Raw genomic sequence first — 72089 nt, 5'->3', positions numbered from 1 at the left:
CTGATTCATCCCAACCCTCTAAAAATAGATGACAGCATGGTTGTCTTTGTTTTATTCATTAAAGGATACTGAGCACTTTATCTACGTTCTTTACAAAAACATCTATTGTAAAACATCCTCTGAAACTTCTGTTTCAGTTATACACCAATTCATTGTTTCTTCTGCTTATAAAAGATAGATAATATTTCTCTGGTAACAAAACACTTCCCAATTGTTAACATGCTATTGGATTCTAGCCACCTGATTCTTACAAAGGAAGGAATCACATTTTAATTCATATTTTAAAACTTTATTTGATTAATGTATTATGTGATTTTTTTTGTTTCTTTTGTATGTTCTTCCCCCATGATATAACCCCTGGTGTCACTGTATTTGATTCCAGTGTTCTGCATCTTGTATATACATTATTCGAAGTTTGGGAAGGGAAGAGAAATAACAAAATACTGAAACAAGGATACAGGTTGACCCATTGTAACAATGAGACATGAAAGACACTATATATTGAAAACAAACTTTACAACTTCGAGGTGGAGAAAGAAAGAGGTGGGGAGGATAGCAGAGGAAGAACAAAGGAGGGGTAACAATGCTTGACAGGAAGTATACTCATTACCTTACTCATGTAACTGTAAGGCCTCTGTAAAATATCTTTACAATAGAAAACTAAAAAAAAAAAAACCTTTATTTGGATAGGTCAACATTTTCCTAAAATATGTCTAAGGAAAACATTAGTTGTACTGGTTCAGGAATTTAGAATCCCCTAAAAACAAATCATGTGAAGAAAGTTACTAATGAAGGCAAAAAGCAATAACATTAACTATTAGAATTAGTATTTAAAAGCAAACTATTTGGTAGTAATTCTGAAATAATTACTAAGATCATTAGTTTTTAAGGAATTCTAAATTATGATCTGGCTTTTAGCCACATGCTGAGGGTACAAGTCACTGGGACAAGTCCAGCCACTTTGCTACTGGACCTAGGACCTAGATTTACTTCTCAAGAAAAGACCAAACAAAAAAGTCTTAAAATCTCAAACATAACCCAGAAGGAACCAGGCTTCAGTTATTTAGATAACTAGGGTTACCCCTTAGTTCAAATCTAAAAGCAAGGACAATGGATTTGGTTTACTTCCCAATGCAAAGCAAAATGATAGTAACTCTGTAATTCTGAACAAGCCATTGATCTTGGCTGGCCACAAAGCTCTCCTCCCATTTTTACCAACCTGGTTACTGAGATTACCTGGGATTACAGGCATGAACTACTATGCTCAGCCCTCAATTTTCTTCACAATTAAGCAGTAAGGACTTATGCTATACCCCAACCAGCATACATAAAGATGTATACTCCCAACTTCTTGCATTTTTCTAATAGGTGGAATTTCTGTACTAGGAACATAGAGTCATGAATCAGAAGTTGTTGAGGAGAAACCAGAAGAAGAATGTCTTTAAACTTGCAAAATATCCACTCCTTTCTTGAAGGTGTCCTGCAGAGGACCCTCCTCAAGGCAATCAATACACCTGAAAGACTTCTGATTCTGAAACAGAACAGGGATTGAGTTTAATCTGCACTATAGTTTAGGACCTTGACATTGTCATAACTTCCATAAACTGAAATCTCTACCTCAGATCAGGTCAGCCAAGGAAACTTCTTACTGACCTCATGCTCAGGGACATCAAACCATGGGCCCTGAGATCTGTAAGTTCTATGAAAGAGCAACTTGCATCTGGTTCTGCATTGCCATTAACCATAGAGACAATGTCTGACTTTTCCTTAGGTATCAGAGGTTATTTTTGTCATAATCAAAGCTCCTACTTCTCACTGTCCAAATTCCAATTCCAACCTTATAGCCTGCTTCATTCTTCCTAGAATTCAGAATGGATTTCATCACTATAACTGATGTTCATATTACTTAGGAATCTAGAGATATTAGGCAATTTACTATCATCTATAAAATTGATCTTCAGCCATTAAGTGGTGCTCTTCATTTCTAAAAGAAAGACAGCTTAATCAGATGATTGATGATTAAAATCTTACTATTTTCATTTTGAAGGGCACTTCATATGTTTCCAAGGTGAACTTTGCTGTTTTGAGCCCTCCAGCTCTGCCACCAGACCCTGAAAATGATGACCTCAAGTGAGAAGCAATTCAGTATATGACATTCCCCGGGTTTGTAGTTGTCTGGATCTTAACAGTCTAGTGAGAGAGGTTTTGGTCTCTCCCAGCCAGTAATGATCTTATAGGAAAACAAAATAGAAAGCCACATTAACACTGGAAAGTCTCCAACTAATTTGATAAAATTGCTACACAAATGATGAAATGTGACTCATAATTTTATTTTCTTGCTTTCAGTAAAACTGAATATATGAAGAAAGGGGCAGCGATCTACCACTGCTTCCACATAAATCCCCTCCACACACCTGTCCCTATCCTTTACTAAAAATGTCTTCTAATCACACACACACCCAATATCGAGGTCAAATTGTCTCTGAATTTAGGCATTTTTTATTATAGACTTTTTCTATCTTTGTGAATCTTGGTGGAACAGCTGGTGACGCTCTAAGTACTACATCAGTGGACTTTCAATGTCCTTTATTAACATGAGTGTGGGTCAAAATAGATACTGACTAGGCTAAGGTATGCTATAGAGATGAAAACAAAAAAAAAAAAATCTGTTGGAACAAAAGTCTCAGAAGCTTTTTTCTACATATTTTATTCTAGTAAAATATGACTTTGTCTTCTTGCCCAGGGACAGCAAGACCTGCCATTTCTTAAATATTTCACAGTTTAGCCAGCTGTACCTCTAGGAAATCTTAGACATTCTGTAAACTCTCAGAGTGAAGCTCTGAAGCCCAATCATATCTTACAGGTATATTTCTGTGAGCCATCTCACCACTCAAGAGTTTTCCAAGTACCCAACGTCGAAAAACCCACAGCTGCAACTGATCGTTGTAGAAGAGGAAGTTCTAAGGAGACTAACAAATGCCATTTTTTGTTGAAATATGTAAAATGGGAGGCAAAAGTCCAACAAAATTTTTTTGGGGAAAAAAACAAACTGAAGGAAATAACCACAAACAGAACTATACGTTCTTAGATGGGAACCATAAGACAAGGCATAGTTGGTGTGTTTTACTGTTCTGCTTATTACACAACAGGTCTGCAATTGAATAAATAAATCACTTCAAGACTTTTTTTTTTTTTGTCACTCGTGGGGTTTGAACTCTGGGCGTGGCCGCTGTCCCTGCACTCTTTAGCTCAAGGTGAGCGTTCTACCACATGAGCCACAGCGCCACTTCCGGTTTTCTAGTGGTTTATTGGAGATAAGAGTCTCACGGACTTTCCTGCCCTGGCTGGCTTTGAACTGTGATCCTCAGATCTCAGCCTCCTGAATAGCTAGGATTACAGGCATAAGCCACCAGCGCCTGGCTTCACTTCAATATTCTCTCTAGTAGTTCGCGTCAGGCCTACTAACTCAATATGATGTTTTATTGGACAGGGTTTTTAATGGTTTCAGGCAAAGTATTTTGCTTTTAATTTAATGTTTGCCAAATGAAAATAAAATGAAGGTGTTCAAAGAATGAAATAATTGTTTAAAGAAATTACTCTAAATGATACATTAAGAAGGTTTCATCGCACACAACAGTGGAGTTCAAAAAATATTAATGTTGCTCTTTACACATTCAAAAAACCATGGAAATATAGAGGCCAAATCATATATTACTTTTACTGTTGTGTATCTTTAGGCCGTTGATGTTGTCCAAACTGATAACCTTAAAATGCCAAGCATTTAATTTCAAATTTAGAATAATCTATTGTTAATTATAAAGAATAGTTTCTAATACTCACAGTTTCTAGATCCATTCTGTAAATGCAAATTAAGACAAGTTCAAATGATACAAGAGAAAATAGCTAAAGCAAATCAGGTTAAATGTCCCATCTCTTTCTGGAGTACGAGGGTAGGAGTTACCCATTGTTAGAGTGCTAATTAATACTATTAAAGGACTGTTAATGACAATGATAAGCCTTTATTGTAAGTACACCTTTCAACATTTATTTTTCCTTTAAGTACTAAGATGTTGGGACAACAGAGTGATCTGAGCCTTTCCTGTTGCCCTGACTGCCATGAGTGAAGAATTATCAGCCAAACAGTCAATGTCCCTGTACCAATACTGGCTGCCTTGAACACTGCACACAGATGCCTTGAGGAAGCTAAGTCGAAGCCATGGCTGCATGGTGCTTAGGCAAAATCTGGCTCCGGAAGAACTTTCACAGCCATGGCTGTTTCAAACAAAAGTATGCCAGGCACTTTGCCATGACAAGCTTCTGAATTCTACATAACCTTGCAACCATGTCCACCCAGACCAGTGGCTGGTGGCCCAGCAGAAGGCTAATGACTGGTACTAAAACAGTTGTCATTTACATGAAGGACTACCATGATTAGTGAAATTTTTGTACCTCATTTGCATTTCCTGAATTGACATGAGCTATTACTGTGCTCTGTATGAAAAACTGCACCTCAAATTCTTTTTTTAATATTTTTTCTTTTTGGTCTGGTCGTGGGACCTGAACTGTGGGCCTGGGCACTGTCCCTCAGCTCTTCAGCTCAAGGCTAGCGCTCTACCACTTGAGCCACAGCGCCACTTCCGACTTTTTCTTTTTTCTTATGTGGTGCTGAGGAATCGAACCCAGGGCCTCAGGCATGCAAGGTAAGCACTCTACCACTGAGCCACCTTCCCAGCCCTTTTTAATATGTTTTTAATTGTGAGAATACTGTACAGAGGAGGGGTTACAGTTACATGAGCAAGGTAATGAGTACATTTCTTATCAAGCATTGTTGTCTCTTCCTTTGTTTTCCCCTACCATCCCTTCCCTCCAACTACACTCCCCCACTCCCCAGCCCCCCACACCCCTGCCTAAATTGTAAAGTTCGTTTATCGACATAGTGTCTTGTACATCTCATTGTTGCAATGGGTCAACCTATATCCTTATTTGAACATTTTGTTTTTTCTCTTCCCCTCCCCAAATTATACCAACATCAAATACAGTGAAAATAAGGGTTATACCGTGGGGGAGGGGCATACAAAGCAAAAAAAAAAAAAATCACCTGGTACCTTACTTTAGAAGCAATATCAAGAAAGAAAAAATCACTTGTGTCCAATTCTTGAGAACTTTTCTGCCCCGGTTGGCCTAAAACCAAGATCCTCAATCTCAGCCTTCCACTTCATTTGGCATGACTGACACATACCAGTCTACCCAGCTCTGGGATGCAAAGGGGTTCTGGGAGCTTTTTTTGCTCAGAATATAATCCTCCTATTGGCATCTTAAGTATCTAGGGTTATAGGAATGAGCCTGATGGGTCTAGCTGGCTTTGATTCTCTCCCTGAATATGACTCAGGGTTTCTTGTTTATTTGCATTTCTAGAAGATGTTTGCTGCACATGGGACTTTAAAGATATGGTAAGGACTAGAATTCCGTTATCTTCCTGTGAATTAATCTTTTCCTCCCATCAACTCTAGGCTGATTACTTCGAAGTTGAGGACAGTTTTACTTGACTTTTGAAGGCATGCATACACAGTGGTCAAAATGTTTGCCAAGTTCTTCTGAATTGGTGTGTCTGCAACTCTAAAGCTTGTCTCCCTGATTCTGCTATTGCTCTCTATGGAACATTTCTGTGCAACAGCTAGACATTGTTAAACCAAGAATACAACCAGACCACTCCCTCCCTTAAAACTGTCATGTATCTTTGAATGGCTGAAAGATTAGAATTCACCTATAGTTGAATATTCCTCATCCAACATCCCCAAATATTCCAAAATGCATTGATACACTTCAAATTTGGGGAACACCTTGGGTTTTGGAACTTTTAATTAAGGATGCCCCACCAATAAAATCTACAGAAATACTCCAAAATCTTCTGAAATCTGAAAAGTTTTTGGTTCCAAGCATTTCTGGTGATACTCAGCCTGTGTTATTCTCTATAAGTTCTGAAGGATTTGCTTTCTTTTTCCATTTCAACCTCAACCCCTCAACTTTTATTCAGTTCTTTCTCTCTAGGCTTGCATGAGGGCTGGGAAGATGGCTCAGAGGTAGAGCGCTTGCCTTGCATGCATGAGGCCCTGGGTTCGATTCCTCAGCACCACATTAGCATAAAAAAAGCCAGAAGTGGTGCTTGGCTCAAGTGGTAGAGCGCTAGCCTTGAGCTGCAGAGCTGAGGGACAGCGCCCAGGCCCAGAGTTCAGGCCCAAGACAGGACCCAAAAATAAATAAATAAATAAAATAAAATCCTAGGCTTGCATGAAAACCTTGCAGCTTTTCATGAGGGCCAACTTTAATGTTACCTTGCATGCTTTTTCATATATATCTTGTCTAGACATACTCATACATCAGACACATTATGCAATACAATAATATACATAGCAAACTCTCCATTTACCATAGTATAGATATACAACACATATAGGCATATTTGCATGTGTTTGTATGTGCACATGCATGCATACACATGTACATGTATTCACACATGCCTGTGTGCGTGTGCGTGTTTTCTTGTCATGTATGCATTATATGTATGTGTGCTGTGTGCACATGCATGTGTTCTATATGCAAGTATGCATGAATGTATGCATGAATGTGCATATGTGTGTAAGCATGAATATGTGTGAAAAGTGCATTGTGGGAGTGCATATTTGGTTGTATATACATATATGACTGTGTTTTGTGCTTGCATACATGTACACACATATTTAGAACCAGTCTTGAACAATGAATCTCTGTCTCCCAAATAGCTGGATTTCAGTCATGGCCCTGATTTTGACCTTCATGTATTCCTGCACAAAGTGCAAGAACTTATGGGTTCTGGGAAATGTCTATTTTGGTAGGACCTGTGGTTATCATTGAGGCTTATACTGACTTAGTGGAGATATGTCTGTTTCACTAAACTACACATCACAACACTTGGATGACTTGATATCAGTAAACATCCTCTAAACCCAAGTCAGGACCCATCCTGATTTTTCTTTCTTCCAACAGGTATGGGTTTAGAGTGGGAACCCACAACAGTGCAGCTTACTTTAGACACTTTCTATGATCAATAGGCCTTGTACAAAATCATGTTCAGCATAAATGTTTCCAATGCTGGGCCCTACTGTCTAGCCCATTAAGCTAAATTTCTGCTTAGCCCCCAATGTATGTAAACTCTGCTATCATGCATTTTCTACCTAAGAGACAATGTCTTACTTTCTCGTCCTCAGCGCAATACTTGTAAACATCCTGATGGCAAACAATGGGTAGCAGTGTTGCCAAAGCCTACTTGATCATGGTGGCCCATGAGACTGGGTCTCAGCTACTTATAAGGCACCAACCTAATTAGGAGTGGCCGAGACCTTGACTCCTTCTCCAAGTAGAACCCAAATTCTCAATTGTGTTGGATATCTTGTAGAAGCAAGATAAAACTCATTGCCTAGGGGAAGGGGGAGGAAGGAGAAGGATTGGGATTGGGGGGGAGGGGGGAGGCTGGGAAGGGATGTGAAGGGTAAACCAAAGGAGGAGGCTGCAATGCTTGGTAAGAAATGTACGCATTATCCTGCCCATGTAATTGTAACCCCTCTGTACAGTATGTTCACAAATAAAATTAAATTAAATTAAAAAAAAACTCATTGCCTACTTGCAAGTTTGAAGTACTGTTTTCATTGTAATATTCTTTTTCTTCTGGATATCTTATATAAGACTGAAATCAAATTCATCCCTGTGAGAAAAATTAATAATAGCATAGACCTAAAACATTGAAACATAGTTTTATAGGTATAATGGAAGAAATGAGATCACTAACCAGAGAACCAGGATCTGCCAAAGTCACCTCCAGACATAGTTGGGTAGGGTTAACAGGAGAGGATACTGAGAGTGAGTCTTTCACCAAAAGAGACAAACTTTGTAAGACAACAGTGCATTTCAAAAGAGATTCTGAAACTGGGAGAGAGCGAGGGAAGGGGTGGCTGGCAGTGTCCAAAAAGAAATGTACTCTTTATTTGACTTATGTAACTGTAACCTCTCTATCTTTATTATAACAAAGGCTTTTTTAAAAAAGAGATTCTGGTCTGCATTTGACAAGGAAGGGAACTAAGCCATCAGAACAAAGATGAGGTTGATGATGGAGGTCTCTGTGGAGATTTGGGGACTTATTTGTACAAGTAAACCATTGAGAATATTTTCAAATTGAAGTCTTAGTTTTTTAGCAAGTGTGACAATGTTCTGTTGGATACAGGTGTATGGATTTCCTCTCTCATTCTCTGATATATCGGTATTGCATTCCCACAGTAGTTATAATTCCTATTTCAGATCAATTTAGAATCTCTTTATTTAAAGGTGATTGTTGTGCTCCATTCTCTTAAACCATAAATCATTACAGGAAACATGATTAGAGGATACCAACTCCATTGGAGTTACAAAGAAACAACAAAACCACCAATATTCATCTTATGTTGCGAAAGATGGTTCTGGCTGGTACTGGGGTTTGAACTCAGGGCCTTGTTCTTAGTGTTAAGGGCTCAATCACTTGACCATAACCACAGCCCTTTTTTTTTTTTTTTCAGTCACAGGGCTTGAACTCTGGGCATGGGCACTGTCCCTCGGCTCTTCAGCTCAAGGTGAGTGCTCTACCACTTGAGCCACAGTGCCACTTCCAGTTTTCTGGTAGTTTTTATTGGAGATAGGAGTCTCATGAACTTTTCTTCCCGGGCTGGCTTTGAACTACTATCCTCAGATCTCAGCCTCCTGAGTAGCTAGGATGACAGGTGTGAGCTACTAGCACCCTGTGACCACGGCCCTTTTTAAGTTCAATTTCTGATAGTGTTTTAAACCTTTGCCTTTTACTGTACACCTCCTATTTCTGTCTTCTGCTTAGCTGGGATTATAGGCATTAACCATCAAACCCACTTAACTTGTTCTTTGCAACAGATTCTCCTTAATTTATTTTCCAAAACTGTCCTTGACTGTACCTGACTTTCATGTATGCTTATTACAAAATGATGGTGGGGGGAAGGGCTCAAATGATAATGATTGAGGAAAACACATAAACACACCTCAATGAAGTATTCAAATATTTCTCTTTCTCCTTAAATTACTACTCTGGAGCACATGCAGTCAGAAACTCTACTTTCCCCTCAAAAACAAATGGAAAACAAATCAACCCAACAATGACAGCATTGTTGAAGTTGCCCAGCTTGGATGTCAAGAGAGGCATTCATGTTTTGTTCATGCTGATTCAGCTATTAAGTCTTTCCTTGCTCATTTCCTATTGGTTTGAAGAAATCCCACATGACCTTCTGGCCAAAGACCAATCTAAATGGTCCTGAACAGAACCATGGTTTTCTTCCTCAATTATGTTTAATAACAGCCTATCTGTAAAATAAATATCTTCTCTTCCTTTTCTGTTTTGCAGAAAATCCAAGGATACAAAATCAATTCTAACATTTCATACTTGATGTTCTAAGTAAATGACAAAGTTCAATGCCTTTGGGCTTTCCCAGCATCCCATGGGCCCTGCATCTGACTTGGTCCTTAAAAACTGTAGTCACAGGGCAGACTCAGACTCCCAGCTGCACATTCTTAAGCAAGTTCTAGATTATTTTTAGCAGAATTTTTCTCTATTTGATATATAATTTAAGATAGGCTTACACTGTATTTCCACTCTTAGGGTAAGTAAAAATAAACTTCTAAAAATATTTCATTCAAAAATGGTACTTAAATAATGACTTTCCAAGAGTAAAACATAAGTCTGTGCTTCCTAGGGGACCCCATGTGTCTGAAGGAGGGTGATCAGCTCTTCGCCTCCGTGTGAGGTCCTGACAGCCTACCCTTCCCTCCGCCTTGGTCAAATAAAGCCTCATAGCTAAGTTCAACTGAGCACATCTTTCTCTCTGTTAAAGATTTTCCTTTGAGAGAGCAGTACTGGGGTGTGTATTCAAGGTCTTATGCTCACTCAGATTCCTTGCTCAGGGTTGCCACTTTACAACTTAAGCCACAGCTCCAGTATAGCTTTTTTGATGGTTCATTGGAGATAGAATCTGCAGGTTTTTCTGCCCAGGCTGGCTTCAAACCACAATCCTCAGATCTCAACTGAGGAGGTAGGATGACAGGTATTAGCCATTGTCCCCTGGCCATCTTAAATATTTTACTTAATATTCACCTGGAAAAAAAAATCTGGGTACCCTCAGTCTTTATTTGATTTTGTATGAAGACACTTTAATTTTTCCTAAGCAGTTCTAAAACAGTAATCAAAAAAGTAAATGCACTATATTCAAAATAATCCTGATGTTTGCTGATATGGTTTTTTGAATGAATAAACACAGTTTTTAATTCCTTAAGATGGGAAGGGATAGGAAGAGGAAACAAAGGAGGAGGCAACAATGCTTGATAAGAAATGTACTCATTACCTTGCCCATGTAATTGTAACCCCTCCGTACGGTATTCTCACAATAAAAAAAAAAAGAAGCTAGAAAGTCAGTTTCCTTCAACTCCAATACTTTTGAATTTTTATTATTTGAGGAATTCTGGGTTCACCTGGAGGAGAAAGTTGTAAGACTTTCATTTAAAGTTTTCACGTTAGTCAAAAGGGAACTAACATAGTTTTCTGATTTCCTGAAATTTAAAAAATTAACTTACTCCATTGATTATTAGAAAACTTTTTAAAGAAAAAAAGTAAGTTACATACAGGCTAACATATCAACCTTTCTCTCCAGAGCATACATTTTAGTACCTTTCACAATGTCTTTTCTGTTCTAGATTATTTTTAGCAGAATTTTTCTCTATTTGATGTATAATTCAAGATAGGCTTATACTGTATTTCCACCCTTAGGGTAAGTAAAAATAAATTTCTAAAAATATTTCATTCAAAAATGGTACTTAAATAATGACTTTCCAATAGTAAAATATAAGTCTGTGATGAATAGACATTATTGAAATGTCAAATGTGCACATTTTTTGTACATTTTGTCGTCTATGATTGGCTGACTCAGAGAAAAAATGTATTTCTGAAATGTTAACCTTTGATTTACAAATTTGCCAACCATGGCTTAGAATCAGATTTTTTAGAAACTTTTGTCTCTGAAAACAAACATTTTATATCCTACTTAATCTAAGAAGGTATTTTTTAATTAAATTAAATAAGATATAAAATGTTTGGTTGGAATGGGCCTGGGTAAAGAAACGTCTAATCCTGTACTTTTTTTTTTTTTTTTTTTTGTCGGTCGTGGGGCTTGAACTCTGAGCCTGGGCACTGACCCTCAGCTCTTCAGCTCAAGGCAAGCGCTCTACCACTTGAGCTACAGCGCCACTTCGGGTTTTCTGGTGGTTTATTGGAGATAGGAGTCTCACGGTCTCTCCTGCCCGGGCTGGCTTTGAACCGCGATCCTCAGATCTCAGCCTCCTGAGTAGCTAGGATTACAGGCGTGAGCCACCAGTGCCCGGCTTAATCCTGTACCTTTTAAATCAACGCAATTTGGAGTTGTCAACCCCAGATGTATGTAAGAGTCATTCAGGAAAACTTAATTGCAATTTTAATAGCAACAGTAATTTAAATTTAATTAGACTGCTATGGGCTTTCTAAAAGGAATCTGTTTGAACCACAAATTTTCTCTAAAAGAGAAAAATTGAAGAATTAAGGGAAAATGCAGGACCAGGAAAGTCTATTTATATATTATTCCAAGAAGGCTACCTAATAGTACATAAGCCTTTCCACTCTTTCTATATCTCAATTCCTATGTATATTTTTCTTAAATATGTTCTAACCAAAGTCATACAGGATTTTGAGTTTTGAGAAAACATATAAGGAAGACAAACAGAGCAATCCAGAAAAACCCATCTAATTTCTTTTTTTTCTTTTTTTTTCAATTGTGAGAGTACCGTACAGAGAAGTTACAATTACATGGGCAAGATAACAAGTACATTTCTTATCAAGCATTGTTGCTTCCTCTTTGTTTTCCCTTCCCATCCCTTCCCATACTCCCTCCACCTCCCCCTACCCAACCCTCCCCCCCACAAGTTGTAAAGTTCATTTTTCGACATAACGACTTGTACATCTCATTGTTGCAATGGGTCCACCTGTATCCCTATTTAAAGGATTTGTTTTTGCCCTTCCCCTCCACAAATTATACCAGCATCAAATACAGTGAAAGCAGGGGTTATACCATGGGGGAGGGACATACAAAGCAACATGGAAATCATATTATAAATATGTTAGAAACAATTGCATGAAAGAAAAAAAATTTGAATATTTATCTTGGGGTTCATTCTCCTAACATCAATTTATCTGACCTTGTCTCAGACATATACTAGTTACTGCAAATAAGAAAAACCATGGGACCTATATTTCTTTGGGCCTGGCTTACTTCACTTTATATAATTTTTGCTAGTCTTTCCATTTCCTAACAAATGGGGCAATGTCATTCTTTCTGATGGAGGCATAGAATTCCATTGTGTATCTATACCACATTTTCTTGATCCATTCATCTACTGAGGGGCATCTGGGTTGGTTCCATATCTTAGCTATGGTAAATAATGCTGTGATAAACATAGTTGTGCTGGTAGCTTTAGTATGGTCTTGCTTGTGATCATTTGGGTAAATGCCCAAAAGTGGGATTGCTGGGTCATAGAGGAGCTCGATGTGGAGTCTTTTGAGGAACCTCCATACTGCTTTCCAAAGTGGCTGAACAAGTTTACATTCCCACCAACAATGTAGTAAGGTTCCCTTCTGTCTACATCCCCTCCAGCATCTGTTGTTATTAGAGTTCATGATTATAGCCATTCTAATTGGGGTGAGGTGGTATCTCAGTGTTGTTTTGATTTGCATTTCTTTTGTGGCTAGAGAGGTTGAGCATTTCTTCATGTGTCTATTGGCCATCCTTCTTTCCTCTTCAGAGAAGTTTCTCTTTAAGTCTTTAGCCCACTTATTTATTGGGCAGTTGTTTCTTTGAAGATTTGTTGTTGGGGGATTTAATTTTTTTGCGTCCAGTTATATTTTAGATATGAGACCCTTGTCCATTGTCTGGCTAGTGAAGATCTTCTCCCAATCCTTGGGCTTTCTATTCATCTTGCTAGCTATGTCCTTTGCCATGCGGAAGTTCTGCAATTTCATGCAATCCCATTTGTCCAACCTTTCTTTGATTTGTTGTGTTTCTGGGTCTCTATTAAGAAAGTTTCAGCCTGTGCCAAGAAGACCAAGGGTTTCTTCTATTCCATCCTGTAATGTTTTCAGAGTGTCTGCTTTGACTCTGAGGTCTTTGATCCACTTGGAGTTGATTCTGGTGCAGGGTGATATATAAGGATCTAGCTTTAGTTTTCTACAAGTAGCTAACCAATTTTGCCAGCACCATTTACTGTAGAGGCTGGCTTTCTTCCATACTATTTTTTTAGCTCCCTTATTGAAGATTAGATGGCTATAGGTCTTTAGGTTCATTTCTGGGTTTTCAACCCATCTAATTTCTAATGTGAAGCTTACACGCAAGCATTTTCTCCACAGAAATAAGAAGACATGAACAAGTTCTCTAGATGGGCAGCTCAAGACTTAGCCCAAAGGGTTGAAAAGAGTGATATCACAGAAAACTCTTACACTGAATCTAAAACTGAAAATCTGAAAAGATTTTATATGTTCCTCCACTGATGTAGAAGAAAAATTCATAAAATCATGAGTTCCTGTCAGTTGCTGGGAAATCATTACTGTAATCCTAGTTGCTTAAAAGGGCCAGCCCAAGCATACACAGGAGACCCCTTCTTGGTCGATAGTTGGGTATGGTTATGCATATTTACCACAGTCCAGGTTGGTGCTCGGGCAGGAAAGAAACCCTATCAACAAAGCAATCAACAAAAGAAAGGACTGGAGGTGTAGCCCAGGGGTAGAGTGCCTGCCTGGCAAGTACTGTCAAAACTAAAAAAAAATAAAATTTTAGAATTGCACAAGGTCTTTACTGTGCTAAGGGATGTAGAAAGCCTTGGGAAAAATATTGAAATGCAAACTCCTTGCTTCCCAAAAGATTTCAGTTCCCTAATATTTTGCTCATCCAAATGACACATTTATGGCAACCTTCCTCTTGTCTGGCATGTATGAGATACTTTGCACTTCTTTGGGGGATTGATTAGAAAACTATTTGAGTCCACAGTGGGAAAAAGTGATTTTTCAACTTTAGGTAAAAAATCACTGGCTTAAAATGATGAGGAAATAATTTTGAAGTTAAAGAACTTCTTCACCTGTGTATCTAGAATACACAAGACAACTGAATTCATTCATGTGAGTTTGAGTATGCCTTATACCACACTTATTCATAAACATTCACCCAATGATTTAGATAGGGGCAAAGTTGTAGAAATAGCTCATGTAATTCTGGTCCCACTCATTAAGCAAAACTTCATCCCCTATCAATCTCTATCAGCAGTTCCTAGGTTACATTCAAACAATTCCAAAAGACTATTGTGCTAAAAGCTGAGGCTAAGAAAAGATACAGCTGATAGAAGACACAGCGCTAAGAAAAAGTAGGGTTTCCTTGTTTCCACAGTTAACCAGAAACAATAAAATACATCAATGGTTTCCCTTATTTGCAATAACTAGTATATGTCTGAGACAAGCAGAAAAGGTCAGATAAGTTGATAAGGGAAATGAACCCTTAGATATGAATTCAAATGTTTTTTCTTTCATGCGATTGTTTCTAACACATTTATAAGATTATTTCTTTGTTGCTTTGTATGTCCCTCCCCCACAGTATAACCCCTGCTTTCACTGTATTTGATGTCGGTATAATTTGTGGAGGGGAAGGGCAAAAACAAATCCTTTAAATAGGGATACAGGTGGACCCATTGCAACAATGAGATGTACAAGTCACTATGTCAAAAACGAACTTTACAACTTTGGTGGGGGGGAGGAGGATTGGGTAGGGGGTTGGGGGGAAGGATGGGAAGAGATGGGAAGGGGAAACAAAGGAGGAAGCTACAATGCTTGATAAGAAATGTACTCATTATCTTGCCCATGTAATTGTAACCCCTCTGTACAGTATTTTCACAATAAAAAAAAAATAAAATACATCATTTGTATCTGCTGCAGATGAGAAGTTTGTAGTTTGTTGAGAATGCTGTACTTAAGATAAAGGAAATGTCTAATATTCATTTGAAAGATGTAGTTTCATAACTAAATGTCTTAAATATTTCAGTGAATAAATTCCAACCCTCAATTATTATGAACATTTAATTGTGGAGAACAATCTGTTTTATGAGGAAATTAAGTAGAGGAAATGATAGCCTCTTTTTTTCTATCTGAAATTAATACTCATGGTGTTCAAGCCAGCTTACCCTGTCTGTGTTCCTCCTGAACCCACAGAGAATTGCACACTTTTCCCAGCTATAGTTCTAGAAACGGATCGCACACAAGTCAATGTTCGCTACCGAGTCCTGGGGACCTCTGAGCTTGCATGCTGACTCTGTAATTAAAAGCCTGTCCCAGGAAGCAACTGTCAGCAAAAGCCTTACCTCCTACAGCTGGATATCTGTCAACCAAAGGATTTATTTTTTTAATATGAGAAAATGTCAGTTGTGCTGGAAATACACTTTTTGATGATTCAAGCAAACATTGAATACCTGATGGTTAAATAAGAAAAACACACAACATGCAGTGTACTACTTTGAAAATAACTTCTTTCATATTATGAAAGGGACTTAGCCCAAGAACTCAGTATATATGAAAAATGTGACATATTCCTATTTTGAAAATGAAGGATTACAGAGAGAGAGAGAGAGGGGGGGGGGGGAGAGAGAGAGAGAGAGAGAGAGAGAGTATTCTGGGCTGTGAATTCTTTAATAAAATAACCTTTTAAAAAAAACCACAATTTTCTTATCACTAGATCTCCTCATGTGAGCACAAAAACTTTCTTAGAAACTACCAAGAAGTACAGTAGCAAAGATGATATATATTTCTGAGTTTTAACTCTTGATCAAATAATAGAAGGCCTAGATTGATTTTATGCCAAAGCAGCAAACTAATATTTTTATTGGGAATATATATATATATATATATATGAGATCATATTTTTTACTGAATTCATCCATGTGAGTTTGAGTATGCCTTATCCGCACTTATTCATAAATATTCATCCTATGATTTTGATAGGGACAAAGTTGTGGTAATAGCTCATGTCATTCTGGTCCCACTCATTAACCAAAACTTCATCCCCTATCAATCTCTATCAGTGGTTTCTAGGTTCCATGAATCTCCATTACACTCAAACAATTCCAGTGCTGTGAAGGATCATGTCTGCTCTCCTGCAACAAACAGCTCGTTCCCTTAAAGGATCTCTAGCAAGGACCACTGACCATGAGACACGAATGCTGACCCACAGGTACTAACCACAGGTGGTGGCTGCCCTCCTCACAAGGTCGCCCTTGTTTATGAGCATCTATATCCCAGAGATATTTGTCACAGCAACCCCCTCCTTCTTTGTCTTCTTCTCCTTCCTACTTCAGTTCTCCTGGCACTTTTTTTTCCTTTCTCTGTTTTCAGAAAACAAAGGCCACATGAAAAACCACTCATGCAAATCACTCCCTGAAGGTCACACTTATTTAAACTTTGCCACAAGGAAGGTTATTTCCCACACATCCATTCCTTTTGATAGCATTTACTGAGGCCTTTCAAAGCTTCCACTGAGTAAGTATAAATAGCTACACAGGATAAATAGTAATGGCAGGAAGTTAGGAAGATAAACATTTGAAGGCAAAGGGAACATTAAGATCATTTTTCTTCTAAACTAGATGAGCAGCAGTAGGGTGTACATGTGCAATTATAGACAGTACCTGCTTTCATGAATTGCTTATTGATCACTTTTATTATAAAACTTAGTAGCAACATTTCCATATTTATTTCAAAGTTTTATGACAATATCTACAGGTCTATGTCAGATGTACACTCAATAAATAGGTAAGAGATAATAATTCTACAGGATCATTCAATTACTAATGAAGATGGCACATGCTAAGTTTTTACCTGCAGCCACTGAAATTACTACCTTTGATTTCACATATCTAGAAAGAGAAATAATTGAAGAAGTTAAAACTCATTACTGATTGTATCTCTTTCATAATCAATAAAGACATTTTTGATCTCCTGCCATACATAAGAAATTATGACTGTTATTTAGATGCAGTAAAAATATACCTCCTTCTTGAAAATACATGTCATATATTATAATATAATATTGTATCATTATATTATTATGTACATATTTATGTATTATATTATTATGTATGTACACAACGTTTAAGGATTTCTTCAACAAAGTACATGACATGTATTTTCAAGAAGCAGGTATATATATATAATATATATAAAACATATAATATATAATATGTATTATTATATAATCATTATAATAATTTATGTAATGTTATAATAATATTATGTAGATTATGTTATAATATAATATACTTACATAATATAATATATAAATATGAACATGTACTACATTACAAATTAGTATAATTTACCAATTAGTTATAGAAATTTAGAGTTTTTTTAAACAATATGTACTTCCTGCTTATATGAGCAAATAACTACCTAGTAACTATTGAGATATCACTTTTAAAGTCTTATTCTTTGGCCATAAAAATTTATGTTGCTTAACAAAGTGGACTAGTTGCAACCTTGTCACTAGTATATAAATTTTATTGCATTTGAAATAAGAACCTGGTTTCTTTGAAAGTCATTCTTCTCATTAACAGTTAGTATATATACTTGGTAGATTATTCAAAAGGCAAAATTTATAACAGTGAGAGCTAAGTCCAAATTCTTTCCTTCTGTCTTCAACTTAGTTAGAAGTAGCATATTCCTTGGAAATTATAAAAAGAATTCAGGTATGGAGGAGAGAAGTTTCAGGTCCCTTCTATTAAACAAAAATTTAACTTAATGAGTTGATATTTCTGTAACATATCAAATTCTGGTTACTTTGACATTATTTCTAGAGTCATTGTCACTCTTGATATGAACTAAAGGCTTTCAGGAATTGTCAAATGATTTTACAGTGTCAACAATAAAGCTTAGTTGTTCAACACATGTTAAATGCCATGTGCATGTAGACTTTCAAGAATACCTGACATCTGTTCTCTGAAGCAAAACCAAGAGGTTTAAACCTTAGATGATATTCCATGTCGTTATCAATATCTAGAGCAAGAAACAAAAATTACTCAAAAATTATTGAAAGTATAGCATTTGGCAATTGTAAAAAATAGTGCAATTCTCATGGCAATAATTTTGGGGTTGAACTCTTTAAGTTTATCAAGCAATCAGATCTTAAACAGGGTAGGTTTGGAAATTTTCTGTTGGTGGAACCTGTAAGTATAATGTAGTAATTCTTCTGATCATTTTACCAAAATGTTTTATTTGAAAGTAAACGCAATACTACACAAATACTTGTTGTCTGTCATGGAGTCAAGCACTGCTGAGTTATGACAATGAATAATTCATAACCCCTTACTTACAGTAGTCAACAGCCTTCTACACAGAGAATCACAAAAAGGATTAGTGAATGTTCAAATTGTTAATTAGGCCAATGGATATGAAAAAGTAGTCTATTCATTCTAAGGAAGACAAGAAGACTTCATATGGAAGATAATACTTGAAACATGCTTGAAAAGTTGAGTTCAACATGAACACTGCAGATGAATATGACATGAAGAATTATAGGCCAGGAAGATGAAAAACAATGTAGAGTAGCTGTAGAGAAGATAGATAGGTAGGTAGGTAGGTAGATAGGAAACACAGAGAGAGAGAGAGACGTTAGATGACAGACAAAGACATAAACAGTGGCTTGCTTTAAAAAGCATGTATATAGACTATTTCTATGCATATACACATATATGTAAGTTTATATGTACAGCCTGAGGATGTGGCATAAACTAAGCATGTGTGTATATGTGCACATAGAAACATGTATATGGTGTAATTATTTATGTAACCTCAAAATTCACATATTGAAACTTGTCTTCAATATGACACTATTGAATGGTTTTGCCTTTGGGAAATGATGATGCCATGAGAGCAGAATTTACGAAGTGGATTAGTTTCTTATAAAGGAGACTTCAAATAAATGCCTATTTCTTCTGCAGTGTAAATGCACAGCTGAAAGACAATAAATTACACAGTGGAAAGACAGCAGTTAGGTAAAATAAAACCCTCACAAGCCACTGAGTTTCCTGACCTTCTCTTGGTCTTCTCAGCTTTCGCAGTACTTTCTGTTTAAAAACTATCCAGCTTTTGTTGTTATTGTTAGAGTGGATCAAGAAGACTGAGATCAGGAACACAAATGTGTGTGTGTGTGTGTGTGTGTGTGAGAAAGAGAGAGAGAGAGAGACAGAGACAGAGACAGAGAGAGTACGTGTGTGTATGAGAGAGAGAATTGATTTTTTGTTACAGTGGCTCAAGAAGAAAGATATCAGGAACACAAAGATCTGTGTGTGTGAGAGAGAGAGAAAGAGGGAGAGGGAGAGAGACAGAGACAGAGAGACAGAGAGATCAATTAGTAGGACTATGTTCTGAGGTAATTCATCCAAGTGTGATCACCATAGAATGTGTAATTACCCCAATTAAAATGGCAGTGACATCACTAGATAATATGATACTCTGAAACAAACATTATATATAACTTCCACTGTTAACCAGAAGGTTTTAATGTGGTATATCACTATGTATGTAAGATCATGGATTGTGGTGGGTGGGGAAAGCTACAGCAAAGCCTTGTAGGTTTAGATAGTGTTGGAGCTGAAAGTGCTTTGTATGGCATGCTAAGGTGTTTTGACTTTGAGTCTTCTAAGCTCAAGTTTCCTAAACAGTGGGCCATGTCCAACTGGCATAGGCATGTTGAATCTGTTTTAGGCACACATTCTATAAACAGATTATCTCTAGAGGTTGAGAATGTTATAAAAGTCCTGCATGATGATCATTTAGGATAAGTACTTCCATCCATTATCCCATCATCTATACATATAAAAATTTCTATATGTGATAGAAGAGGAAAAGCAGAGAATCACTCCTCTAGGTGGTTAGGAGCTTGTAAAGTTCTGTAAGCTCATGAATTACATGTAGTTTAGAGGGATGACAGGGGAGTGAAAAGTTTGTGAAGGCCTCTACAAAAGATCCTCAAGTTTTAATGGCCCAAGTACAAGGTTGACAGCTGGAAACAAAAATGTAGGTCTAATGTCTCCAATGCGGTAAAAGCTTAACACCCACATTTTGCCTCAATAGTAAGATAATAATAGTGACTTTCACTGAGTTAGAGAATAAAAGCTGGCTGGGAGCTTCTGGGAAGGGTGAGCTGCATTTTGAATTTTAGAGCCCTTGCATGACAAATGTTACTGAGATGTGCATGGCATATAACAGATGACAGTGTAGATATGAAATACTGCTGTTTGATATATGAGTGCTTTGCATTAAGTAATAGAAACTATAGATACTAATTATCCCAGTTCAGTTAGAAACTGCTCTGACTCTGAATATCAAATGAATGATGAAGTAGATTAAAATCAATAGGAGGTTTTTTTTTTCTTAGTAACATGACAAGTCTTATGGGAGATTTGGGTAAATATCCCAGAGCTTGGCTCATCAAGTCCAGAATGTGGCCAATGACCTGGGCACCTTAGTCCTTGCCACAATCCAACCTTTTTCCGGTGGTTTCCCATGTTAGGTCACCATAAGGCAATAAGATGACCTCTGTAGTTCTAGACTCAAAATACACACATTCATGAGGAAACAAGCGTGTCAGGCAGACTTAAGATACTACTTAAATCCTAATTTTAAAAGTATTTCCAAGGATTCCTACCCATGATCTTTTATCCATTCCTCAGTGGTCACAAGTGTGACACATACCTGTCTTTAACTGTAAAGGATTCTGGGAATGTGACTTTTACTTTTCTAGTATGTTGCTATCTTAACTAACTCAAAGTTTTTGTTAGAAATGGAAAAGAGAGGTGCTCAACCTACTTAGATTAAAAATGGGGGAAATCACTTGAAGGCTTATTTTACTCCATATTGACATAGTTTTTATACTTTTCAAAGCCCTTTTTCATATACTATCTCATTTGATCTTCACAACAATCTGGTGAGATCAGTAGAAGAACCAACAGAAAAACCAGGAAAGGTATGCACTGATAATACAACTTGAAGGTAAACTTTTATCAGATCAGTGCTTCTGTCATGGTAATAAGGAACAAGACGGACTTTAAACTGAATTGACAGGACATTTTTTTTATTATTACATAGACCTAGTTTCTCCACAGTTTAAAAAGTAAAGGAAATTAGAACAGTTTATTCCCAAGTTCATATTTTTTAAAAGCCTCTACAACTTGCTTAAATCATTGCAAAGCCAATGTTACAATAACATGGTACAATTTGTGCAAACAGATACTAATCAAATCTATTTTTAAGGTAAAATGTCAAAATACTTGGGCAGTTTCTCTGTTCTCTCTCACTTTTTTCTTTTTTGATTGTCAGGCCTGAATTCTGGGCCTGGGCACTGTCCCTCAGCTCTTCAGGTCAAGGCTAGTGCTCTACCACTTGAGCCACAGCGCCACTTCTGGTTTTTCTGCTTATGTTGTGCTGAGGAATCGAACCTAGGGCCTCATGCATGCAAGGCAAGCACTCTACCACTGAGCCACCTTCCCAGCCCCTCTCTCACAGTTTTATATCCATACTTTCTTTACTATGATGAGGAGGTGTCTTTGATAAAAGAAACACTATTTGGTTTCATAATATGTTGATGTAAGAGGCAACAACATGCATTTTGCAGAAACAAGAAAAAGAAGCATTTTGTTTGGAGGGATGGTGAGGACTTATGACTCGCTGGCTAGGGGGCCATTTGTCATCCTGATATCATGGACTTTAATATGTGTCTCCAGAATTGAGCTGGCCACAACTAGTGGTATCATAAGACCAGTGAAGACAAAGGAAAAATCTGTACAAAAAGGAAGAGAGAAGGATATAGATACAAGAGAGCTCAGAGGAGGCTGACTCTACTTAACAGAAAGGCAACCTGTAAAACATTCACATTTTCCTCCCCTTGGGTCCCCATTAGAATTTGTGCCAGCTACTTATGGCTTTTTCCTTCCAGTAAACCCAAATTAATTTCTAAATGTTGTGATCCAGAATAAATTCTGTATACCAAAGTAATGCAATAAAAAAATTGAAAATTATTTCTAAAATATGTCATAAAAGTTACATACCACTGGTATGTTTTTACACACACACACATACACACATACATGTGGGTAAGATATTTACAAGTAAAAATTTCATTTGAAGATGACAAAGAGGAAAACCCAAGCCTCTGAGTTCTTTTTAATATGCCACATATCAGGAGACTTAACCCCTAGGTCTATAGTTATCATACTGTGTGCCATACTGTGTGCAGCTTCTGAGATTATAAATCCTTAGCAGCTGGAATTAATTTAACTGTCTTGATTAAGCTGTAAGTAGTCCATAAAAGTCATGACTTTTAAAAATCAATAAAACTTTTCAAGAATTAATACAATGATGACCCAAACCAGGACATTCTTTTTTTTATTTATTGTGAAAATACTGTACAGAGGGGTTACAATTACATGGGCAAGATAATTTGTACATTTCTTATCAAGCATTGTAGCCTCCTCCTTTGTTTTACCTTCCCATCCCTTCCCAACCTTCTCACCACCCTTCCACCCAATCCTCCTTCCCCCCCCCCCCCACCAAAGTTGTAAAGTTCGCTTTTGACATAGTGACTTGTACATCTCATTGTTGCAATGGGTCCACCTGTATCCCTATTTAAACGACTTGCCAAACCAGGACATTCTATACTGTCTGGGTCACATTAGCGCTCCGATGTTTTCTCAAAAGCTTGGCAGGGTCCATGAAAGAAGATAAGAGAGGGTAAGATAAATAGAAAAGTATTGTAAAAGGTGTACTTTGGGAAGTCATTTAACATTAAAAACAACATGACTACTTATGAAGAAAACCTCCTCCTAGTAATCTTTCTTTCCTTTTTGCTAATTTTCTGTTTACTTACTGACAAATGTGCTTTATTAGTATATCATCTTGGTTTGTCCTTTGACACCTTGTCACTGCCAAATGAAAATGTGCAATGGAAAAAAAGCTAAATATTTTATTTCCTTTTAGAAAATCTTTGGTATATTCTTTGGCTAAGCAATTGTCCATTATATAAAAGAAATTTATTTTCATAATTATTATACGAGCACATCAACTTTTGTCATTCCTGCTAAAAAACATCATCCCACCAATCTCTATTTCATGACTCACTCCTTTCCAATTACCACTCTATTTACCTTTTAAATGAATACTTAGTGAAAAAAATGTAAGTGCTTTGACAATGTTATGAAAATAATCCCACATAAGACCTTCAATAATTTTATTTTCCATTAACCTCCTCATCAGAGTTACTTTTGTTTCTTATGAGAGGCAAATTTATCACCCAAGAATCACAGCAATATAGAAAACAGAATCATTCCATAGATTTGTGTGTGTGTCTTAGCTCAGAGGTCACATGACCAAACTTCTGCGAGCTGACCACATCTCTGTGCTCATTTGATGCTCACCTTCTATTGTTTTCCCAGTTTGTTAATAATGATCCAATGATTATTGCAGTTCTCAAATGGCAGATATTCTTGACAGCTCAGGTAAATATGTGTGTGTGTGTGTGTGTGTGTGTGTGTGTGTGTGTGTGTGTGTGTGTGTGGATAGATAGATAGATAGATAAATAGATGATAGATAGATAGATAGATAGATAGATAGATAGATAGATAGATAGATAGATAGATAAATAGAGTCTTTGGGCAGGATATATATATATATATATATATATATATATATATATAATCTTTTTGTGGGTTTTATCTATTACTTCTGCCTTCTATTTTATTTTCCTATTTCCAACAGCCAGGAAATAGAGAATATGTCTTTAACTTTCTTTCTCAAACTTTCAGTCTTTCACACAAAGTGAAGAGAAAAATGACTGAAGTTAATGAAAGGCAATTTTTCCTTCACCCACTGGGGAAATTGAAAATATGACCTTTCCAAAAGACATATTGAGAGACAGCTTAAAGTCTGATAGATTCGATGTTGGATTAAGTGATCCCTCCCCCATACACATTTTATAATTGCTCATCAAGTAAATGAGTGCACTCTGGATTACTGAGGAGTCCATTTTGTGTGATTTAAAATACTCTATGCCTTGCCCATGAGAATTACACATTGGTTTCAGTCACATTACTTCTGTCATTTTTCAGTTCTCACCCATTTGCTGGTCAAATTACAGATCAAACACTAGTACCTTGAACACTGATTTCTAACAGTAAATTGAAATGAAGAAGCCTGTAGCAATGTCTTCTCTAGCTGAAAGAACACTTTCACTTTTATGTGTAGAAGAATAACTGGACTATTCTGGACTTAGTTTATGACTAATAAGTTAAGCTACATTTAGTATCCTTCTAAATTGTAAAATAGTGATGAATAATCTCTTTACATTCCATGGGAATGGAAAAAGTCCCTATGATATGATCACCAAAAGATGTTAATTGTAAGAATAGCAATGGCAAGTGATTGTCTAAAACTTTAAACAATGCAAGAGGATTTCATATGCAAGTTTCATATATATTTATTTTGAAATATAACATCACAACAAAGGCCAGAAAGAGATAGTTAATAGGAACTATACTTAGGGAAACTTAAAGACTTCAAGTGACCTTTAAAGCCCTACAGTTAAGAAGAATCAGCTGACTCTATGCTCCAAGCTGCCATTCCATATTTTTTTTAAAAGAGCACTCTAACTGGTTGTATTCATTTTCATTCATAAAAGCATTACTGTTCTGTCCATTGAAAAATAGACCTGAAAGTAGCACAGGCTCTCACTCCACTGAAAGATCTTTTCTACAATATAGTAGCCAGAGAGTGCTCTGGCTTTCTCTTAAATGCCAAATGGCAGGCAGCATCCTATTCTCTATCAGATATCCTATCTTCTGTAAAACTAGTCATTTCTTCCCTAAAGCATCTACACTATTTGCCCTTTCTGTGTATGGCACACAATCTAGCACTTCGTTATATTCTCCACATCACAGCTCAATGATGGTTATGCATATCTATCTATCTGCCTGTCTGTCTGTCTACATTTTTCTTTTGGTGATAGTGTTTGAGCTCAGGAATTAATACTTGCTAAGGATATACCTTATTTTTTGTTTTTGTTTTTTCAGGTAACATGCCAAGGTTTTTCCTTGGGGCTAGTCTGAGACTGAAATCCTCATAAGTAGCTGGGATCACAGCTGTGTACCCTATACCTCACTTATTGGCTAAGATTGGGTCTTCCCAATATTTTTCCAAGGCTGGCCTCCAAATATCTTCTCACTTTCTAATTCTTAAGTAGCTAGGATTACAGGCATGAGAAACATGCCTAGTTTGCATATGCTTTTTTCCCAACCTTTGAACTTTCTTTCTTTCTTTTTAATTTTAATTTGATTGTCAAGTTGATGTACAGAGGCATTACAGTTACATAAGGAAGGTATTTCTTATCAAACTTGTTACTCCCTCCCTCATTTTTCTTTCTCTTTCCCTCTTCCTATCCATCCCCCCGCCTCCCGCAAGTTCATTTCCAACACAGTAACAGTGTCTTGTGAGTATCACTGTTGCGTTGGTTCCCCCATGTCCTTTTTCTCACCATTTTTTGTTTCCCTTCCATTGCCTAATTCAGTTAAAAATATGTATATATATATAACCCACAGTACCAAAATCAAATACAGTAACAATAGGGGATAAACTATAGGGGGAAAGACACAAAAGAAAAAAGAAATCATGTAGTACATGAAAAACAACAACAACTAAGAAAAGAATGCCACTGCCCCATTTGTAGGGAAATGGAAGGACATGGGAAAAAAAATCATAGTAAGTGAAGCAAGTCAGACGCAAAGAAACATAGGTCCCATGGTTTCTTTTATTTGTAATAATTAGTATAGTATGTGTCTAGGACAATCTTAGCAGATGAGCAGAATAGCTTAGTAGCTATGTACATATAACCATATAGGATGATGCTAAGTGAAATGAACTCCAAGACATGGACTCAAGAGCTTTTGCTTTGCATACTTTTTTTGTTTGTTTTTGATCTTAACAATCTCAGTATTTATTTTTGTTCTTTTTTAAGTTGAGACTGTTTATCTTTCAACTTAAAAGAATCACTTTATGGTTGCTTTATTTTTTTTTTGTCCTGACTTTCTTTTTCTTTTTTTTTTTTTTGTCAGTTGTGGGACTTGAACTCTGGGCCTGAGCGCTGTCCCTCAGCTCTTCAGCTCAAGGCTAGCACTCTACCACTTGAGCTACAGTGCCACTTCCGGTTTTCTGGTGGTTTATTGGAGATAAGAGTTTCACGGACTTTCCTGCCCGGGCTGGCTTTGAACTGCCATCCTCAGATTTCAGCCTCCTGAGTAGCTAGGATTACAGGAGTGAGCCACCAGCATCCGGCTCCTGACCTGACTACTTTCAATTATTTTATTTTATTGTCTTGTAAAGATGCTGTACAGAACGGTTACAGTTACATCAACAAGGTAATGAGTACATTTCTTGTCTCCTTTGTTTTTCTCCTTCTATCCTTTCCTCTCCCACCTCTCCCACTCCTCCCCTCCCCAAAGTTGTAAAGTTCATTTTCTTTTTTTCTTTATTTATTTTTATTTTTTATTTTTTATTGTGAACATACTGTACAGAGGGGTTGCAATTACATGGGCAAGATAATGAGTACATTTCTTATCAAGCATTGTAGCCTCCTCCTTTGTTTACCCTTCACATCCCTTCCCAGCCTCCCCCCCGACACCCAATTCTCCCCGCCGCCCCACCAAAGTTGTAAAGTTCATTTTCGACATGACAACTTGTACTTCTCATTATTACAATGGGTGCACCTGTATCCTTATTTAAACGACTTGTTTTTTCCCCTTCCCCTCCACAAATTATACCGACATCAAATACAGTGAAAAGAGGGGTTATACTGTGGGGGAGGGACATACAAAGCAATAAAGAGTAAAGTTCATTTTCAACATAGTGTCTTGTGAATCTCATTGTTGCAATGGGTCATCCTGTGTCCTTGTTGGGCATTTTGTTATTCTCCTTCCCCCCCTCCCAAATTAGATAAATATATATACAAGATGCAAGGTACCAAAATCAAATACAGTGACAACAGGGATATACCATAGGAGAAAGAACATACAAAAGAAATGAAAAAAATCACAAAGTACATTAAAAACAACAGCAACAAAGAAAAGCCTCTTGTGTCCATATCCTGGGGTTCATTTCGCTTTGCATCATCTTATATGGTCATATGTACATAGCTTTTGACCAAATGGGGGAAATCATGGGACCTATATTTCTTTGAATCTGGCTTACTTCACTTAATATGATGTTTTTCTAACTTTTGCCATTTCCTAACAAATAGGGTGGTGTCATTCTTTCTGATGGAAGCACAGAATTCATATATATATGTAGATAGGTAGATATATAGAGATATAGATATAGATATCCACATTTTCCTTGATCCATTCATCTACTGAGGGGAATTGGGTTGGATCCGTATCTTAGCTATGGTGAATAATGCCACAATGAATTATCTTTGTATATGTTTTTAAAAAGGATTTTCTTGGGGCTGGGAAGTTGGCTCAGTGGTAGAGTGCCTGTCTCGCATGCATGAGGCTCTGTGTTTGATTCCTCAGCACCACATACGCAGAAAAAAGCTGGAAGTGGTGCTATGCCTCAAGTGGTAGAGCAATAGCCTTGAGCTGAAGAGCTGAGGGACAGCGCCCAGACCCAGAGTTCAGGCCCCACAATCGACAAAAAAAAAATTTTAATTAATTAAAAAATGATTTTCTTTGGATTTTGGATTTTGTCTTTTCTCAGTCAAATGAATTACTCAAAATCTCCATATGAAATTACTACCTTGTCCTTTCTCGCTCTGATTTCATATCTCTGAATTGCCAAAAGAGTCCCAAAAAGCTTATCTTTGAATTTCAAAAGATGGAAATCCAAGCTGTGAAACACTTGAGCATTCACTTAGACATCTAGTATCTCGATTCCCCTCTGAAGTTCAGAGAGATAAATGACTTGTCTAAGGACATGAAATTTATGGCACAGGAATCTGGACATTTTACAGCAAACATTATATGAAACAGGATAATGCTAAGTGCTAATGATTTTCTTTGTTAAACTCGCAAGAGCAAGGAAAGCAATGGGACAGCGGAAGAAGAATCACAGATGTGAGCAAGCATGAGAGAACAAAGATTTGAAGATGCTGCACTGCTAGAATTAAAGATGGAGGTGCGGACAGAAGCCAAGAAACTCAGGCAGACTCTAAACATTAGGAAGCAAAGGAAAAGGAGTACTTGAAGGATTGTTGATCTGCAGATCTATTTTATCTTTCTGGTTTCCCGCAAGGTAATGCTGAGATTTACCCCAAGTACCAATTTGGCAAAAGAGGAATGTGAAACTTCTACAAGGTTAAGTGTTGTTTTATATCCAGGGACAAAGAAAGACTTCTGTATCACCTTACAGCCAAAGTTCTAACTCCTATTAGGAAATACTAGTCTTCTACTAACCTTTAAGGTACTGGAAGGTTTTCAGTAATAGCTATCTTACTCCTGTTCTAGATTTCAAATTCCAAGATTTTTGATATTGGGTTCCTGAGTTTCACATAACAGAAAATTCTTACCTATGGATGTCAGTGAATTCTATGTCACTGGATCTGTGCTATTCTCATAATTAATTTTTTTTCTGCTAAGCCATTTGATTGTATCTGTTTTTTGTAATCACAAGTAATGTGTGCTTCTTTATATACTACTACCAAGTCTCTCTCTGGTGGTTACACTTAGCTACTCAACTGTTAACTATGCTCATCCCTTTATTCTGACATTAATAATAGCTTTGTAGTAATCACACAACTCTCTTTGTAAGCTTTCTTATGTTTTCAAAATGTCTGTATTACCATATCAGCTATTCCATTCTATTCTTTCGTATTCTTTAGTAAGCTACCCATATTTGCAGTCTACTCTTAGCTTCACTGTTGATAGTCTGGTTTCCCCAATAAATAGATACCAACATGGAATTAGACATGCAAAGGAATTAGTAATGAATATATCTATGTAACAGGAAATAGGGAAGGAGCAGAAGAATAGGAGAACAATGGGAGATACAAACCTGACCCACCTAACCCTGAGTGTGGAAAAGAAGAAGAGAGAGACTGCAGTTTGGGCAATGTTTCTAAACTTATCAATTTTTTCTCAGTAAAGAAATCACTCTCTGAAAGAACAGAAAGGTCTGCCTTTGTCTCCCTATCTCTTCCATTCTTCTGTGATTATCAGTATTCCATGGAAGCAGGCGCAGGTATAAATACAATGATAGATTTTAATGTATAGCAATATCTGAGCCACTCAGCCAGTGATACTTTCTGTGGTGGTCAACACTAGCCAGCACACTGAAACTGTGGGCACAATCATTTAGCTGCTCCAAAAGGAAAATGTCATTTTCACTAAGAGAGAAGTAAAAGACAGTCATAAAAACTTCATATCCTCACAGTATACAAATTCCAATGTGCAGGCCAATGTGTCCTTCTGGCCTCGTGAATTATTATATTAAGCAGCAAGTGATGATAATTTCTAGAAAATGCAGAGAGTCTCAAAGCAGTCTAGGAAAGTTACCTCATTCCTTCTTGGAATGTGTTGTAATTTATCACTCTCAGAAACATATGTAGAGATCTTAATATAACTAACTTGATTAACCTACATTATTAATTGTTAACTTTAGTTTACCATAGGCTAATAATCAGATGATGAATATCAGAGTCTATTTAAATTCTATTAGAGGGAATTTGTCCAAAGATCTTCAAAAACATCCTAATCTTGTAGCTCCTGTTCCTTTACCTGCCTACACCTGTATGCTCTAGAAATAAGAGAGCCCATTCTAAAATCCAAATCCATGCTACCGTACAAAAGTTGAGAGACAATGGGTAAGTGAAACTTAACCAAAGAGGTTTTATTTTGGTAGCCAAACACATAATAATAATGATATTCTCCTGCTATAGGCTAGTAAATGAAATAATTCACAAAACTCTAGCTAAGTATTTGGCATATATTTGCCTTTTGGTATAGTGTATATAACTTGGTTTTCTCACTTCTTTTCTAATTAAAAATGTGTTACGAGTATTTCTCTTTTGAGATAGGGTATAGGTCAGTTACAGATAGCATAAAAGGATTATGCATTCTGAAAATGTAGAGATAACTCTCTCTCTCTCTCTCTCTCTCTCTCTCTATGAAGATGCATTTCTGTGTCTGATCAGACAAGAACTAGAATATGATCCTACCTTTAGTTATAGCAAATATCCAATATCTTTCTTCTTATTTGGCTTTAGGAAAGTTTGGGTGGTATACATCTGGGTATTTTCAGCACTTCATTTTCCTTCTTTTCCAAGTGGCATTTAATGCTAAACAAAAACTGATCGAGGGTTTAGAGTTATCCTTGACTTATTGTGTTTCCATGGTTACAAGTCTGTGTTGTTCATAGTCCTAATTCAGCCTCAATAACTTACCTGCCTTTGTGACACGTGCTTATTAAGTCTTGATTACTATGTCCCATCTGTGTTGGCCTCTTACTTACACACTATAATCACTTCTAAAGCATCCTTCCTACACTGTGATTGAACACAAACACCACATCACCAGTATTTCTCACCTCTCATGATAACGTCTACCCTAAAATTACTGGCTCTTTATTAGCATTAGCTTTCCTGTGAAGAAAGTGACTTTTTTAACCTCTCTTATCAAGCTTTACTTTTTCCTTTCACGTTCTTCTGTCTATGATTAACCATACACCTTTCCATCCTTACAGAAGGTAGAAAATAAATTATTTCCTTTTTTTCACTACCCAAATTATGGATGAGTAAATAGAACAAATAAAGCAACTCATTTACCTATTGCTTCTTGTGAGTGAAATTTGACAATCTTAGACAAGAATACAAATAGAAAATTGCAAGATACATCTCAACAAAAATTCAGTTAAGGTTGCTCATATCTGTAAATGCTAGCTATTCAGTGGGCTTCGAAAAGAGGATTACCATTTGATGCTGATCTCAACACAAAAAGAGATACTATATAAAAAATAGCTACAAGTAAGACACTTGGGAGCATGGCTAAAGTGGCAGAACATTTACTAAGGTCCTGAGTTCAAACCTCAGTACTTCCAATTTAAAAAAGTTCTATTCATTCTTTGTAGCTCGTTAGTCAGAATTTAGTTATATGATTACATGTACTTGCAAAGGCGTCTAAAAAATGTAGTCTTTTAAATGTGTTTCAAGATAAACAATTAAAATGCAGAATATTGCTAGTATAGATAAACAGATATTACAAACTAGACGTCTTTATTATAAAACTCAAAAGAAATAAGATAGGAATAAAATGAACAATAAGCACTATAGACAACAGAATACTTAAATAAAAGCTTAACACCAAAAAAATAAATTACAAATATCTTCTCTTTCAAGTATATCTTTGTTTTAAAGGACATTTGATAAATTAACATTTAATATCTTCCTCTTCTTATGTCTCTTAGCTTCATGTACTGTAGGAAAAGTTGGCACTTATTAAGAATTTAAGTTCCTAAGCAATGAGCTAAATTATTTAAATGGACATTTAAAAACATTTATGACCAGAGATATTGAATATTTCTTCTGTGTCTATTGGCTATTCTTACTTCTTCTTCTGAAAAATCTCTCTTTAAGTCCTTAGCCCATTTATTAATTAGGTTATTGTTTCTTTGAGGATTTGTTTTGAGGGGGTTCGATTTTTTGAGTTCTAAGTATATTTTAGATATGAGGCACTTTTCTGAAACATAGATAGTAAAGATCTCTCATTTTGTGGGATTTTCTATTTATCTTGCTAGCTACATCCTTTGCCATGTAGAAACTCTTCAGTTTCATGCAATAACATTTACCCAGTCTTTCTTTGATTTGTTTGGATCTTTACTTAGGAAATTTTGACCTATGCCTTGTAACCCTAGGGTTTTCCCTGTTGCATCCTGTAATATTTTCATGCTACCTGGCTTAACATTGAGGTCTCTGGCCGCAGAAGAAATGCAAATCAAAACAAAATTGGGATTTCATCTCACCCTAGTTAGTATGGCCATTATCAAGAAAACTAACAGTAACAGATGCTGGCAGGGATGTGGCCGAAAGAGAACACTACTACACTGTTGGTGGGGATGTAAACTTGTTCAACTACTCTGGAAAGCACTATGGAGGTTCCTCAAAAGACTAAACATAGAGCTCCCCCATGACCCAGCAATCTGACTCCTGGATATCTATCCAATAGACCACAAACAAGACCATACTATAGCTACCAGCACTACCATGTTTATTTCAGCCTTGAAAACGTGGCACATATACACAATGGAATTCTATGCTTCCATCAGAAAGAATGATATTGCACCATTTGTAAGAAAGGGAAAGACTAGAGAAAAATTATATTAAGCCAAGTAAGATAGACCTAAAGAAACATAGGTTGCATGTTTTCCCTCATTTGTATTAATTAGAATGTGCCTATAAATCTACAAGTAAGTACACACTATGAAAGGTAAAACACACAAAATTACACTTGGACAAGATAATTAAACAGGATTCTAAACACTCACATAATAGTCTTAGGAGAGGATCAAAAAGACTCAAAAGGTATGTGCATGTGATCATGTAAAATGATGCTTATCAAAATGAGCTCCATGAAATGGAAACAAGATGTTTTTTTGTTCTTTGGTTTGGTTTGGTTTTCCCCTTTGTCATTGTTTTTTATTTCTGTACCTTTTGTCAATCTGTTTGGGGGAGGGTAAAGTAGAGCACAGAAATGGTGGGACAAAGTGTGAAGTAATTCAGCAGCGATACTCACTAGACTTCCTTGACAATGAACTATACAACTTGTGAGGGAGGGGTTTGGAAGGGGAAAACTGGACGAAAATGAAGGAAGCGGTGAAACTGTTCAAAAAGAAATGTATTCATTACCTAAATTACCTAACTGTTACCCCTCCGTATATCACCTTTGTAATAAAAATAAGAAGAAGAAATAAAGAAAAGCATATAAGCAGGTATTTCTCATTTTATGGAAGTTAATTTAAGGAGATAAGTTAGTTCTCATGGCTTGGATATAACTGCTCCCCCAAGGGCTCAGCTATTGAAACCTACCAAGGTTGCCTTTTTGGCAATGTGAGGAAGTGGGCTCTTTAAGAGGCAGGACCTAATGGATATAATTGGGACATTACCCTAAAGGGAAGGTAGATTCTTTGGGATCCCAGTTAGTTCCAGTAAGAGTTAGTTGTAAAAAGCCAGGCCACATGCTCTGGCTTGCCATCTCACCAGCAAGTTGCTTGCTCTTGCCTGTGTTCCTGCCATTGTAATACCATCTGACATTTGACACAACTAAGTGGAAGCAGCATCCCTTCACCAAGCTGGGCCAGTCTTGTTGAATGTTCAGCCTCTGAAACTGGGGCTGTTAGACTTAAAAAAAAAGTCACCCACTAATAAATTATATCTTTATAAAAAGGGAAAGTAAATGGACTAAAACAACTCTTGGCCAAAGTGCTAGAACTGTCAAGTAGAGAAAATGGGATTCTAATCCAGTCAATTGGACCACAGAGATCCTATTCACACTACCAAGGTATCATCACTTGATTATCAGTTTCTTTTACCTCTTTTATATATAATACATAATCCTTTTACCATATGTCTTATTTTTTTTACATCCAACCACATACATTTGGTCTTTTCCAACCAATACTAAAAATCTATCCTTTCTACTTAAAAATGTACTTTTAAAAATCTACTTTCATTGTCTTATCCTCCCCCCACACTGCCTAATATAGTCTTTTGTATAACATAGGTGCCCAGTGGGGAAAGAATAGGAAGCAGTTGGTGATATAAAGGTGAGTGATTCTAGTAAGTAGTTTCACACGAAAAGTAAGGGTAGAAATAGTGAGCCAAAATGGAGAAGACAATGTTAAATGAGCTTATTCTCCATGGTCTTACATTAGAAGTTTAGAGGTTGAATAAAAGCCAGAGAATTAGTACTTTGGGAAGTTTTTGTTTTGATTATTTGGTTTATTTTAGTCTTATCACGTGAGAACATATGAAGATATAAAAAATCCTGAAGAGGGGGGTGGGGGAAGGCTGGGAAGGGATGTGAAGGGTAAACAAAGGAGGAGGCTGCAGTGCTTGATAAGAAATGTACTTGCCCATGTAATTGTAACCCCGCTGTACAGTATGTTCACAATAAAAATAAAAAAATCCTGAAGAATTGATGAGAAAGATACTGTTTGGTGGGAAGAAGGCAAAATGTTAAGAGTAATCCTAAAGGAAGTCTGACAGGATGAGGAGAAACAGAAATGATGAGCAGATCCTGAGCAAGGAGAGAGAATTCAACTTTTTTGCCGGGGGTGGAGGGGTAGTAGTAGGAGCTACATGGAAAATAGAGACGTAGAAACAGAGATTAACCTACCTTCCCTAGGCTGGTAAGCAATATTGTCAGTTGAAGAATTGAGGGTAATAGAAGAAATAGAGGCCAAAGGGACTAAAAGGATAAAATACTGTTTTTGTCCTACCAGAGAATGACCTATGGACATGACCTCAACATTGGAAGTTATTAAATATAGAAAAAGCCTCAAAGAATATTGTAGGTTAAAAGACAAGTAGTGATGGCAAAAACATCCAACACTGAAGGAGTTGGTCAGAAAGCCACAGGGAAGAGAAGGCCACCAATTTAAAAGGAGCAAAGGAAATCAGATGAAGTCAAGGGCAGAGGGTACCAAGGTCGGGGTATTTGGAGGATGAGACTAGGAGAGGAAAAGTAAGCAGAGTTTCTTCTCTGATAAACATATTTTAGTCAGGTCATTGTAGTCTAAAGTAACTTGGAAAAATATACATATATGCTATTTTAGCACATGACAACAGAAAAGAAAAAGAGGAACATCCTGTATAAATTTGATCTTTGGAGATTTTTAAGGCAACGGCATATTGTTTATTATCATATTTCATAATCACAGAGTCATTATACCCAACTGACATTTTTCCCAAGTATTCCTTCTATTTTTCCTTCATCACCCCTACAGATTATTTTTGCAATACTTTTATAGCCTTATCCTTTCAGTTAAATTAAGTCATGAACTATGGCTCCAAAATATGATAGATGAATTAGGAGAGACTCCAGTCATGGCCAATAACAGACTTTTCCATGAAAAGGACACTGTCTTTTCAGTACTAATACAGCACTGATGTGAAGTTACTTCCCCAACATAGATGGATTTTTCAACCATCTAACTATATTGTCTTTTCTGGTCTTCCAGCATAAGTTAGAAAATGTGTTCAAGAACTTATGAATAGACCTCAAAAACTTAGGATACCCTTAGCAAAATTTAATGAATTATTCATAAAGCTATTCTTGTAGCTCCATAATCTGTATTACAGGAGAGACAAAGTAATATTCAAAACAAAATACCTGTCCTCATCATGCTTATATTCTGGTTCAGAGAACAGACTCTAAACAGTTTAGTGTATGGTATTACAAATGATAGCAAGTGCCATGAAAAAAAAATAAAAAGAGAGAGTGAGAGAGAGAAATAAAGGTCAGTGAAGAGGGAGGGGGGAGAAAATGTCATCTGAAACAAGGTGAAAAGAGAAAGCCTCCTTGTGAAGGAGGTATTTGAGCAAAACTTAGGAAATAGGGACAATAAACTAGGTATTTATAGGAGGTATTTAAATGAGACTGAAGACAGCAAATTAAATACTCTCAGAAACCCTGAGTTGGAAAACTGCCTGGCCAGAAAAATGATGAGTTTAGGGAAGAAATATTTTATAGGAACTCATGGACCATTACAACAAAGCACTAAAGGGTTTTGTGTAATGGAGTAACATGATTCAACCATAATTTTTTTTTTTTTTTGTCAGTCATAGGGCTTGAACTCTGGGCCTGAGCACTGTCACTCAGCTCTTCAGCTCAAGGCTAGCGCTCTACCACTTGAGCTACAGTATGACTTCCGGTTTTCTGGTCGTTTATTGGAGATAAGGAGTTTCACGGACTTTCCTGCCCGGGCTGGCTTTGAACTGCCATCCTCAGATCTCAGCCTCCTGAGTAGCTAGGATTACAGGCGTGAGCCACCAGTGCCCGGCCATTAACCACAATTTTTTAAAGATTACTCTATTCCAAAGATTATATTAAGGATACAACACATGAGCCAGAGTAAAACTTGAAGACAGTGGAAGAATTATTGTGATTCTCTTGAATGAGATGACAGATGATGGACACTTGTAATTAGTAAGAAATAAGTTGGAGTTGTCCATAACTGCTAATAAAAGAGATATAGAAAATGAAAGATAAAGAAGTCAGAAGTTATGCTAATGTTTTTTACATGAATGGTTTGGAGTTGAAGCTGCTATTTGTAGGAGTAGAGATATTAAAGTACTACTACTATTTGTAGTAGTAGTAGTAGTAGATAGAACAAAATGTTCTGTTACATCTGGGAAGCTCAAAGACAATGAATTGAAAAGTAAGAAACATTGCACTTGTTAAAGATGGTCGGAGTAAGCTCACGTTTACTAGCTATTCAGGAGGCTGAGATCTGAGGTTTGCAGTTCGAAGCCAGCATGCGTAAGAAAGGTTTTGAGAATTTTGTCTCCAATTAACCACTTGAAAACAGGAAGTGGAGCTCTTACTCAAAGGTAGAGTGCTACCCTTGAGTAACCCTTGAGTAAAACAGCTCGGGCATAGCAACCAGGTCTTGAGTTCTAGCCCCATGACTGACAACAACAACAACAACAACAATAATAATAATAATGATTGCCTGAATTGGGCAGAGCAACAAGTAGATTAAAATAGTTTATCACAGACCATTGGGTAATCATAAAATCTGAATGCTCATCAAACCTGGATTAGTTTTTCAATCCATAATTTTGAGACAAAAGTCAATTCATTTTGCTCCAAAGAACAAAGCACGAGGGAGAAATCTTACTTGTTATATCCTTTTAAATATCATTTATGGTTTTATAAAGTTCTCTCTTAGGCAGAGTATCTTGACTCAGGCTTAGGATGTGACATTGAATATAGGGCTAAATGTTCCTTTTGCTATAAGGATTGGCTATGATACTGTCCAGAGCATTTTCATATCAAAAGTGAAAAGTGAATAAGCAAAAACTGGTGCCAGACTTAAAAATGGATCAAAAAATTATTTGATGTATGATGAAAATTGGAAAGTGGCCCTAAATGCACATCGAAAGACAAAGAGAAGGCCTGAAATGGTCTTCAGCTTAAACATCAGGCTGATTCTTATAGCCTCCAAAAATCAAAACTAACAAAAATAATCTTAAAAAATAGTCACAAAAACTAACAAGCCATAGACAAGGGAGAGAGAATCCAACTTCTAGAAAAATCACAGTATTAGATTCAATGTCCAGTTTTAGCAATAAAAAAAATCACAAGATATACAAAGAAACTGGGGGGAAAACTATGCCTGGGAAAGATCTGTTGGCAAATACATTAGAGAATGACTTTAAAATAATTACCTTAAAAATCCTTAAAGAACTGAAAAAAGACATGGCAAGCATATGAACACAATGGAACTATCAATATAATAGACATATCTAAAAAGAAACCAGGAGGAAATTATGGAACTGAAAGGAATATACTTGAAAATTTTAATATTCATTAGGAACATGCAGTCAGATTTAGGTAATCAGAACTTGAAGATAAGACAATGAAAATTACTAGATCTGAGGAATAGAAAGAAGATAGAAGGAAACCAAACAGGGAGACCTGGAGAACATCAGAGTGGACCAATACACCACATGGCAGTTCCAGAAGGCAAAGACAAAGCAGAGAGACAATTACAGAAATAATGGCTGAAAGCTTCCCAGATTAGAGGAAAGACATACATATAAAATAGAAGCAGCTCAATAAGCTAAAATGAATTCAAGAGAGAAACTGAATACCTAAAAAGGAGCGAATAGCTCAATAGTCATTGTACATATAACCATATAACATGGTGCTAAGGGAAATGGGCTCCAAGACATGGACACAAAAGTTTCTCTTTATTGCTGTTGTTTTTAATATACTATGTGATTTTTTGTTTCTTTTGTATGTTCTTCCCCCTGTGGTATATCCTTTGTTGTTCCTGTATTTGATTTTGGTCCCCTGGTATTTTATATAATGCATCCTGAAATTAGAAAAGGGAAAGGGAACAAAAAAATTGTAAGACAAAGGACCAGCAGGGAACCAATGCAACAGAGATAATGCAACACAAGACAACCTGCAGGACATGATCTGTACAACTTGGGGAGGGGGGTTGGCAGGAAGGAAAGGAAGAGAAAATTGGGAGAAGGGATAATGAGGTCGAAAAGAAATGTACTCATTACCTTACCTATGTAACTGAAAGCCCTCTGTACATATAATAAAATAATAAATATATATAACAAAAATCATAAAAATATTCTCAATACATTATCAACAAATTTTTCTTCAGAAAATTTAAGCCCAAAAGGAAGTGACCAATATATTCAAAGTGCTCAAAGAAAATAAAAACTGTCATTTAAGATACATGTTCCTGATTATTAAAATTATGTTTGTAGCTAGGAAGATGATGAACACATCCTGGCATGTCGGAAGCTTAGTCAAGATGATTATGAGTTTGAAGACAATCTAGGCTACATAGTGAGGTCCTGTCTCCAAAAATAAATACATAAAAAGAAAAGAAAAGTGAAAAAGGAGAGGGAAGGAGGAAGACGGAGAGAGTCTAAGAGAGGAACAAAGAAAAGGAAGGAATTTTATACCAATTTTCTTTGTGAACATTGCTATAGAATTCCTTATCTAAGTATTAATGAGCCAATTAAAAGGATTATACATCATAGCCAAGTATAATTTGTCTGTAGAAATAAAAATTAGTTCCACAAATGAAAATCATTAATACATCAAAGGAAGTAAGAGCAGATGAAATATAGATTTATGTTATTCTTTCTTCTTCAGGAAATAGGTTTGACAAAATCCAACACATTTCATGATAAAAAAGTATTCAACAAAGTAGGAATTGAAGGAAATGACCTAAGAATAGTAAATGATATATATTATGAAACCATGGAAAACATCATGATTAATAGTAAAAACTAAGGTTTTCCTCTATCATAAAGGATTTCACCAGTTCTATTCAACATGGTGCTATATTTTGATCAGAGCAATTAAAATAGAAAAAGGATAAAAGGCACTTAAATTGGCATGAATGAGGTAAAATTAGCTTTATTAACATGTTATGATCTTACATAGAAAGAAAACATTAGAGATTACAGAGAAAGAGAGAGTGAGAAATACCAGCACTGATAAATTCACCATTGCTAGGCACTAGCAATCTATATAGGAAATTTAAAAATAATTCCACTTAAAGTATCATTAAAAGGTAAGTCTTGAGTTTATTCAAGGAAGTGAGTTTATACAATAAAAAATGCAAAGTATTTCTATGCTTTCATCAGAAAGAATGACATTGCCCCATTTGTTAGAAAATGGAAAGACTTGGAAAAAATTATATTAAGTGAAGTAAACCAGGCCCAAAGAAACATAGGTTCCATGGTTTCCCTTATTTGCAATAACTAGTATATGTCTGAGACAAGCAGAAAAAGTCAGATAAGTTGATGTTAGGTGAAATGAACCCCAAGATAAGGACTCAAATGGTTTTTCTTTCTTGCTATTGTTTCTAACACATTTATAAGATGATTTCTTTGTTGCTTTGTATGTCCCTCCCCCACAGTATAACCCCTGCTTTCACTGTATTTGATGTGGGTATAAATTGTGGAGGGGAAGGGGAAAAACAAATTGTTTAAATAGGGATACAGGCTGACCCATTGCACCAATGACATGTACAAAACGTTAGGTGGGGGAGGGGGTGGGGGGGGCGGGGAGGGGAGGATGGGAAGGGATGGGAAGGAGAAACAAAGGAGGAGGCTACAATGCTTGATAAGAAATGTACTCATTACCTTGTTCATGTAATTGTAACCCCTCTGTATGGTATTTTCACAATAAAAAAATAAAAATGCAAAGTACTGAAAGAAGTTATAAACATAAGTAAATGTAAACATGTTTATAGACTGAAAGACAATATTGATATAATGTTAGTACTGACCCCATATTATCTAGAAATTCAGCGTATTTCCTATCAAAATCCTAACTTTTGTTTTTCAGAAACAGAAAAACCCATCCTAAAAATGGATATGAAATCTCAAGAGACTTTCAACAGTCAAAACATTCAGTAAAAAGGACGAAAGTGCACATATCTGTAATCCTAGCTACTCAGGAGGCTGAGATCTGAGGATATCTGTTCAAAGTCTGAGTCTTAATTTACATGAGAGTCTTATCCCCAATTAACCGCCAGAAAACTGGAAGTGGATCTGTGGCTCAAATTGGTAGAGTGCTAGCCTTGTGCAGAAAAGCTCAGGGACAGCACCCAGCCCTGAGTTCAAAACCCATGACCAAAACAAAGGACAAAAATAGGGAAGTCACATTTCCTCATTTCAAAACTCATTATAAAAAAATCATGGTTAATTATAACCATTTACATTAGTAAAGACAGATGTATGCACCAAAGAAATAGGCTTGAAATAAACCCTTCCATACTTGATAAGAGGGCCAAGATTACTTAATGAGGAAAGGATAATCATTGCTAGAGAAACGAAATCTACATGCAAAAGAAAGGAGCTGTGCCCTTATCAAACATTAATTAACTCAAAATGAATTAATTAACTCAAAATGGATCTAAGACCTAAATGTAGAACCTAAAATAGGTAATATCATTCAAATTTATCATTTCAAATAACATCAGCAAATATTTAGAAATCTAAATGTATATCCTTATCCCAGACTTTATCCTTGAACTTTAGATATTTATGATAAACTTCCTACTCATTTTCTCTAAAATATGCATTTTTAACTTAATTTATGCAAACTTTTTATCCCCAGGCCCCAAACAGAGCCTGGCTCATAATAGATGTTTAGTATATTTGTTGAATGAGTGAATGAATGAGCAAAATTATAATTAGCATAATTATATATTTGCAGAGGATATTCTTTTACTAGTGACTCAAGCTATGACTTGATAAATTGTTTGTAAGGAAACTAGGAGGGAAAATCCTTGCTATTTGCCAAATTGGAAGAATAGAATGGAATAAGATCGTTTTTGTTTTCAACTAGGTTGCTTATATACTGGTAATGCTTGCAATTTAGTCTTGTATGTGAATTTTTGTTAAATGTTGAAAATAGCTTTCTTGCACATGGCTAACACTCTACCAACTTGAGCCATGCTCTTTGCTGTCAAGCTTTTTGCTGGTTAATAGAAGATGGAATCTCACAGGCTTTTCTGTCCTCGCTGGTTTCAAAGCAAGATCCTTTATGAGTAGCTATGATTATAGGAGTGAGCCATTGAAACTTGAACTACAATTGAATTTTTAAATTTTCTCATTGTTTTCATGGAATAACTTAAGAGAGAAAGTCTAAGACTACTGCTAGGCTTCTAATTCACCTGTTATTGGAGCGTTGTTTTAAGTTACATAATGGGTGGGCTTACTTGATTTAAAGATATTGGGTCAGCTCAGAGGAGCAACCAATCGTTCCTAGCCTTAGAAGTGACATTTATCCAGTCTTATAAACAACTTCCATCCCTTCCTCCCATGAAATAATTAATACCATTTACTATCTTATTCATTGTGTCATAGGACATTCAAGTTAAGGGTGAGGAGCTGGCTCCGGCTAGATAATGTTGTGTACTTAGCATCTTCACCTGTGTAAAATGATGGTTGTAAATTCCATTGATTCTATGGATCTCATTTTCAGCAGAACCTCCTTTGCCTCTGCAAAGAGGGTTAGAGCAGCCTGTGAACAACTCTGAGGGCTGGGAATGGGCAAAATTAGGAGGTTTGGGAATTCATAATTTTCCTTTTTCATTCCTTCCTTTTTCATTCTTATCCTTCTTGGCATTTTCATTCCTCCTATTTCTTTTAACCCACAAATTCTTTGGGTGATATGGGAATATCACCTAAGGCATCCATTAGGGGTTGGTACCCAAGGCTAATAGGTCATTGACCTGAGAGTTGAGAATGCTACACAGATAACCATAGGCAGCCAGTGCAAGTTTCTCCCAGCTGCTCAGTAGGCAAACTACCTTTGAATCTCCTTTAACTCACATTTCTGAGGATGAATTTGTTACAAAATTCTAAATTAGCTTATCTCCAAAAATTGCATATTTTCTCAAGGTAAGAACACGGTACTTTATTTTGCTGAACTTTGACTTTGTTCTTCTAAGCAATTACATTATTTGAGTTATCCCTTGAATCTATCATATTTCAGTGAATACATCTGTATACTCTTGCATACCACCCAACATATTTTCATATCATGTATTTGCATACAAGATTATAAGCTAAATCTAGTTTCCACATGTAGGGAAAACCTTCATCCTTTGTCTCTTAAGGCCAATTTTTCCAAGTCTTTCCATTTCTTTACAAATGATACAAATGATTCTTCCTAATGGATGAGTAAAATTCCATTGTGTGTATATACCTCATTTTCTTCATCCATTTGTTTATTGGGAGACATCTGGACTGATACCATACTGGAAAGGGATGTGGTAGAGTCAAGGGGAAAGACAAATAAAGAGATGAAGAGGGAGAGAATGCAGTCAAGAATCCAATGTAGATGCTACAGAATGAAGATGAGGGAAAGGGTAGGTAGGGGAAGGATGGATAAGAATTTTGAAAAGAGTGACATTGGTCAAAACATGTTATATTCATAAACTGCTTTGTTAAATAGCAACTGCTTTTTACAACTAAAAGATAATTTTTTAATGTTAAAGAAAAAGCAAAGTAACTTCTCCAGTTACACATCATATATTTGTTTTTAAGAACTCATGTCATGGGTGAAATTGTCCAGAAAAGAATGTACTCATTACCTAACTTATGTAACCACTCTGTACACCTCTTTTATAATAACAATAGAAAATAAAACTTACTTCTTGTGAGGGAGTCTCAACTTGGATCAAAGTTATGTCTTTCATGAGAGTCAGATAAATCCATCTGTAACTGGAGGATCCTAGAGAGCAGCCATTAAGCAGCCTGGATCTGAAAGGACAGTACCATCCCAAGGCTATAATGAGCCAAACATTGTGTGTTGCTCTCAATGATATGCAACAGGCAACTCTCTGGTTGGGTTATAGATGTTACCCGAACATAGTTGATTTGTGGATAATGACAAAACTCTTAACTCCTTTGGTTCAGAATTTTATTTAAGACCTCTGCTTTAATTTAACTATTAAATTCTAGTTGTATTTTTTGTGTGTTTTGATATTTTGTTAGTTGACTAGATACATAGATCTAGGGTTTCAGTTCTGTGTGCATTCAATAAGTTGTAGTCAAAAAATTGCTAATACCACTCTTATTTAAGAATTGAGAGAAAAATCAAAGAGTCTTCTTTCTGGCTATACAGGTAGATGGCAAAATTAGAAAAATGAACTCCATGCTTAGATGACTGCCATTTGGTTACTATTAGACTTCTAGACAGTCACTCTACCACTTAAGCCAGGCCTTCAGCCTGTATTAGGCTTCTAAAAAGCAGTCTATTTGGAAGTCATTGCTACATGAACATGATCAACAGATTGCTATTGAATGTTGGCAGTTCAACCAAGTATGTATGGCTGATTAGGAATCATGGGTCCATTGTGTTTTAAGCAACATAGGATTATTTAGTGTGGGTCAAAAGCAAAAATGTCATGATAGAAGGTGGGATTAGGGGATTTATAAAAGGAAAGGGTGGGCTGGACACCGGTGGCTCACACCTGTAATCCTAGCTACTCAAGAGGCTGAGATCTGAGGATCACGGTTCAAAGCCAACCTGGGCAGGAAAGTCCATGAGACTATAATCTCCAATAAACCATCAGAATATCAGAAGTGGTGCTGTGGTTCAAGTGGTAGAGTACTAGCCTTGAGTTGAAGAGTTGAGGGACAGCACCCAGGACCAGAGTTCAAGTCCCATAACTGACAAAAAAATGAAAAAAAGGAAAGGCTGATAAGCACTGTGTACTGTTTATTCTGGGGGTGAAGATAAAATCATTTTCCTCCACTGATGCAATGTACTCCCACATAATAGAATTATATTCCAGAAAAAAGAAATAACTACACACAGTACATTTAAAAAACAAAAGCCTCTTGTTTCCATATCTTGGAGTTCATCTAGATTAGCATGATTTATATGGTCATATGTATAATATTGAGCTATTGTTATACTCTGCTAGGACTCTCTTAGACATATAGTAATTTTTACAAATGGGGGAATCCATGGAGCCTATGTTTCTTTGGGCCTGGCTTACTTCACTTAATACAATTTTTTCCAAGTCTTTCTACTTCCTTACGAATGGGGTGATGCCATTCTTTCTGATGGAGGCATAGAATTCCATTGTGTAGATATACCACATTTTCTTGATCCATTCATCTACTGAGGGGCATCTGGGTTGGTTCCATACCCTAGCTATGGTAAATAATGCTGCAATGAACATAGCTGTGCTGGTAGCTTTAGTGTGGTCTTGTTTGTGGTCTTCTGGGTAAATACCCAGGAGTGGTATATTGCTGAGTCATAGGGGAGCTCCATGTTTGGTCTTTTGAGAAACTTCCATACTGCTTTCCAGGGTGGTTGAACAAGTTTAAATTCTCACCAACAGTGTAGTAGCATTCCTTTTGGCCACATGCCAGCTAGCATCTATTATTATTAGTTTTCTTGAGAATGGCCATTCTAACTGGGATAATTTTTTAATTAAATCTCAATGTTGTTTTGATTTGCTTTTCTTTTATAGCCAGAGATGTTAAGCATTTCTTCATGTGTCTATTGGCTATTCTTATTTCCTTTCTGGAGAAGTCTTTTTTAATTCTTTAGCCACTTATTAATGTGGTACAGCAGATGACACAACAGAAACTGCCTATATTTCCAATTAATACTTGTAGAAACAAATATTCTTTATCTGAATAAAAACAAGTTTTCTAGAAAATTTTTTAAAAAGAAATATATTCCAGGAAAAATGAGATGAAGGTACAGGCTGAAGAAAGGCCTTGCTTCCTACATGTAGGAGCAAGAATGAATATGTTGCTTCTAAAGCTGAATTATCTCTGGCTTTCTATAATACAGAGCAGCTAAAAGCAACCTACAGGGTGTCAATTTTCATAAGACCTTTTAGGAAGAAGTCTGTTTAGGGATTTACATTTGTGTAATGGGTTCTAATGCTCATAGATGATTAAAAAAAACATACACACACATGTGGATGTGGATGGTAAATGGTTTGAAATGATTGCAACAGATAGCACTTAAACATTTCATTTGTGGTTACAGAAAATGAAATTTCAAGCATAATTAATAAAATTTGGGATAACATCAAATGAACTTAATACGTACTCATAAAAATGGAGTCCAAAAAAAGCACAGGCAGATTTCCATGGTGCAAATAGGTTTAGGGACACTATTAAGAAGTATATCTTCAAGCCAATCACAGGTGGCTCATGCCTGTAATCCTAGCTACTCAGAAGGCTGAACTCTGAGGATCACAGCTTGAAGCCAGACTGAGTAGGAAAGTGTGGGAGAGTCTTATCTTATATTAACTACCAAAAAAACCGCGAAGTGGAGCTATGAATCAAGTGGTAGAATGCTAGCCTTGAACAAAAATAGTTCAAGGACAGCACCCAGGCCCTGAGTCCAAGCCCCACAACCAGTGTGTGTGTGTGTGTGTGTGTGTGTGTGTGCACGCACATTCCCCTTTACACTGTGGATACACAACACTTTCCTAACAGACTTGACATTCCTGTAATTCTCCCAAAGAAGAACTCGCTTCATGCCACAACTGATTTGTAAATATATATTTAGAGAGAGAGAGAGAGAGAGAGAGAGAGAGAGAGAGTTTTGTTTTCTCAGCACTTACCAGGGACTCCTCTCCATAGAGGCATCTCCAAACACATGAATCTGCACCTGAGCTGCCCTTGAGAATCAGGCGGGATAATTTTTAAAGTCTCAATGCCCAGCTGTACCCCAGACCAACCAGAAGCTAGAGCTGGGACACAGGATTCAGTTACTGTTTTGAACACTTCTTGAATGACACTGAAGTTCAGCTCCAATGCTCACAAGCACCTCAGGGAATCTCCATGTCTGAAATTTAGTGATTCCTAATTAGCCTCTCCTGCCCAAGGACAGTTTCCCTATGTAAAACCTCATTATTTTCATAGTTACTAAATATAAGTACCTGTAAATTACAAATCAAGTAATGCTGGAGTGTACTAATAAGAGTTGTATAGTTGGCATAAGTGTTATTTTCCTGTTGCTGAATGAAACAAATTTCCTACAACTTCATGACTTAAAACAATACAAACTTATTACCTTGAAATTCACATATTTTCAAAGATTTGAGGGGGTCAGGTGGAAACCTGTTGAGGGACCATTGCTTTCCTTGTAACAGTGTATGTAGTAAATTAACATGTCAAGGGATCATGACCAGGGCATTACTGAATACAATTTGTGTTAAGTTGGGTGTATTTTTCCAGTCTTTTAGGCCTAAATCTCACTTGGCAAAGCAAACTTAAAGTTAGGTGTACGGAAGCATCTTACCAGTGTCACACATGATTTATTGAATGTCTAATTACCATATGTCTCATTCAGTTTCAAAATATTTATGTAAATGGAATGACCCCAGATATGCTTCTCCCAAAACTTAAATAAACAAACAAACAAATAAATAGTAAAGCTACTAACTTGAAGACACATAGTTTTGGCATCTTTGCCAACTTCACTTGTTGAATTGACATTACTATGTCTATAGCAATTAAATGTTTGCTTATGCTCAATCAATGATAAAAGCAATGGCTGGGAGGAGGGCGTGTAGTTTTGGAGAAGGGAGGGAAGGAATGGTAGGGGAAAAACAAAGGCGGAGGCAACAAAGCTTGATAAGAAATGTACTCATTACGTTGCTAATGTAATTGTAACCCCTCTGTACAGTATTTTCACAATAAAAAACTTATTTAAAAAAAAGCAATGACTTTCACTGATGGCAAGCAACCAGATTTTAAAAAAAGCAATGACTTTCACTGATGGCAAGCAACCAGGATTGTTCTAAAGCTTTGATGTTCTTTATGTACTACATAAAATGAGTATTTGTTGGTCCCTTGAATTCGCAATTAGAACTGTCTTTCTCTCTCTTTCACTCTTTCTCCTTCTCCTCTTTCCCTCTCTGTCATCTTTTTGGTATTATCCCAGAGTCCCAAGATCTCTACTTTGTTTAAAGTACAAAGAATACTCTGAGCACAAAATAGTATTTAAAAGATGGCCCAGTACAATATTATTAAACATTTAACACCAATACATAGCACTGTGTTCTTTGCACTTTCCCCTAATTTTTCCCTTAGGGTCACCAAATGGCTGTTGTAGCTCCCAATATCACGTGTAGTATAAGATTACATACAATATCAAATGAAAAGAAGAATTTTCACCTTTGAATCTTTGTGTTATCATCAGGAAGGTCATCCACAGGAAGTCTCAGCAGCTTCTCTTCTGTTCCCCAACCTCACAATTGATTCACATGCCCAAACTCAATATGCGAAGGGTACATGAACTGTGTAATGTAACGTGGCAGCCTTCTGGGACTGTCATTCTCCTCTCCCCATCTCCCACAGAGCTAGGATTACAGAAGTAGGCCACCATACCAGGCCACAAGAACTATCACCTAATGCCTCTCCAATAATAGGCAAGTTCTATCTATAAGGAAGAAATTCAGCTTCAGGGAAGGTAAACAAATGCCCATAGTTTTACACCATCCCATAAAAGTACCACACTCCACTGATGGCTTTTTATACAGTTCTAGTCTTTTGGTACGATATTTGAATAATTCTAAAATAATAGCCATAAATTTCTCCTTTGTATATTAGAGAGAAACTGTACATAGTTAGGAGTAAAGGCTGTGGAGTAAGGTGTATAAATTTTCTATTAAATATGACCAAACTATTTCTCAATATAACTGTGATGATTTGCACCCTTTCCAGTAGTATAAAAAGCTTCCTGTTTTTACATATCATCTCTTAGAGTTGAAATCCAAATTTTATTTATGAAATGTGAAGGATGAAAAATATTTCCTTAGTTTTTTTGAAGCACTTCTTTGTAACATTAGTGCTTACCTTTGGTTAATTGCCTATTCTTTTAAATTTTTCAGTTTTTAGTATCTATATGATTAATATATAATGTATATATACTATATATTGTACATCGTATACATGTATATATATGGGTATATAAATTTGAGTACCTAAAATTATATATAGTATATAATGTATGATCATCAACAGTGAGATCCAGAATTGAGAAATTACTCTTACCAAATTTGCAAATTAAAAAAATACTTAGCATGCCTTTTCCAAGGGGAAGTAAATGAAATATTCAAGAAGACAAAGAATAATGTTCTGTGAAATCAAGAAGAAAAGATAAAACCTTTAAGAGTGAAGATTATAATACCTTCCAGGATAGATTGGCATTTCTTTTTTTCTGCTACCATGCAATTAGGAAAGCAACAGGTGGACCTTGGTTGTGTCTACAAAGGGGAACAAGAACTGGAGAGATGGAGAGAGGACTATGTGGAGAGAGCACGCAGCCTGCATTTCCATCCTTTTGTCTGATAAGAATGACTGACTTTGAAAGAGATGATGTGTGCTTTACAGACAGTAGCCAGGCTCCAGTCTCCTTGCTAACACCGAGTCAACCAGCACTAGCAATGGGCAACAATCCTCACCCTGACAAGGGAAAACACTAAGGATGGGATGTGGATGAGAGTAGACAGGAAGAACCAAGAGTTGGAATCACTGCATGGGGTTAAAGGGTGAGGAAACATAAGATTGCCATGGGGTGTTCACATGCACACACTATTAAAGAGCCAGTCTTTCAACTCTTAACTTCAGGGAACAGCAACTCCATGTGTATAGCATTCATAATCTCCCCCAAAAGAGTACCAGGATTAGGAATTGAAATGCTTGGCCTGAAGTTGCAGAGATTAGTCCTGTGAAGGAGAGGAGTGTCAGGCCATCTCTCCATCTTCACAGCAACTATGGATGGCTGCTTTGGAAAGGGAATCATTCTTGAGCAAGCTGTCATGGCTGGTAGCACACCTGAGGACTAGAGTAGAGTAGCTGCAACTGAAAAGTCCAACAGACAGAGGTTAAGATGCATGTAGCCACTCTAAGTTGACTCAGAATGAGACCATCGAGGTAGGAGGCAACACAGTTAGAGTAGCCTGAAGTAAGGCAGATGCTAGTGCTGTCATTCCTTTGTTCTCTAACCAAAATAGAAATATCTCATCTCTCTCCCTTCTTATGTCTGGCTATATCAACCAATTCATCCTTTTATTGCAGACTATTGTTTGGTCATGTCTTGCTTTATTTCTGGTCTCTTGCATTTTACTAAGAATGTAAAGCAGAGGCCTTCTAATTTTAGTTCTGTTTGCTGGTGTCATCTTCAGAGCTATTGCTTTCCTTTGCCTCTTGAGGTCAGTGGTTTGCGGGGGTTGTGTTTGAGAATTCTAAGCTTTGTGTTAGATTGCTTATTTTTCCCTCTTTGAATGATGATGTATCCATCTAGACTTCAAGTTTCTCATGCAGAGGGTCAATGACTCCTACTTTGTCTCCTTCAATAACTACTAATTATTAGAATGTATCTCTCATTTCTGAAACCACTAATTAAATATTTGGCTTCTATCTGGGATGGTTGTCCTGAGTCAATGGGAAAGTGCATTCCTTCTCCATTCTGCCCGTGCAGCTATGCAATAATGCCTACATATTTGGAAGCAAGGTAATTTACTGGTGATAAGAAGTTTTCTTTCAGCTGATTTGTGAGAAGTGATTAAAAGAACCTAACCATGGAAGGAGGGGGGAAACAGAGATATTAATGGTACAGGAGCAGTTTCCAAAAATATAATAAGCATATGTTCAAGGAATTGGAATTGGCAGAATAACAATAGCTAAGGATATTTCATCGCGATAGGAAGGAGTCCAAGGAAGAGAGTGCAATGACTTCTTTGCAGTTTGATTTCTTGGATTTGGGGCATTAAGTGGTCTGCATGAGATAGAGGCACTTACAGGTCCAAGAAGCCAGGAATTTTGTATGTAGAATGTCAGAGGAAAGACTTTTTGTGATCTTTTCTATTTAACCTCACATTCTGGTTGTTGTATCCACTCCCAGGAAGCTGGAAAGACAGTCCTTCTAATGCTGACACTAGTAGAACACTAGGCAGGATGGAAACATTTCCCAGGACATCAATAAACCAAAAAGGTATTATTGTGGCTCAAAGTTTGGGTTAAACATATCATTTAAAGATGATGGTGGATTAATATAAGGGCATTTCAAGCTGATAAAGATAATGAACAGGGGGCTGGGAAGGTGGCTCAGTGGTAGAGTGCTTGCCTTGCATGCATGAGGCCCTGGGTTCGATTCCTCAGCACCACATAAGCAAAAAGAAAAAAGCCAGAAGTGACGCTGTGGCTCAAGTGGTAGAGTGCTATCCTTGAGCTGAAGAGCTGAGGGACAGCGCCTAGGCCCAGAGTTCAGACCCCACGACTGGACCCCCTCCCCCCAAAAAAAGAAAATGAACAGCATAGTTTTGTAATAGGTATACCTGTACACAAATAATCAAATCATCTTAGGAGCAGGAATGCTCATTCAAATAATATTTCGTGCATACAGATGTGATAACAAGCCAGCAAACAAAGCATAAGGAAATCCTCTAGATAGGAAAATGGCAAAATCAAAACTAAGCTGGGGAAAATTTGCATCCAAAATGAAGTGTTTTCTTATACCAGACAGTGGCAGGAACAGAAATCTGTTTCCTATCTGGAATTTGGTGCAGGAAGATAGGTAAGAATAGAAGCATGGTAATCATCCAAGTCACTATCATCTTCATCTTCCTCTATCTGCTTGAGTCCTTGACAATAATTGCCCAGAGCAGCTTTGTTATTGTAGTGACGGGCAGAGAGTGGATGCAGGCCAAAAGATTGTCACCTTTGGAAATGATTTTCACCAGTCTGAGCATCTGTCGTTTCTGTCTACAATTGCTATCAATGATTTACAATTTTTGTTCCTTTGTGAACCCTAATGGAATATTCTGGAGCATAGCACTCTGCTGGGAACTCGTCAATAATGCTACAATCTGGTTAAGCAGCTTGCTTGCTGTCTTCTACTGTGTCAAAGTGTCTTCCTTCACGCATCCCATCTTTTTCTGGCTGAGGTGGAGAGTTTTGAGATTGGTTCCTCAGTTGATACTGGGTACTTTGGTGATTTCTTTTGTAGCAACCATCCCTTCAGCTATTAGGGGTTTCACCTGGCTGGAAATAACTACCATGGCACATTTACACAAAAACATAAGCTTGATGGAGAAAATGAAGATGGTCAACTCAGTTTATCGCACATCTCAGAAGATGATTGTGTTGTGTATTCCCTTCTTCCTGTTCCTGGCCTCCACCATCTTACTTACAACCTCACTGACCCAGCACTGGAAGCAGATCCAACAGCCTCTCAGTGGCCGCTGCAGCTCCAGCAGGAAAGCTCGGTCTTCTGCCCTGAGGTCTCTTGCCATCTTCCTCATTTTCTTCACCTCTTACATTCTGAGTATACTTGTCTCTTAAGTAGGAGTCCTACTTGATAAGAGATCTTGGTTCTGGGCCTGGGAAGCTGTCATCTATGCCAATGTTACTATTAATTCCACTTTGATGATGCTGAATAACCCTACAATGAAAAAGGTTCTAAAGATAAAGTGCTGGAGCCCAGAGGCTGCCTGAGTCATGGGGTATAGCAAGATTCTGGGCAAGTGGACATTTTCACTGGTAAAATGAATACCAGTAACCAGCGTTGTTTGTTATTGGTCATCTTCATGATCAGATATACTATGAATATAAGCTTCATTCTCTTTCATCCTTATAGCCATCTATTTCTAAGTCATTCTTTCTACACCCTGTTCTATTCCATTCCTTTCCTTTCCACAATCCACAGGTCAGTCTTGATTTTTTTCTTGACTGTTGCCCATTTCCTTAGACTTTACCGCCTCTGAAATCTTAAATTTATACCTGATAGTCAAAATCATGGCATCTTCCTTCTCATTATTTCATCTCCTCAGAGTTGTTCATTGTTTCAAACATTAATATGAATCCTTTCCCTCACAGGAATGTTTTGCCTGTGCCCTGAAAACTTCCCGCACTAAACTTTTCATTCTCATTTTTAAAAGGCAAAGTTCTTACTCTTACTTTCTCTCTCCGTCTCTCCCACCTCCCTATCCCTTCCTCTGCTTCTGGAACTTTATTCAACAATATAAATTTTTTTTCTAAATGGTGTGCCTTCATTCCGTTAAAATTCAAGCCAATATTTAACTCTTGTATTTCATTTGTCAAAATGTTATATTCTTCTCCATAACAGCAGGTCACTTACTCTGTCTAAGCTCATTCTTTTTACTTCTCTAAATAGTGATGTGAGTCAATAACAGATGGTTTTCATTGGCTCAATTCTTACTTCACTATTGTACTGTAAGTTGGAGGGTATGTTCTTGAAAGATTCTTATACTGATACATAACTAGTGCCTTACCAAACATGACTCAGATAGTTAGGAGCCCCTTTACTTTATGCTTTGTAATAGTACTCCAGCATAGATACATATATTAGAAACCACATTGTAATCACCTGTAACATAGCCTAAAATATTACTGTTCTTAGGAGTCCTTTTCACCTTCCCAAGCCAACAGGTTTCAGTCATACCCTTTTCCTTTGCAGAATCCAGTCTTACCTTCTCCCCATGGCATCTCTTTCTTTTCACACCCATCTAGTAGCAACCAAACGTTCTGGTATTGCCCACCTCCAAGGCCTTTGAGTCTTGCCTTCTATCCATTCCAGATACTTTCACAGTGTTTTTTCTAAAGACAGTTGTTTCTCAGACAACATTTCTGATAACTTCCAGCTCTCCCATTAGAAGACTGAAATGCCTCCAACACACCAGCCATCTCATGGAAGAGGCTGGAGGGTGGCTCAAGCTTGGCTGGAAAAGAGAGTTTTCGTTCATGCGAAAGAGTGAATATTCTGATTTGGTGCTGGGTCTATCACTCTTATTTGTCTCCTGTCAAATTCCCACTTGAAACTGAAGGTGTGAATATAAACAAAAACTGAAGGAATGCATCCATGAAAGTTGCTATTTGGCAAAAAAAAAAAAAACAAAAAAAACAAAAAAAAACAATCCACTGCACAGAAAGTATCAGCACATACTACCCTACCTGTACCAGTTCTGCACACGGCCTGGGCATCTCCTGACCTACAGTAGTTCAACTGCAGCTAATAGTAGAGGCAGAAAGTGATAGGTGCAGCAGTGTCTGGAGAACTGAACCCAAACCACCAGAAAGGGGTCTGAGCCAATAAAACATACAACAGCAATGTATTATCTGCCCATGGACTCCCTGGAAGGCTCTGGAGCTACTGAGGAGATGGGTTGCTTGAGTTTAGAATCTTCCTTGTGTAGGTTGAATATGAGCCATTAAATTTGGATGCTTTCTCACTATCAATTGTATCCACCTCTAGAAGGGGCCTCGCATGTTCTAAAATCTCAGAGATCTGGAAGAAATTGGGACTGTTCTCCTCACCTGTGTATACATAGCAAACAGGAAAAGAATGAACCTAGGCCCCACACTAGTCCACACAATGGTACTATTCTAGAAGATATTGGGTCATTTATTTTAGTGTTCCACTGCCTTCTGTTGAATCAAATGCAATGGAAAACTTATCCACGATATTTCTGAGGTCAGGATGTTAGAAAGAGTTCAAGGAATATAGAAATCAGAGAGCAAAATAAGCTTGCATGACCCAACCTAGATGAGGAACATCTAAGAAGGCCTGACAATTTATCTAAATTTACAATTAGTGTCAAGCTGAAATCCAGTGAAAAGGAAAGGAGACCAAGGGAAAATTTTTAAAAGAGCAAACACTTTTAATCTGAAAAGGAGAGAACTTTACAAAAGCAGGGTAGGGATGGGAGTGGGGAATACTTCTGAAACAATCAGAGAGAGATTGTGGCCAAGCACAATGGAAATCTTTAGAGCTTTAGTTGGATATGAAATTAAGGCACTACTGGGTTAATCTGTTTATTGTTGTCCAAATTATAAATGCCACACCCTACATGAGGCTGGTTACCGACAGCATGGCCTGTGTTTTCTTATGAGTTCACAGCTAAGAAGGTCCTAATTCAGAAGGCTCAGAAGGTTCTAATTCTGGGTTTTAAGAATGAATGTTTAGAAGACCACAGTGGTAGTGGTGAATTTAAGAGAAGCTTCGTGGTTGCCACAGCCAGGTGCCTGCAAACAGATCCTATAAACAGTCATCACTAGTGTCTAGAAAGTAGGCCCTTTGTGCAACGTCCCATACAATCCTGTATACCTATGACTCTGATGAGCCTGACAATAACAGTGAATTAATTCCTGATGGTGCCTGGCAGGGAATGTGTTTCTACTAATTAGTTATTCCACAGATTTAGTCCACTGGATGCTCTCTTTTCTTGATGAGCACTGCTGCTACGGAGGATACATGGGCTCAAAAACTTTATTTGACACCTTTTTGCCTTGTTCTCAGCCTGGTATTCATGATTTCCAAGACCTGTCTATGAACCACTTTAGCTCCTAATAATCTCTAGCATAAACCTAAGTATTGCACTAGTTACACCTCCTCATTATTTCCTGAATATTGATACACACATTTGCATAGACTACATTCATGCTTAGAATAAATGTTCCTCACATTTGCTGATGTCAGCTCCCTTTCTATTTCTTTAAGGCTGTGGTTTAAGCATCTCACTCCCCTTGTGATCTGGCACATTCTCCATCACATACACAAATACTAAACATAACCCGGACTTCTGCTACTCCAAGCTGCCTTGGACATCTATGGCATCTGCTGCCTCGACCACTTACGTGACACCAAATGCAAATTTGGCCCAGTATCAGACCTCCTTCTCTTACCTCTGTCTTTAGTATGACTGGTAGAGTTTTTGAAATAAAAAATATCGCCTGGTGCCCATGACTCAGCTCTCAGGTGGTTGAGAACACAGTTTGAAGGCAGCCAAGTTTGAAGCCAAACAAGAATGTCCTTGAGACTCTTATCTCCAATTAACCACCAGAAAACTGGAAATGGAGATGTGGCTTAAAGTGGTAGAGGCCTAGTCTGAAGCCACAAAAAGCTCAGGGACAGCATGTAGGTCCTGAGTTCAAGCCCCATGACTGACAAAAATTACAATTCAACTTCAATACAAGTCCAATTTAAAAATATATCTGAATTTGTTTTGTGCCACTGATGCATACTAAAGGAGAGAAATCTGTAACTCTTTTTGTTGTTTTTATAAAACCTAGAGGAGCATGTACTTACCAGTGTGACAGAACATATTCTTATAACTATATATAAAAGCTAAAACGCTTCCTATAGTGGGGAAGAGATGGTGCATCCTTGCACTCTTTGGTTATGAGTTTCTTTACCATACATTCCCTGCCACTTTTTCATTGCTTTCCCTCTGAACCAGTTTCAACAGGTTTCATTGTTCTATTGGCCTATATGCATATAAAGTCTTCCACCATTTCACCTTCCTCACCCTCTTCTCTCCCTTTGACAACTGCCGCCGACAGAGCTGTTTTGCTTTTCTGTCATTCTTTTTTCTTTTGAGTATATTAATTATACCAAGGGTTTTCACCATGATAGTTTGTAAATAAATTTTAATCAAAATAATCTTCTCTATTGCTCTCTCTCTTTCCCCATCTCTGCTATTCCTTATTGCTCAACCACCTTTACAGTGATTACTTGGGCCATCTCTATACCCCGAAACAGCGTTTAGATACTGTTTATTCCCCACCACCCTCTCTCTTTCTCTCTCTAGACTGAGAAGACCTGTATAGATATACATACATACAGTAGATATGGGAAGTCTTGTTTGGTTTTTCTTCACAGAGTTTTTAGTGGACTTCTTGGGACTCATTGTTATCAGTGCTTTAGGTCTCAGACTCCCAAAGTAACTTTTCTTTGAGGCAGTTTCTCCAACAATTTCTTATATCTTAAGAAATCTAAGAAAATTAACCCTAAAAGTAAATTCAATTCTTTCTAGTTTTAATAGCAAAGATATGGACAGTTGGTTAAACTTAGCTTCAATACCAAAGAATTTTGAACTTATTTGGCTAAATAATATTTGCCAAATAATGGCATACTGCATTGAGTTAGAGATAATAAATTCCTTATCATAAATTGTTTTTCTTTAAATTTTAATTCAAATATTGGATTTTTTTAAAGTAAATAAATTTCTATTTTAAAACTCTGCTCAATGTAACTGAAATATGGCCAAAGTACAGTCAAAATGACAGAAAATAATCACTTGCATTTGCAGGGGGAGTGAATCTTCAAATGTAAGCTTTAAAATTAGAGGAAAGATAAATTTCACAAGTTTTTATTCTTAAGGCCTAAAGATAGACTGTGTAGGTAGCTTTTTCTCAAGAATGTTGAGAGATCAGTATAGTCAGAGCTTGAAGGCTTGAATGATGCTCACTCCAAGAACCTAGAAAGAAAATTATTTTCTGAAGTGTATGTCGAGAAACCAACTTCTCTACTTCTTTCTGCCCTAAATTAAACAATCTAAGAATTGACCAGAAAATGAGTGGCTTAAATGTCTCCAGTTGAAATCCAGGGTTTAGCTTGTGTCCACATTGTAATATGTCACACAGAAAGAGAGGTAAAATAGATTTAAAAAAACTTACACAAGCAAAAAGTAAACATTTGATCTTCATTATACTCACCCAGTTTCACTTGTGCTCTGGGTAGGGGATGTTTAGTCAACAATGAATCCTTCTGGTCCTATGACAAAGTCCTCTAAGTTGATACCAAGGCATTTGGAACCAGGTCATATCGATTTCTCCAGCTTTTGCCCCATGCTTTCATCCACTCATCTGATTAAGATTTGCTACTTCCCGGTGCATGTTCTCTCCCATATGCAGAAATCAGATCTAAAATACACTGTCATATGATCAATTATCCTGGATTCTAGGTATTCACACATAATGAGACCAAAAGAGGATACTCGTAGGAGAAAAACACAAAGATGCAATGCCTAAGTGCCTCTTTATGTTTATATAAAATAATATGCATACTGAAATGAACTCCAAGATAGGGAAACCAGAGATCTCTCTTTGTTTTTGTTGTTGTTGTTAAGTTTTTGATGAATCTCTCTTCTTTACCTTATGTATGGTATACTGAAATGTACGTCTTTGGAAGGGTTAGGGGAAAGCACAGACCTTGAAAAGGGTAAAAAGTGCAGCAGTGGAGCTCACTGGACACAGAAGAAAGTGAACTATACAACTCGTGGATGGAGATGGGCATCAGGGACTGGGAGAGAGTAAATAGAAGACACTGTACAAAAGGAAATATACTCATTACCTGACTCATGTAAATGTAATCCCTCTGTACATTACCTCTATAATAATAATAAAGCAAAATAATAACGATAACAAAATGTACTGCAATGGCTACATATTGTACAATATGTACTACAATATGTAGCCATCACAGCAGTCCATGCTGTGATGGCTACATACTCACTGCTAAGTAGACAAGAATAGAAAAATACCTGTGTCCTGCAATACAGGAACAGGTAAGTACAACATAATATATATAGTGAGGAAGGCACCGCAAGCCTTGAGGGGCCAGGGCCAATATATTGGGACTGATGGTAGTAGGCCATTCAAACTGTTCCACCACCTTTTTAGCCATCCTGAGAGCATTCTATGAGAAACAGAAAAGTAACACACAAAGCTGCACTCACTCAGAAAAGTAACACAGAAAGCTCCACTCACTCCACACCACTACTATTATCATGGATTTGTGTTCTTAGCTTTTTGAGGTTCTGTCTATGTTACCCAAGCCAGCTTCAAATTTATAATCCACTAACCTCAGCCTCCTGATTACAGGAATATACTATCATGTCCAGCTATTATCAGGTTTTTATGTTTGATACACATTGACATATTGGTGTCAGAGTGTCCTGTCTGCCATACTCAGTCTTTTTTCTTGGCCCATGCTTAAGACTATGAAAAGCAGAAACTTCTCTGCCTTCTTTCGCTGACTTCTTCATTCTATAATTAATCCATGCTTATGGATGATTTTTTTCCAGCTTCAGTTTCAGTATGAATTTCGTTCTCAACTTGACTGTCATATGGAGAACTGCAAAAAAATGTAGGCTATGACTATGGATTTATTGGTAGAGGGCTAGCCTACCATGTGGAAGTCCTTGGATTCAACCACTAACAGGGAAAGAGAGAGAAAGAGAGAAGAAAGAGAGATCTCAGTGAGTTTTTATTTTGAGAATAATCCTACTAGCATTGAGGACTACTTAATGTTGCTGTTAGTGCTGCCATTCTGAGTTGTAGGTGATAGAATCTCTGGGTAGAGAGGATTTCCTACAAGACTGTAGGCAGCATATAAAGGGAGTGCGAGGAAGAAGACATGGCAGCCCTGTGAGATTGCTCAGCCACACCACCTGCTGCATAACATCCATGACCCTGGAGCAGACAACAGAACAGAATTTGCATCACAGCCACCCCAGAAGCATTCTGACTCAAGAAAATAACCATATCCCAGCCTCCATCCCACATCGATGATCTCTTCTTTGTATCATGTGGTGAGTGCTTCTGTCTGGCTGAACCTGTTCACACAGAGAGTATTAGCGGTTCTACATGTCTGGGTGATGTCATGATTAACTTCTCTGCCTCCACTGAAGGCTGCCAGGTGGAGACAAAGGAAAACCTCACCACACCTGTCTTTTTCTCTCCTCTTCTTCATTCTCATCTCTCCTCTTCTCCCTATTCCTCTCCTCCCCTCCTCTCTTCTACTCTTCTCTTCATTTTTCTCTTCCTTTGCCTTCTCTTCTTTCCCTGTCCCTCTCCTATCTTTTCTGCATTGGTGGTTAAAAGCAGGACCTCACACTTGAACTATGTAGATACTCTAACACTTGAACCAAGTCTCCAGACCTTTTTGCTTGAGTTAGTTTTCAAATAGGGCCTTAATGTTTTGCTTGGGGCTTGTCTTGGACTATGATCTTTCTACCTATGCCTCCCAAGTAGCTGAAATCACAGACATGAAAGCATCACATCTGGCTAGTTTGTTGAGATGGAATTGTTCACCTAGGCTGGCCTTGAGCTACAATCCTCCCAATCTCTACCTCCCTAGTAGAAATAGTTATAGGCACAGCCCGCAGGCCCAGCACTTCGTCATGCATTTCTTGAACAAGTACATACAATCTGTAATTTATACACTTCAGTTCACTTCAGATATCTTTCACCATTATTCAGTAATAAAAATTATCACAATAATGATCTCATTCGGAAAGTAAATCATGAAAGTTCTCAAGCAACGAATAACCACTAAGTGTAAATCTAATGGAAGCAAGAAACTAGTAACAAGAGTAACAGAAACACGAGTAATTAAATACGACTACCTTAGCATTTATCGGAATCAAGAGTACTGAACTCTACTAATATCAGCACTTGTAGTATAATTATGCAAAGAGCGATGAGACAGTGGTAAGCCTGGTTGTTCAGCATCCCCACACATCATTTGCATTCTATTTCAGTGGGAAACATTTGTAAGGAAGAAGACATCACTAGTTGTCCTAGATGGACTTCATTTCCCTCCTACTTTGCCAAGCCTGTACATTCATTGCCCAGCTGTTGTCAGTACTGACTGCTAACGACTCACTAGTGATGTTTTCTTGAAAGAACTTCCATCAGGAAGAGAAACTACATGGGAGCTAATCTGGACCAGAAGCTGCCTGAGAGCTAAACTTTCTGCCTCATCTAGTCTAGTCATTTGCTGTATACTGTAGCACTGTGGACTGGGAATTGATCAGTACCTCCTGGCACTCAGGGTGCAACTGTTCTCCAACTGAAAGCATACCATTTTCTGGTCTCTTTCCCTCTGCCCTGTCTAGTATCTGCTATCTGCCACCATTCTCCTAAGAAATTCACTTCCATGCTTAAACATCCCCTGCCTTATCACTTGAACAGGAATCTGTGCAGATTGTTTCAAGAGAATATGAAGTAAGAGATTAGCTAATCTCAATATTGTTATCTAACAATGCCAGGCACTAGTGGCTCTTGCCAGTAATTCTACCTAGTCAGGAGGCTAAAACCTCTCTGTGTGTGATAGTCCATCTCTAATTATCCAGCAATAAACCAGATTAGAAGCATGGATTAAGTGGCAGAACACCAGCAATGAGTGACCAAGCTAAGCCAAAGCATGAGATCTTGAGTTGAAGTCCTGATACTAGTCCTGGGACAGTAGGAAGGATAAATAGACCAGTCCAAGCAAAAATCAAGACCATATCTCAAAAATGACTAAAATAAAAGGGTTAGGAGTATAGTTCAAGTGGTAGAGGATCTTTCTACTACACATGAAGACCTAAGTTCAAATCACAGCTTTTCCCCAAAATTATAATTTTTGTTATTTATTTATTAGCTCTTTCTTGGTGAGCATATTCTATTTCTTCCCCACATTCCTAATATGTAGAAAGCACAAATTCATGGTTGTGTTTTCCTTTATTCTTCTCCTTAATTCTATCTAAGAATTTATGAATTCTGTGGAGAATTTAATAAGTAATAAATTTCCCCCTGTAAGTAAATATGCCGATAGCTTTGGAACCATCAAACTTATATGAGAGAAGAATAGAGAAAACTAATTAGAATGACATATTTTAATATGAGAATTTCTGAGTGTTTCAAAACTTACAGATCTTAATGTTGGAGAGAAAATTAGAAGATATTGTTCTTAAGAACTTCAAACCTGGAGAGGGGGGACCAAGATGGCGACGGGGCAGTAGGGAAACGCCACAGCTCTCTCCAACCAAAAAGAGAGTTCGAGTTCCAACCTTTAATCTCCCCAAGAGACCGACAACAACAAAAAGACGAACACTCAGAGAAAAACCAGAGGTGGAAAATAACAAAAAAAGAAAGAGAGGAAAAGAAGAATTTCAGAACAGAGAAGAGCGAAGACCCCTCCCCCAACCTTTACTGGCCGCGCGGCAGTGCGCCAAGCCGCCGGCCAGCCGGCCCTGCGGGGGCTGCCTGAGCCACAGAGACACAGGGGGCTGCTTGCAGATCACCAGGTACCGGATTGCAGAACTGCGGATCGCCAGGAACAGAGAAACCTACCAGCCGGGAGTCTCCACGAGGATCCCACCCCCACCCCTCACTCTCCACCGGAGCGGAGAGGCTCCATCCCGCCAAAGCCACCCGGCACCAGCAGCGCCACAAAGGGACCTGTCGGCAGACCACCCGCCCAATCGCGATCACAACTACCCGGCGGGGGGCCGCCCAACCCAGCCTGCAACCACCCCAACTGAACTCGGACTGCAACAACAACTGACGGACTGCAACAACAACTGACGACCTACAGGGTGAGTACCCATCAGGGGACAGGGAATCCATCAAGGGAGACCAGAGCTGGAGGGAATCCCCAGACCCTGACCTAGACTCCCTACCCCAACACCCGGACCACAGGACCCACTAAAACTGGGAACTGTTCGAGAGCTCCACCAGCCGGTGGAGCACACTCTGCTGGCCAGGCCAGAGCAAGAGCGCCCCTGGAAAGGAGCTTAAATGCCCAAGCCAGGAACAGCGCCCCTGGGTCAAGACTACCAACAGTAGAAGAAATTTGAACTATGTCCTCCAGGCTGCATAACCTAGGTGGTATACACATTAGCACAGGCCTAACGAGCGCGCTCCAGGCTGGGGCCGGAACCAGGCCAGGGGACCAGCGCCTGAACAAAGCAAAAAGGGTCAGAAGTGGGGCTGTGGCTCAAATGGTAGGGTGCCAGCCCTGAGCTGAAGAGCTGAGGGACAGCACCCAAACCTAGAGTTCAAGCCCACAACCAGCCCAAAACAAACAAAAACACATCAGGAGCCCATAGCAGACTCCAGCATTTGGGAGAGTGCATCCAGAGCATCTGATCTTCCCAAGAGCACCCGCAGGAGCAAACACAAGCAGTCTAGGCTGCTCAACCCTTCCAAAGGCGGGAATTGCTACAGCAGAGAGCTGAGAATCCTAAGTAAGTCAGAATAGCAGCTGGAAATAGGCTCCCAACAGAATCCAGATCAGGCACAGACTCTCTCTACCAATACAGAATCAGCAACCAAGCAAAGACAGACACACCAAAACAAGATTGAAGAGCAGTCTCCTGAACCCCCATGCGAAAATCACAGAGAAAAATCACAAGGTTTACCACTACCCAGGACAGCAAGCTCACCTCAAAAGCCAGCAGCCATGCAGGGGAGAGCCCCAGTGGGAGCAAAGCAGGAATGGAAGACAAAAACTACATCCAAGGGTTGCTGGAGGCAATGACTCAAGAAATAAAGCGAGAAATGGATCAGAAATTGAAAGAGCACAAGGATGAACTATGAAAAGATATACAGGATATCAAACAAAAATTGGATGCAAAAATAGAAGCTGCACAAACCTCAGTAAGAAGTGAGATAAACGCCAAATTAGAGGTAATGCATACTGATCTCACCTCATTGAGAGGTGAGATCAGTACTCTGAGAACCAACATTGAATCCATAAAGGGATCCATTTCCACCATGCAAACCACAATAGAAGCCACGGTCAACAGAGTGAATGAAATGGAAGGTAGAGTGTCAGATACAGAAGACAGAATACACCAACTGGACCAAAAAGTGACAGATATGGAAAAATCACTCAAATTAAACCAAAGGGAAATTCAAGAGCAAGCAGATAATGCTAAAAAATTTAACCTTCGCATAATCGGAGTGGACGAAGGTGAGGAATTCCAGAGCAAGGGAATGCAACACCTATTTAACAAGATAGTCAATGAAAATTTTCCCCACCTCAAAAACGACCATCTTAACTACATCACAAAAGCTTATCGAACACCCAACAAGCAAGATCCCAGGAGAAACACTTCTAGGCACATTATAGTAACAATGATGGACCTGAATAATAAGGAAACAATCCTGCATGCAGCAAAAATGAAGAAGGAGCTATACTACAACGGGAAAAAAATTAGAATCACTGCAGATCTCTCCACACAAACAATGAATGCAAGAAAAGCCTGGGAAAGCACCATACGAGCCCTGAGAGCCAATAACTGCCAACCCAGACTGATATACCCGGCAAAGCTAGCATTCACATTCGATGGAGAACTGAAAACTTTTAATAGCAAAGAAAAACTAAATGAATACATAAACATTAAGCCAGCATTACAAAGAATTCTAAGAGGGGGGACACAACCTGAAGAAAGCAACCAGGAACTGGGACCTGCCCCAAACAGGCATTACTCAAAGTCTAACTGAGCAAGCACAGGAGGAAAGGAAAGAAGAAAAACTTAGGAAAACGGAATGGCAGGGACAACAATGCATCTCTCTATACTTTCTCTTAATATAAATGGGCTGAATTCGCCAATTAAAAGAAAACGAACTGAGGACTGGATCAGAAAACAAGACCCATCCATCTGTTGCCTTCTGGAGACCCACCTCTCAGCCAAACATACAAACAAACTCAGAGTGAAGGGGTGGAAAAGGATCTACCAATCAAATTCCCCCAATAAGAAAGCAGGTGTAGCTATCCTGATATCTGACAAAATAAACTTTTCATTAAAATCAGTACAGAAAGACAAGGACGGACACTACATATTAATAAAGGGAACAATCCAAGAGGAGGATATAACCATCATCAACTTATATGCCCCAAATATCGGTGCACCCAGATATGTTAAACAAATGCTCTCAAACTTACAGAATAAAATAGATCCCAATACGATAATACTAGGAGACTTTAACACGCCACTCTCACCAAAGGACAGGTCTACCAACCAGAGGATTGGCAAAGAAGCTACCAAATTAAGTGAGGCCATACTTCAAGCGGAATTAACTGACATCTACCAAGTATTTCACCCTAAAACAACACAGTACACATTCTTCTCAGCAGCTCATGGAACTTTCTCCAAAATAGACCATATCATAGTTCATTCAAGGAACTTAAGCAAATACAAAGGGATCGACATAATCCCCTGTATCCTATCTGACCACAGTGGAATCAAGCTAGCTCTCAATAACAAAGCATACCGCAGAAATTTCTCTAATACATGGAAATTGAACAGCACACTCCTTAACAAGGCCTGGGTAACAGAAGAGATCAGAGAAGAAATAAAGCATTTCCTACAACTCAATGAAAATGAAAACACCTCACAAAGAAACTTGTGGGACACAGCAAAAGCAGTCCTGAGGGGCAAATTTATTGCCCTCAGTGCCCACATCAAGAGAATGGAGACAGATCAAGTAAATAATCTCATGTTGCAACTAAAACAGCTAGAAAAACAAGAAAAAATGGGACCTAAAGCTACTAGACGAAGCCAGATAACCAAATTGAGAGCAGAGATTAACCAATTAGAAAATCAGAAAACCATAACCAAAATAAACCAAACAAAAAGCTGGTTCTTTGAAAAAATAAACAAAATTGATGGCCCGTTGGCAAGATTAATTAAAAAAAGAAGAGAGGAAACCCATATTAATAGGATTAGGCATGCCACGGGAAACATCACAACACGTACCCAAGATATCCAAACAATTCTAACAGACTACTTTCAAAAGCTATACTCTCTAAAGGAAGAAAATCTGGCGGAAATGGATGCATTTTTAGAGAAATACAAGTTACCCAAACTGAGCAAAGAAGAAGTTAACCAATTAAATAAGCCAATATCCTATAATGAGATACAGGAAGCTATCAAAAGTCTTCCAACAAAAAAAAGCCCAGGACCAGATGGATTCACAGCAGAATTCTATAAGACCTTTAAAGAAGAACTAATACCCATACTCCTCAAGCTCTTCAGAGAAACAGAGAAGGAGGGAGCTATCCCAAACTCATTCTACGAAGCCAATATCACACTCATCCCCAAACCAGGCAAAGACCCAACCAAAAAGGAGAATTACAGGCCAATCTCCTTGATGAACACAGATGCAAAGATCCTTAACAAGATTCTAGCTAACAGAATCCAGAAACACATAAAAAAAATAATACACTATGATCAGGTAGGCTTCATCCCAGAGACACAGGGATGGTTTAACATACGTAAGTCAATAAATGTAATCCAGCATATCAACAGAGCCAAGGTCAAGAATCACATGATTATCGCCACAGATGCAGAAAAGGCTTTTGATAAAATTCAACATTCATTCATGCTAAGAGCTCTGGAGAAAATAGGAATAGAAGGAACATTTCTAAAAACAATAAAAGCCATTTATGACAGACCAATAGCCAATATTATACTTAATGGGGAAAAGCTACAACCAATCCTCCTAAAAACAGGAACAAGGCAAGGATGTCCACTGTCTCCACTCCTCTTCAACATAGTCCTAGAACCCTTAGCCAGGGCAATAAGGCAAGAAAAAGACATTAAAGGGATCCGCATAGGGAAAGAAGAAGTGAAACTATCCCTTTTTGCAGACGACATGATGCTATACCTCCACGATCCCAAAAACTCCATCCCCAAACTTTTAGAAATCATAAGTCACTTCGGCAAAATAGCAGGATACAAAATAAACCCACAAAAATCAGTTGCCTTCCTATACACTGATAACGCACAGGAAGAGAGGGAAATAAAGGGAGCAACCCCATTCACAATAACCTCCCAAAAAATAAAATATTTAGGAATTAACCTAACCAAAGATGTAAAAGAACTATTTAATGAGAACTATAAAAAGTTAAAGAAAGAAATTGCAGAAGACACTAGGAAATGGAAAGACCTCCCATGCTCCTGGATAGGCCGACTTAATATAGTAAAGATGGTGATACTTCCAAAACTAATATACAAATTCAATGCAATTCCTATTAAAATCCCAATGATGTACATCACTGAAATACAGAAAACAGTCCAAAAATTTATATGGAACAACAAAAGACCTAGAATAGCCAAAACAATTCTAGGGGATAAAGACAATATGGGAGGGCTATCCATGCCGAACTTCAAACTCTACTACAGAGCTATAATCACAAAGACAGTATGGTACTGGCACAAAAACAGACCCGAAGACCAATGGAACAGAATAGAAGATCCAGATATAAATCCACAGGCCTACAGCCAGCTGATATTCGACAAAGGAGCCAAAGACATACAATGGAAGAAACACAGCCTCTTCAACCGCTGGTGCTGGGAAAACTGGGCAGCCACATGCAGAAAACTAAAAGTGGACCCCAGCCTATCACCATGCACCAACATCAACTCAAAATGGATTAAAGACCTTAACATTAAACCTGAATCTCTGAAACTACTGCAGGACAGAGTAGGAGAGACACTTGAGCTAATAGGCACAGGAAGGAACTTCCTGAACAGAGTCCCAGGGTCACAAGTTGGAGAGAGACTCAACAAATGGGACTACCTTAAAATAAAAAGCTTCTGCACAGCTAAATCTATCGCAACTAAGCTAGAAAGACAACCAACTAATAGGGAAAAAATATTTACCAGCAATATATCAGACAAGGGGTTAACATCCTGTATATACAGGGAACTCAAGAAACTAATCCCTCCCAAACCTAACAAACCAATTACTAAATGGGCAAGGGAACTAAAGAGGGACTTCTCAAATGAAGAAATAAAAATGGCAAAGAAACACATGAGGAAATGTTCATCATCCCTGGTGGTGAAGGAAATGCAAATAAAGACAACCCTGAGATACCACCTTACCCCAGTCAGAATGTCCCACATCCACAAATCAGCCAACGACAAATGCTGGAGGGGATGTGGAGAAAGAGGAACCCTATTACACTGCTGGTGGGAATGTACACTTATACAACCACTTTGGAAAGCAGTCTGGAGGGTCCTTAGAAAGCTAAAGATTGACCTCCCTTACAACCCAGTCATACCACTTCTAGGCATCTACCCTGAACAACAGGAACCAATATACAAGGACACGTGCACCTCCATGTTTATTGCAGCACTGTTCGCAATAGCTAGGATATGGAAACAACCTAGGTGCCCCACCACAGATGAATGGATCCAAAAATTGTGGTATCTATACACAATGGAATATTATGCAGCCATTAGAAATGACAAAATAATGGCATTTGCAGGGAAATGGATGGAGCTAGAAGGAATCATGTTGAGCGAGGTAAGCCAAGAACGAAGAGACAAAAGGTACATGGTCTCCCTCATAAGTGGATGCTAAATCCAAAAGGTTAGGTAATACGACAAAACTAACAGGACTTAAGAAACAAAGAACTCCCGCTCATCTGGTTGAACCACTACTAAATATCCTCATGCTGCTGATCACAAATATGGTATATAACATGTGAACACTGTTATATATTACAGACTGTGGTAGACAATTTGCTCCAGGGAAGTTAGAATGAACTTGTGACTTTGAAATTATGTAATCATTTAATCACAATCAAAAAAAAAAAAAAAAAAAAAAAAGAACCTCGGGGAAGGGAGGGAGGTAGGGGATGGTAGGGGGAAAACAATGGAGGGGGTAACAATGTTCAAGAGGAAGTGTACTCATAACCTCACTCATGTAACTGTAACCCTCTGTATAGTAGCTTTACAATTAAAAAAAAAAAAAAAGAACTTCAAACCTTCCTTTTTCCATTAAAATTAAATTCATTCTTTATACTCCCTCCAGGAAGAGACCACTTCTAATTATGAATTGGCATGGCTTCTGTATTTTGCAATTTTACATTTTTAGATTTTTAATGAAATCATTAAAATAGTTTTATCAAGCAAATAAACATTATACTCTAATATTCAGAATTCTATACACCGTTTCCTGATTCTGATTAAAGACACTATAAAGAATCCTCTCCCACTTCAGTTTGGAGATATTCCATCTACTCCTGGCATCAATAAAATAGATATAAATGACTGTATATTTGTGTATAGAGGTAAATTTATTATGTATCAGGTTCTTTACAAAATTTTTCAATTGTTGCAGAAACTGCATAGCAAGAGAGTCGTTTCATGGGATTATATAAAATGGATAGAGTCTGAACAGTTTGGCCTAACCTTTTTGCATAACAAAAAAGTTGAAAGATAGATTGGCCCCTAAGAATACAGGGCATCTAAGCCAAGAATGACAAGCACTGGTTAAAGAGCAGTAGTGATGGCAAAGCAAATCAAGCAAATATGGTTTTTCCTTTTTACCCAATTCTAATGTTTTTTAAGGAAGAATAAATAAGAAACAACTATAACAACTTCCAAAAGAAGACAACCCAACTTACTTTCATACAATTTTTCATTGTCAAAGAATAGACATAATTGACTAGTAAAATGTAACCGCATTATAGTGGTCTCTAAATGTTCCTTACTATAAGAGTTACCTGATATTTTATTAAAAATACAGACTTCTGGGTCAGATGCTAGTGGACTATGCTGTAATCCTAGCTTACTCAGGAAGTTGAGTTCTGAGGATCACTATCCAAAGCCAGTTAGGGCAGGAAAGTCCATGAGACTCTTATCTCCAACTAACCCCCAAGTGGTAGAGCACTAGTCTTAAAAGAGAATAAAAAGCCAAGGAAAAAGCCCAGGCCCTGAGTTCAAGCCCAAGGACCAACACCAAAAATACAAATGAATTACATTAAATAAATAAAAATACAGACTCCTAAAATCAATTTCAGGTGAAAAAAATGATATATATATATATATATATATATATATATATATATATATATATATATATATATATATATATATATATATATATATATATGAATTTTTTCTTAGAATATGCATTTTTTCTTTCTTTGTTTTTAGTTTTAATTTTGCAGTGCTGTAGCTCCAACTCAGAGCCTTCTGCTTTCTAAAGCAAACAACACAATCACACTTCCAAGTCATAATGTACATTTTAAAGCAAGTTCAATGGAATTCCATTGGTCAGAATTGTTTGGTAAAATGTCTTAAAAGTCTTGTCATAATTTCTTATCCTAATCAACTTTTTCATTAGTAACTATTTCTGATGAGCAAGACATGACAATCCTGATTCTTAACACTAAAATATTAAGCATTAATATCTGTCTATATGCTTCTGAAAATTCATCTACTTTCAGGAATTAACCAGGGAACTTCAACATTGAATTCACTTCATAGCAAACTAAGCAAGTATTTTATTATTTCAAAGTAATTTCCTTTAGAGAATTATCCAAGGATAAGAGATATCTTTTAAAAAACAATTATTCTAATATATGTAAAATTACATGAGTGGGAACAAATAAAAATGTATTCATAAGCACATGAATGACAGATAGTGGAATCATTGCTCCAAATCTCTTAAGAAGCATCTCAAACTGCATTCAGTTTGAGAGTCCCTTTGTGAAATTTGCTGTACTCTGCTTCAGTGGAAATTTATTTATTTTAGATGAAAAGGGTTTTTAATGAGGAGAACTTTGTATTACATAGGAAAAACAAAAGGCACTGAGATTTGATTTTACTTTGGGAGAAAGGAACAAGAACACGGCATAGAGCTCTTTGAATTTTCTTACAATCTACCTCTTGAGGTTTGATGGATGGCCTTGAGTAAGGTTTTTCAATGTTTATCAAGATTATCTGAGTCAGAATTATTTCAAGTATTTAAGATTATCATTTTTAATCTCTTGTGGCATTCCAGAAATTAATACATTAAGAGTAGAAACCAAAAAATAAAAAAAGAGTTGAAACCAGGAAGCTATAAAGTATTCAACCTGATTTAGATGAACATTGAACTTGGAAAATGAGTTTCCTAATCAGGAGTCAACAAGCATTTTCTGGAAAAGGCAAAACCATTAATTATTTTAGCCTTTCTGTACCATACAGACTCATTCACAATAACTAGAATCTATGCTGTAGCATAAAAGCAACCATCCTCAATATATAAACAACAAAGAAACGGCTGTTTTATACTAAAACCAAAAAATCAAGCCAGGTCCAGCCCACTGGCCATAGTATGCCTACTTCTTCCCTACAGGATAAAAGTCTGCTTTTTCACACCAAATTTTCATGAAAGAAAACCAAAGAAAGATGGGTTAGTGTTAGTAAAGACTGAGGAGAAATAGAACCATAAAATGTTTATTCTCTTCTGATTTTTATTCTGTATTGGCATATTAGTATACATTAGCATATAGAACAAGGAGGATCCATTGTGATCATAGAAACATGCACAGTTTATATTTCTTTTTATATAAACTTTTCAGTTTATATTTCTGCTCCACCCTTTCTCCTTCCCACTTCTCCAACCATGTTTATTAGGTTTTATTATGATATACACACTCAGAGAAATGCACCAAAATCATACTTTGTCCCTCCATATCTTTTCCTTTCCCTCTCCCAACTTTTGTTAATTTTACATTTATGTCCCAACATCATCATCATCATCATCATCATCATCATGGTGGACTGAGGTTCCACAAACAAGGGAGATGATGTCATTTGGGGCTTTTTGAGCTTAACACGTGATAATCTCCATATCCATCTATATTCCTGGATATTTCATTCTGATTTATTTCTAAGTAATAGTCTATGGCATATGTGTTTTATAGAAATATTTGATCTGTGACAAAGGAGCCAAAAGTATCCACTAGAAAAGAGAAAATACATCAACAAATGGCACTAGGAAAACTGGTTACTCAAATATAGAAGACTGAAACTAAATTCTTGTCTTCCAGGGAAAGGATGGTAGAGGGAAAACAAAGGAGGAGGCAACAATGCTTGATAAGAAATGTACTCATTACTTTGCTCATGTAACTGTAACCCCTCTGTATAGTATTTTCACAATAAAAAAAAACTTATTTTAAAAACCCCACTCCAAATAGTTCAAAGATAATGTGCTACCCTTGGAATTTTGAAAGGGAAAGCTCTGGAAAATATAAACAAAGGTAATTGTTTTAGGTATAGGGCTTCAACCGCAGAACAAATAAGAGCAAGAATTGACAAATGTGACTGTAACAAATATAAAAGCTTCTGCACAGCAAAAGAAGCTACTATTTGAGTGAAACAGCAACCCACAGGATGGGAATTCTAATTCTGATCTTAGCTGTGCCAAGCAGAGGTCCACCCTTCATGGACACACCCAGCAATGACTGAATATTTTTTCTCACCTGAAACAGTCATGATCAGCATTCCCTTGTCATCCAAGACAAGGGAACTAAATAAAAACTCCTCCCAAAAGTCTACAACTGCCAACAGGAACACAAAGAATACGTAAGTAAAGTTTGTCCTTTGTTTACTTAGGAAAGAAGAGAGAGCAATTTCAAGTAACTCTATCTTAGAAAACAGTAAATATAATACTTCTCTTGACTGAAGTATTGCAAAATCCAAGGGGAAAAAATGGCACACTGAACTGAACCTCTCCATGTTTGACAAAATTAGAATATAACCTCCTAAAGGATATGGTTAAAAAGGCATTGCAGTTCATTGAGCTCTATAGAGATAGTTTGGGGCAAGTGAAAGCCAGATGACAGGCAGTTATTTGCAAAAAGAAAAGTAAACTTAGTATCCCACAGCGGTAACAATAATAATAGTAAAATGACTCATGTTATTCAATTCTCTTTGAATCCATATAGGTAATGATTTTTTCCTTTAAAATGCTCCCAATATGTTTTTAAATTAGGTAAGCACTTTCAAAAATTTATATGAGTAATTAATAAGTAAAAATAGAATTCCAAAAATTCTGAGGAGATCAGGAGTAGTGAGAAGACAAGATAGGACTAGGGATATAGCGCTGTGGTAGAGCACTTATTATAGAGCATATGTTAAGGTCCTGTGTGCTTTTACTTTTTGTTAAAATTAATTTTCTAAGACCGTAAGAAAATGAGCTCCAAGACATGGACACAAGAGGTTTTTCTTTGTTGTTGTTGTTTTAAAGTATTACGTGATTTCTTTTTTCTTTTGTGTTTTCCCCCCTATGTTTTATCCTCTGTTGTCACTGTATTTG

At 37.4% G+C, this 72089-nt stretch overlaps 1 protein-coding gene across 1 annotated transcript; it reads left to right on the top strand.

Moving 5' to 3' along the window:
• Window positions 1-51005: 51005 nt before the first annotated feature.
• Tas2r16 (taste 2 receptor member 16) lies at window positions 51006-51911 on the top strand. Its single transcript, XM_042695881.1, is given in 1 exon segment — window positions 51006-51911. A coding segment is annotated over 1 exon segment (906 nt).
• Window positions 51912-72089: the final 20178 nt, after the last annotated feature.

This window comes from Dipodomys spectabilis, unplaced genomic scaffold (genome assembly GCF_019054845.1).
Source record: "Dipodomys spectabilis isolate Male_0828 unplaced genomic scaffold, ASM1905484v1 ptg000197l, whole genome shotgun sequence".
In the NCBI taxonomy this organism is placed as follows: Eukaryota; Metazoa; Chordata; class Mammalia; order Rodentia; family Heteromyidae; genus Dipodomys; species Dipodomys spectabilis.
The sequence above is the reverse complement of the archived record's forward strand: the minus strand, read 5'-3'. Positions and strand labels throughout refer to the sequence as shown.